General features: G+C 38.4%; 1 long non-coding RNA gene across 1 annotated transcript; it reads left to right on the top strand.

The window, feature by feature from the left end:
• The first annotated feature begins 30,461 nt into the window (after positions 1-30,461).
• Positions 30,462-58,287, top strand: LOC116782711. The gene is made up of 3 exons (XR_004355327.1): positions 30,462-30,582; positions 33,032-33,082; positions 58,147-58,287. It is a non-coding gene; the product is annotated as an uncharacterized LOC116782711 (long non-coding RNA).
• Positions 58,288-72,089: the final 13,802 nt, after the last annotated feature.

The following is a 72,089-nucleotide window of genomic DNA, read 5'->3' on the forward strand; positions in this document are numbered from 1 at the left end:
TGACATGAAAGTATAATGGAAGCATCAAACTGCTCATGGCAAAAAGGGGCAGTGAAGACATTTGTTAAGAATATTGATCTTATGACTGTGGGTACCTTACTGCACTCCTAAAATTCACTTCTAAAGCTCTGACAAAGGAGACTGTAGAATAGAAGAAGTGGCTAAAGAAATGCAATTGAGAAGGAACTCTCAAGTGGCTACCCTATGCCAATTGTACATGAAAAAAAAAGGAAGTGGGAGTGGGTAACAGAACTGTATTTCACTATTAAAAGGTTACCCCAAAAAGAAACAAAGTCTGATATCAGTGTTCCTACTAATGAATACCTTAGTCCTTGAAAATTCCTATTGTTCTTGCTGTCATTACTTATAAAATAGTTTGTTCCCATTATGGTACAAGTCACAGTGGCAGTCTGTTTTAAAATGAATATGGCCTTCTAATATGTAAATAAATTAGAAACTAATTTTATAGACAGTTGAAAAATTATTAGGAAAGGCAGAACTCTACTAAATGATATATGGTTTGTTTCTCCCATACAGTTTTTATCTAGTTTGATATATTCAGCCTGCAGCTATAACATGACAATATCATGAAACACAGACTTCATTCTTACTGATATGTTGTTATACCCAGGGAACAGGAAAATGCTTGTTTCAGATTTGTTTATTGGTTTCCTTCCATTCAACTAATAAAAAGTTGACCATCAATATAGTTTCTGCAGTAGTGCCAAAAGTTGTCTCTGAATTGATTTAATTTAGTCACAATTACTCAGTACTCACAGTAAGGACACCCTCATTCATTCCTAAAAGTATTTGAGTTCATAAAGGGAGTAAGATTCGAGAGTTGAAATCCCTAATGCCAAAGCCTGGATCGACCATTCAACTATAATTTCCAAGAACAGATATATCACATACTTTCAGCAGTTTCAGCAGTCTTTTATTTTCTGAATTCCCATAGGTTCTACCCCTCTTTCTCTTTGAGAGGAGGTTGGTGTGACCTAACCCTCACTGTCACAGCTGTCTGAGCTCTGCCAGTAAGTGACAGACTGTTCACACAGTTAGTAAAATGAACTTCACTTCTGAACAGTAGTATTTTCCTTTCTGAAAGCATATCCAACACGAGGTCAGTAGAAAACCTCTGGGGCTTCACAGTTCATTAGGGAAATCAGCTAAGGGCTTGTTGCAGCTGGAGTTTGTTTTAAATCACACTGGCATCTGTGAATTATTGTCAATAATGCTCTATGTTTGCTGTGGTCACCTTCCAGGAGATTGATCCAAATGAGGAGGCCTGCAACTCAGGAGTTTGATTTGAAAGCTATGTTCCCAAGAAAATGATACGCGTTGACAGAAAATGTTGGGTTAGATTTTCAGCTGGTGTAAATCAGTATAACATTTAGATTTTAAGATCTCAAGCTAGGTAGACATCACTACAAATAAGCCTATTTACAGAATCTAAGACCCTGACCTACAGTCTTTTTCTGTACAGTGCAATACCATGTATTTCAGTATATTAAATGTTTAATTTAAAGCTGTTGTTTCATGTGGGCACTAGTGATAGAAACGGGGGCAGTACGAGGAGAACCAAGAAGAGTTACAGAGCCCTGTGGGCAGTGATCAGGTGCTCTGGAGCAGGGGTAGTCTTTTCATCAATCCTGTCTGTTAAAGGGAAAGTGTTTGAAAGGGCCAGTCAAATCTGACAAATCAAAGACTGTTTACAGGACTGGTGCCACAGCCAGAGCTTTGGTTAATTAGGCCACAGGACTCACTTTGAGAAACCTGATCTACTGGTTACCTGGAACGTGGAGAAGACTGAGGTATGCAATTACTTTTTTGTCAACGAGCCAATCGTATCCTGGGCTGAATCAAAAGCAACATAACCAGCAGGTCAAGGGAGGTGATTCTACTCCTCTACTCTGCCCTCATGAGACCCCTTGCCTGGAGCACTGTGTCCAACTCTGCGGCCCCCAACAGAAGAGAGATGTGGACTTGTTAGAGCAAGTCCAGAGGAGGGCCACAAAGGTGATCAGAGGTCTGAAGCCCCTCTCCTCTGAAGACGGGCTGTGAGAGTTGACGTTGTTTAGCCTGGAGAGGAGGAGGCTCCGAGGAGACTTTAAAGCACTTTCTAGTACCTAAAAAAAGCTGGAGAGGGACTTTTGACAAAGGTATGTAGTGACAGGACAAGAGGGAATGGCTTTAAATCAAAAGAGGGTAGGTTTAAATTAGATATTAGCAAGAAGTCTTCACTATTAGGGTGATGGAGCACTGGCACAAGTTGCCCAGAGTTGTTGTGGCTGCCCATGCCTGGAAGTGTTCAAGGTCAGGTTGGATGGAGTTTTGAGCAACCTGGTCTAGGGAAAGCTGTCCCAGCTCATGGTAGGGGGTTGGAACTAGATGATCTTTAAAGTCCCTTACAAATCAAACCATTCTAGGATTCATTCATTCTGTGATTCATATAACAATGTACTCCACTATTTTTTGTTCTCTGCCCACACTATTATCTGCAAGTTTTACTTTTTATCCTGCTGCCATAGGATAATCCACTATCTGTTGGAAAGAATATTTATTGTTCAACTTTTAACAATCTTAACTGCCATACTGAGGTCAGTGTATGGTTTCTGGGTCAAAGTCCTTGGAAGAAAGCATTATGTGGGGTAAATATGAATGTAAATAAATCACATATTCGCTTCAAAATTTCTACATCATAAAAGGATTGAGCACCTTATCTACTATCCCAAAGACACAACAGTCCGTCCTGCTTTGCTCAACAGAAAAAGCCTTTTCCCAGAGTTATGCTTTCAAATTTGCCTTTTTTTTTAACCTTTTTTTTAATTGATTTTGAGGCAGCTGCCTCTCATTTCTTATAACATTTGCTGACATCTGTATTTATTTGTTGGTTGCAGAACTTGATTCCCTCACTCAGAACAACTGTCCTCTATAAAGATATTAGTTGATAAAAATGTGTAGTGTATAATTCAACCACAGCCTGATTGCCATGTTCACTTTGTTTCTCCTACCTTGCTTGGATCTCATTTGCCATGTTAATCTGAGACTGTGTGTCATGGTAAGAATCAGAGCAGCACTATAGATAGCATCACTTCAAAAAGGAAAAGCACTTTCTGTGACCTTTACCACATGACACTCAAGACATATTCCTGGTTTCCTTGTGGGTCTTTGTTTCCTATTGATAGTCATTGCTAGGTAGGATTTCTTTGAAACACATGACTTGAAAACATTTCTCACTGCCCTGGGTGTGTGCTCAGCTCCAAGTCAGAATAAAACATGTAGATGCTCCAAGTCTTCTCACCTGCAGCTGCGTGCCCTAATCTCCAGCAAGAGAGAACTTGGACATGATAGAGAGAATACCATGCTCCAAAGAGGTGCCAGTCTGGATATCTGGGGAAAACAGGGGCCCAGCGTGCACTAGGGTGCTTATCAAAGCAGATATCTCTGCAGAGCTTTTGTAGCTTGCCACAAGCTGATTGCTTCTGTGTGACAGGGCTAAAACTGTGAATTCAGAGTCTCAGTGGTATGAAGATGCTGGGAAAAAAAGCAGTATGTTCACCACAGAGGTTTTACTCCTGCTGGCTAAGCAAACTCAGTGCTTTTTCTTCTATCAGGCTATGTTGACGTGTCTACTGAGTGAACTGGCCTACCTCCATGACACAAGTTGCTGGAAATATTTTAGGTTTTCAAACACAGACCTGCACTACAACTTATAGAACAGATCCAGAGCAGTCATGTCTTATGAAGCAGAGCTGCTGTGTTTACCAAAACTCACAGTCTTCCTGAATGTGTCAGGGATGGATGCTGGCCCTAATTAAACATTTAATGAGCCAGTGATTAGAACATTATAATTAGCTGGGGACACCACACTCACTAATAGAGTAACCAGCAGAAGAGATACATCTCTATAATATCTTAGTCTCTTGGATAAGTACATGAGTGGTTTGCCCTGATACATGTAGAAAACCATTTCGTTCTTATATCCCAAGCAAGCAGATATTGCTACTGGCTGCTCAGCATCCATTGAAGCCAGTCAGCCTTTATGAAGTTCTAAGCAGTTGTCCTCAATGAAACTTACATTTAGCCTACATGTGGTCTGAAATAGAGATACTATGTGGGTCTAGAACATATTACACAGATCCAAGTCATCACTCCAGCTTCCATGACAAAGAATGATGTTTTGGTACAGTCTCTGGCTGTTAGCAGACACTGTAAAGCAATGCTACAGATGTGGTTCACATTGCACAGGTTTAGTACATTTTTCTGTTTTCTTTCCTTTAACTTCCTTGTCATTTTCTTTATCATGTTTAATCTCCTACATGCATTCCTCTCCTGCGTCTTTTTTCAGTCTGCTTGTGACTATCTGTATGAAGGCCTTTCAAAATTGGTGCTCTGGAAAAGAGAAGAAGCCCAGTAATCTTTTGAACTGATTCTACAAAGAAAAATATCTTTCTTCATTTTCCGTATATTCCATGCTGCTTCTTGACTAAAACTAAAGCTTAACCTGTCAGGTTTGCTTTAATCCTTAAAAAATACAACTGTAACAATGATCCTCGTAGAAGTAAACAGAGATAAGCCTCCTCTGAGGAAGTAAGGGGATTAGTTGAACATCTCTGAATTCCTAACCACTTACAATCATTATTTGTAGTGTATGCATCATGTGTTTATTATCTACTGTGTGCCAGGAAAGACAGAGTCAAAATAAATATGGGCAAAACTATATTCCTTAGTCAGCCTTTCTTTTTCACTGCTTACATATGATTGGTTGTACAGCAGAGCTCCTGAAGAATTGCATGGTACAGAGGGCATTTGCTTACCCAGAGTGGAAGAAATTCACACAGCTGCTGAAAATCATAGGCTCGAATACAACTTGTTATAGTTTGCCTTGCTTCACAAGAATAACCTCCATGAATTATTTTGTCCAACATCATTTTAAGCTAGCACAGCTAAATCATTTGTGCTTTGCAAGTCTAGCAAATAATTCATTCATCTCTCAGCAGGTATTCAAAAAAGAGATTTTCTTGACATGTTAAGCAATATACTATCATCAGTACTATCATTCTTCCCTCACTGAAAAGGAAAAATGAGCAGACACTGGTGCCCGGACCTTGGTGCCAGAAAATCTTGCTTTCAAGTTTTTTAAAGCTCATTTCAATGTAAAGATGAACAATCACATGGTAACCTTCTCCCAGAGAAACACATTATTGATCAAATTATTTGTTTTCAATACACTTTCTTCAATGGATTAACACTGACAATCTTCTTACAAGTTGTGTTTGAAATGAAGATGAGGTTAGGAGTTTAAGTAACAGGATTTTTCTCATTCCTTTAAGACACATTGACATTCTGGCATTAAAGCACACCAAGATAGAACATAGACAGGTATAATTGTGGCAGTAAGTGAAATTCTTTTAAACAGAAATACATCAGAGCCAAAATGCTAGTTCAACATCCTGTAGTTTTAAACAAATGAGGCAGGACTTTGGAAAAGTTGTGGATCCAAAAAAAGGTATCTGTCTTTTAGGGCCCAGTGCAAATCAGTTTGGGAAAATGCTTTTAGCAATTGGTAAAATAAAGTTTGGGATAGCCTTCCAGTGGATGTTGTGGAAAAAAGCAGACAACCCAAACTGAGTTTAATTTAATGATTGAGATTATATGACTTGGTTGACTGGAATATCAGCAGCTAAAATTTGTCAATCCAGAAGGTCATTCTCAATCTTATATTCCTTTTAAATTACTACAAATAGGATTTTACTCTTCTCCAAAGCAGCAGAAATGTGGAGCTTTTTTGTTTGCTTTTTTTTCCCCTGAATATGGTGGAATTATTTTCAGCCTACATATGAGATATTTGGGGGATCAAATAAGTATATTTTTACTAATGAAGACAATTCCATGAAAATTGTGTTGTGCTTTGGGCAAAAAAAAAGCTGGTGAGTTTAAGTTAGATAATTTTAGAGCTGAAAACAAATATTTACTTAGAAATTTAACATATAAGAAGCAGAAGTAATCTATATAATAAGAAAAGGTGCTCAGTTTACCAGGACTGAAGAGTAGGGTGAGATTTTCTTAGATTTTAGGACTTTCAGAGCTAGTCTAGGGTGTGTTTTCAGACAAATACATCTTTGATTTCCAAGGGGAAAATGTGTCATACAGCTGAATATATTCAGAAAGCAAGTTGAGCAGGTACGGCACTGGGAGCAGTCAGGGAGTGAAAAAAGGAGCCCAGGGCACTGTAGAATTTCATAACAAATAAATCTTTCTGGTCACTAAGCAGAAATTTGAGAACATTATGTTTTCTTTTGACTATCAATTAGTGGAGATTAGATAGTGAAGATTAGGTGGGATGTAAATGCCTAGATCATCCTATGAGTTTTAGTCCGTAGCATATGGGCATATAAAGCATAGTTTTTAATGTATACATAGTCATATACTTTTATTTAGTTTCTTATAAGGCAGTTTATACTGTAAGAGTCTAAAAGACTTTTATATGAGAAGCTATCATAAGGGCTTGACATAATTATTATAACCAACCTATAAGCAGTTGATTTATCTGCTCATCCCTTTTTCTTCTTGACACATTTACCCATTGTATTGGGTCTGGCTGAGCTGGAGTTCATTTCCCCACAGTAGGCCTCACAGTGCTGTGCTTTGCACTAGCAGCTAGAAGGGTCTTGATAACACATCAGTGTTTTGGCTACTGCTGAGCACAGCACCAACACTGTAACATTCCATCCTTAGTTGAGGGCAAGATCCTGGGAGGGGACTCATGTAGGCCAGCTGACCCAAACTGACCAAAGGAATGTTCCATACCAGATGACATCAGCTCAGATATAAAACCCAAGGCACAGAGCAGGAGGGTGGGCATTCCTTGTCTAATGGCTGCCTGCTCAGAAACCGTCAGGCGTACCGAAGCCCTGCTTCGCGGGAGCGGCCGACCATTGCTGCTCATGGGAAGTAGAGAATAAAACCTGCTATCCTTCACTTCTGAGCATGCAAGCTTCACTTGCTTTTTTGCTTTAAATAAACTGCCTTAACCCACAATTTGGGGTTTTTTTCCCCTTTTCCACCTTGCTCTCTTTCCCCTGTCCCTCTGGGAAGGGGAATGATAGAGTGGCTAGGTGGGCACCTGGTGTCCAGCCAAGGTCAACCCACCACACCTATATATGGAATAGATATAATACCCTAGACCTGCTACACTGTGAAGAATATTTGAAGCTGTAATTGGATACAGGTGCACACATGGAGAGAAAAAAAAAAAGCAAGAAAATATCATCCCAAAGTGAAACGTGTTTGAAAACAGGTAATGAGAATATTCACAGAACTTGAAGCACTTGAAGTGCTAGAGACAGATTTATTTTTAATCACAAGCACATTCTGGTACTGTTTCTACAAACCTCTGCTTTAATATTTTTCTACCTCACTTCTTTACATTCTTTCTTACCCTACTACCACTGTCTCTCTCTAGACTGTGAGCTCTGCAGTGCAGAGCATCTCCCTCTATGTTTGTTTAATAATGAGAATCCCAATCTCAGATGAAGCCTGCAGTCACTGCTGGAAAACAGCAATAATGATTTTGCAGTCACTTCAGAAACACATATTCTGTTCAACATTTTTTCTTCTTTGCAGAAGTCAATATACCACTGTGGGACAAAAATTCTTGCTCTGTTCCTGTACTTCTGCAGTACAATGTAGCACTTCTCCCATGTTGTCTCAGTAGATGTTGTTTACTGGTACTAACCTAATCTAGTTGAATCATTCCCCTTAACACCAATTAAAATTCATAGCTATGTCTGAGAAAAGAAATTTTATTCAGTGGTTGGTTGATTACTTCTACATGACATATCTTTAAAGCAATCCAGATCTAGAAAGACCACCCTTCCTGGGCATATTAACCCCATTTTTATGGGACTTTGATCTTTATTATAATAATCTGTAAGCTTTAACATAACAGAAAAGAGCACTGCTCCACTGCTCTCCTAAAATTGTCATATTTCTTTCCTCCTGCACTTCAGCCCCCACCTATTCAACTCAAAGGTATCAGAAGTCACAGATGACCATTTGAGATGCAGAACACAATGGCAAATGGTGAATTTATGTCTTTCCAATGGTAGACAAGAGGGTTGGGATTTGGTTTCCCATGTCAAAAATATTTTTTTTAATATAATTTTAATTAAAGGAATCCTTGAATGGACTATCTAGTTTACATTATTAACTTAATTAAGTCAAATTACCAGATCAGGAGTTAGAAGATGTGTATTCGGTTCTGAGTTTGCCTCAGACTTTCACTATGACAGTGAGGATCACTCCAAGACTCCATGACTCAAGTTCCTTAACTCCAGAATCCGTACTGTGAGACTGTATTTTTTCTTTTACAGTTAGGACACAAAAAATATATATAGTGGGTACAGGAACAGAGTAATTCTTGTCACAGTACTGCTCTGAACTGAGTACTACTGCAATATTAAGACTAACAAAAGAGTCTGATTAAAAACAGAAACAGAACTTCTGAACTAATACAATATAATAGTTAAAATCAGTTGTAAGGATCAAGCATTAAGATGTAACAATCTATTATAAATGGTAAAACTGTTAACAGAACAAGAAAGTGTTTAATATTGGGTTGTGACTTCCTCAGCACTTGATTACTTTTGATTACCTCAGGACTGACATCCAGTCTGAGGTCCTGAAATATTAGCTTTGTGCAACTTTATGCTTGCCTGCTTTGTTTTCTTAATAACACTGGAAAAGCTTTTACATAAATGCAGTAGATTTGGATTCAAAACTTACTGTGTTACACACTTGGCAAAGTTTGCATGCTTTGGATTGCAACAGGGGACCAGAGGTAGCTGTACAGAGTATCTCATCAGCAGACAAAGAATCAAAATATTATTATTATTATATTATTATATGCTTATACATCTAGCAACTTCATTTGTATACGGAGAATCACAGACAAGAAGCTTTATGTTTTTCTGTCAGTAATTCAAATTTAAATATTCCTTTACAGGGGTTTAAATGATGTGATAGATGTTAACCAGAAGTTAGAGGTCAAGACACTTTCTGAGTGGAAAAGGGAATCATAACCCAAGATGAAAAAATCGGTACACAAAATTCTGGACTTGAAAAACTTAAGTAGAGGTTCAAAAAATTCTGAATCACTATTCTCTATGACTTCTCTCTTGGTTTTTTTCTCTGATATGGTTTTATCATATCAGGTACACATCAGTGCAGATACAGCTATGCTACCAGTCACCAAGAAAGTGTCCTATAATCTTGAGGCACATGTTCTTATGCCTATAAAATATCCACCAACCATCTTACTCAGGCAATAAGAAAATATTTTGAATAAATACCTATATTTCTCATATTTTCTCAAAGAACCATATGATTTATCATTGCCTTGACTCCAGTATAATAGGCCACTCCAGCTCAAATTGAGTGCAAAATGGTATCACTCTATTTATGAGTGATTTTGGTATTACATTAGTTTTGCACGCAGGGTGGCACATGTTCTCACTGAACATATTTAATTCTTTCAGTTTCTTGACTGCAAATCTTACTAAAACCAAGACCTCAGAAGTATAGTTACTGAACCTTTTAACCAGTTTATAGCTAAGAGAATCAGTTTACTTCTGCAGTCCATGTTGAAATATACTTTCCTGCATTATCTTAAAAATTTACATCAAACAATCTCAATATCCACATATCAGAGCAGACCTCAGATTAAAGCATAGGATTTTCCAGAGGCATGCAATGAAAACAATATAAACAAAAGAGTTAAATGCAAAAGGTAGATGAATACTGTAATTAAAATTTATTATCAGTTGTTATTTATAAAATAAAGTAGGCATCCTGAGATTAATTCAGCCCCTCACAATTCCATTGGTTTCAGGGATAAATTTGGTGCAATAAATTTGTATCATTTATATATTTTATCAGCTTTATTTCTTTGTTCTTCATTTTGAAGATGCAAGACTTTGATAATCTTCTGTCTCTTCCTCTGCAGTAACATTACAATTTTGACTTTACCTATCCAGATAAAGTCCTTGTTCATCTTTTCATGCTTACGTCTCTTTCCTTACTGATCTGTCTTTTCTGACCTCTTAATTTTTCATTTCAGCCTTTTCCATTCCGTCTCTCTTAGAATATGTTTCAAATATAAGGTTTTTCTTCCTTGATAGTTTAAAAATTTTTATTGCACCTCTATCAGTCTTTTCATGCTCTCCATTTCAAGGCTCTGAACAACTGCTCATCCATTTTGTCTCTTCAAGAGTCTTGAAGCTTTGTTCAATACTTTTTCTTAATTATCTTCTTTAACTACCAGTTCTGTGCCCGATGTCATGCTGCCCTTAATTTTCAGTTCAGTGTACAGGTCAATTATTTCCTTATGACAGATATGCCTGCCTGGTTTCTTCCTGTGCTGCCCAGTTCTACCCATAGTCTTTAACACAGTGCATTCATCCACTGGCTGGGTAACAGAGACGATAATAATCCAGAGCTACTGTGTACAGTCACTTGTTGCAGGTATGGTTATTCTGACTTTCCCCAAATGAATCAATGTTCCCTCAGATGCACAGATCTGTGCACAGATCAAATGACCTCCAGAAATCCCTTTCAAAGAGCATTTCTATTATTCTGTGCATTATGGTGGGCATGATTCTTTGGGTAAGGAACTGATTTGTTTATGTGGAGATATAGTCCTTCATTCCACTGAAACATGTTGTGCAAGATTGACCCTTCTGACTAAAGTTTATCTTACATACCTGGATAATAACTGTATTAAAAAAAAAAAAAAAGTCAGGGAAAGAGGTACCATTAAATTAAACAGCCCTGACCTCAAAGACCCTACAACATAACCAGAAATTTAATACAGATAGAAAGATTTCTGCGCAATGAGGTGCAAAGTACATAGAAAGAAGACCAGGTTTCCCCTTGTGGCCTTAAAAATATTTGTTTGTTTTCATATTTCTTCTGTCCATGTAAAAATTATACTTCTGTCTGAAGAAAAGATAGAATTACAGGGTCATTTAGGTTGAAAAAGATGTTTAAGATCATCAAGTCCAACTGTTGACCCAGCACTGTCAAGTACCCCATTAAACCGTGTGCTACATCTGCACGCACATCTTTTAAATCCCTCTTGGCAGCCTGTTCCAGTTCTTGACAACCCTTTCAGGGAAGAAATTTTTCCTAATATCCCATCTAAACCTCTCCTGGTGCAACTTGAGCCCGTTTTCTCTCGTCCTATCCCTTGTTATTTGGGAGAATAAATAGACCAATACTCACAATACTACAACCTCTAGATGTCCTTGTATAATTTTAACAAAAAAAAAAATCAGTCCTTGGAAAAAAAAATAATGTTTGGCAATGTTTTGTTGCTAACTTATAGGAGCTGTATTCAGAATTATTCATGACCCTTTTCTTCTTCACCAAATTCAACAGCCATGCTTCATCTGCCATAGGTCTTACTTTATTAAGGGATATGTCTGGCCAGGGCTAGAGATAAAAGGAAATATAGGACCTATTGTAAGGAATAAGTGGAAATAAATTCTTATGCTGTGTAGAAGAAGATCACTTTGATCAGGAGTACATGGAATGGAAAAAATCGTCTCATCTAAGACACAAAATCTCTGAAGAATTTTTTCAGGTTTAAATCAACCTGCAATGACAACTGGAAGCAGCAGAAGAAAGAAAACAGCTTGACTACTACCATTGTTATAAACTTTCAATATTTTTCAGTAAACTTGTATGAGCATGGCTAATTATGGGACCATTTCAGAATGTGTAGGAAAAACACACTCCACATAAAAATGAAACAAAAAGAACTAAAGAAGACTGCCAAAAAAGGAGGTAGACAGTTAGGTTGATGGGCTGGCAACTGCAGAAAAATTGGAGAATTGGTGACTCCTTTGAACAGTGGTCTGTTTTTGAAAATAGGAAATAACATAACTGCCTCCCCCCCCAAAAAAAAAAAAAAAAAAAAACAAAAACAAAACCAAAAACCAACAAACTCAGAGTTTACACAGAAAAGCAGCTGACATGGGTTGGAAATTTTGGAAAAATTCTCCTCCTGAAGTATAGAATAGATCTTCATAGGAGGCAAGAATAATGAGCTGCAAGCCTTCAGACTGAGATAGGCATAAAATTCTGCTTTTTGATCCCAAGTTTCCCAAGTCACTTTTGGCAAGTTACTTTCAGACCTCTTCACCAAACACGCCCATGAGCTCTGGTCTGAGCTTTTGGCCTGGTCAGACCCTGCTGAAATGCCTAATGTTACTCACTGGCTGCTCCCATCAGCGCTCTGCTTGGTGCATGGCAGCACTGCTTACTCTGAAAGAATATTTAGGCAACTTACAAACCTAATGAATATAACTGAGGCTTCTGAAGCCTGGAGAGGTGAGATGTCTGCTACCTCCACCAGATCAAGTGAATATGACTTCCACCTATGATCCTTTACTTCAGGGGTAAGTTATGAACCTTGAGTCAACCTAATTAAAATAATACCAGGTTATAGAACAAAAAGGAGGAATAACTAAACCTGGTACCACAAGTCAACACAGAGCAAGTGACAGAATGAGCACACAAGGGGAAAGATAAAGGTCTTTTAATCAAAACAGATTGACATTAAATAAAAGAATTAGGGTAAAAAAGCTAAATACAGAGCTTCAAATTAAAAGCAAGGAAGAAAGTAACAACTTCCTTATTGAAAGCAACAACAACCCTGTGCTGCATCTGAAACAGTGAGGAATGAAAAATACAATGAACAGATGAGTAAATATTAATCTTTAAGCAAAACAAAAGAAAAATGGATTAGAGAAGCCTACCAAAATAGATTCCTAATACATTTTTGCTTTATGGAAGAGTAGGACAGTTATTTACCTAAATTTTTAGTAGTTTAACTCCTGTGCCACAATGGTGCAGGATATAATTTTCTCTGAACCTGACAACGAACAGGGGGACTGAGCATGACATTGAAGATTAAGAGCACATTTTGCATCACATGGGTGCACTGAGGTCCTTGAAACAAGCTGAGTAAGAACTTCACATATCTTTTCCTTATTTTAAATGTGTGACTAAACAGGTTACTGGCCCTCACAGCTGCTGGTTGCTGGTCACTTCCCCTTGCAGACCTTACCACCCTCTCCAGTCTGCTAATTCAGTAACTAAGAGGAAACTAAAATTGCTCAGCAAATTTAAATGGTAATTTCTGGAATCCACTGACTTTTTTTTATTTTTATTTCCCCTTCACTTTTTTTAATTGAAACAGAGTCGAAAGTGACAAATCAAGCAGATTGGAGCTGTGGTAACCTCCAGTAGGAAGCAGGAACAAGTAGAAGTTGTCTTCCAAGCTGGTATCACTGTATCCAGAAGGCAATTTGTAAGCAAGTGGTTCCTTTTGTGAGTGGCAAGGATGGATTGTAAGGCTAGATTTTCCCAGCCCATATTCCTGTGCAGGTAATATTTTCACAACATGAAGAGAGTGCAGGAAGCATTTGAAAACAGACTTTGAAGAACTAAGAACTAGGCTGGACTCTGCATACGTGGCAAGGAGCAAGCAGAGCAAGTGTATGTCTCAGAGATTTAACTGTGGTGATGCCTAGGCATCAGTGAAATCATGCTAACTGCAAGCTTCTTCAGAGCCATAACTTGGATTAATATGGGTGTGTATAGCTAGTGCATGGACTGGTAGGAAAATTGACTCAGCATACCATAAAGACCTGGAGAAGAGAAGGCTCTGGGGAGACCTTCTAGTTTTCCCAGAGCTAGGTGAGACTTTCTAAGACCTTGAAGGCCACCTTTAGGTATTTTCAAGTACTTAAAGGGGACCTACAAGAAAACTGGAGAGGGACTTTAGACAAGTGATAGGACAAGGGCGAACAGCTTTAAACAGAAAAGAGGGTAAGTTTAGATTAAAGAAATTCTTCATTTTGAGGGTATGAGGCACTAGCACAGGTTGCCTAGAGATGTTTTGGATACCTTATCCTTGGAAGTGTGCAAGACCAGGTTGCATGGGACTTTGAGCACCCTGGTCATGAAAGATGCCAGTTCCAGACCATATCACTGATCCTGAGAAGCACTCTGTTCTGCTAGAGCCTTCGTATGTGTCTGCAGGGTATGAGACAAATTAAAATTAGCTTTAGAAGGAATTCAGAAAAAAACATCTTAATGCTGCTACATGGCAACCTTGCCACTGTGAAAAACATGAACAGGACCTGTTTCCATATTCTGGCAGTCTTATTCATACTGAAGAGCAGTGACCTCTTCCAACACTGAGAAGCGACTCATATGAGTAGTGCTAGTAATCTCACTGGAAGCCGTGTGATAGCGAAATATCTCTCTGATATTAGTCAAGACTCCACAACCTGGATTTCTGAGGTGGATCCATTTATAGAGTTAGTTAGTAAGGAACACAGTGAACCTTCTGATAAGTTAAATAATCAGAACTACACTTGCATCATTATATCTACATTTATGCCTGGATTGTTTTTTTTTTAAAGCAAAGTAGTAATTTTAGTTCAAATCAATACAAGCACTAATAGGAATAAATACCTAGACTAACTAAATAGTTGGACACATCTCAGTCATCATTATATTTATTGAAACATCACAGTAATCACAGAGTAAGCTGCAGATGCACTTATATACTCACGGAAAGAGACATGAACTAACACTGAATAGGAGAAAGTGCCCTTGCATTAGCACAACTGTACAGATTGATGCTCCCTGCTTTTTGGTATAGAGTATTACTTGATTTAACATCTTTGATCATTAATTACAATCTTCTATGTATCCAGCCAGCTTATATAAATAGACATCTTATGCTTGAAAGACACTTATCTTTTTTTAATGGGAAAATATTTTTGTCCCAAATTGGTCCTATGTAACGGTCTAATATAGCTATCACAATCCCAGATACAGAGGCAAAAACTGGAATGATTTATTGAACACGAGAGTGCTATTTAAGGGTCTCAGGGGCTTACATGCTAATGAGGAGGTAGGGTTATTCCAAACAGGGGTTTCCACAATCTATTAGCATTTCCAGTAACAGGGGTGACATAAGGGAAAAATGATTTTACTATTCTCAGATACAGTATTTACATTTTGGGGAAAAAGGTTTGATATTTCCAGTAAGCAGGGTTACATTGGGGAAGGGTGATCAGCTTTACCCAAAAGAAGGATTTACAGAGGGAGGGGAGAAAACAATGGGATATCTGACAGCATCATCCAAAGTCTCTCCACATCCTGCTGGGGGAGATCTTGTTTGGTCTTTTAGATGGTGTTTTTTTCCCAGTCCCTGTGGCTCAAGGTTTCCTGTTTAATCCTAGCAGTTCCTTTTCTATTGGTATCCGAATTTCGGACTGCAACAGTCCTATAAGGAAAAACCCACAAACATATTTCTTATTTTTCCCTTTTGTTCTGGAAATGGAGGACAACTGTGTTTATTTCTAAAACAAGGACAATTTCTGAGATACATCTCGTGTAAGGTAAGAACAGTCATTGTCATGAGCTCTTCTGAAAGACTGAGTGCTACAACCCATATGCTGCTGCTGAGAAAACCCAGATGGGCTTCCCTAATCTTTATCTTCTTGTGGGAGAATTCTTCTTCATAGGAAAAAATAAAGAAAGAAAAAACCAATAAGGATGTCAAAGATGATTCACAAAATCACTGAATGGTTTTGGTTGGAAGAGATCTTTAAAGATCATGTAGTTCAAACCCTCCCACTATTGGCAGGAACACCTTCCACTAGACCGGGTTGCTCAAAGCCCCATCCAGCCTGGCCTTGAATGCTTACAGGGACAGAGCATCCACAACTTCTCTGGGCAACCTGTGCCAGTGCCTCACCACCCTCATAGTGAAGACTTCTTCTTAATATCAAATCAAAACTTGCCCTCTTTTGGTTTAAAGCCATTCCTGCTTATCCCATCACTGCATGCCCTTTTAAAAAGTGTCTCTCCAATTTCTTGTAACACTCTTTAGGTACTGGAATGTGCTCTAAGGTCTCCTCAGTACCTTCTCTTCTCCAGGCTGAACAACTCCAGCTCTTTCAGCCTGCCTCCATAGGAGAAGGGCCTCAGACTTCTTGTCATCTTTGTGATCCTTCTCTGGACTTGCTCCAGCAAGTTGACCTCCTTTGTGTGCTGGGGCCACAGATAAAGGTAGTATTCCACTTGGGCTTTCATGAGAGTAAAGGGTGATTCCAAAGCATAAGTCTGATATGACCCTATTTTATTAGAGAAAGAGAACTACAATTATGCAATCCGTGAAGGAAGTTCTAACTCAGGCAAACATATTAATATTTACAGTCTAATGATTAGATCATGTTCGTGCCTGGCATAGTGGAAACTGTCCATAGAAGATGACTCCAAGGCATTACAGTAATATAGATATTAGCCAGGGATGAGAAAGTACTAATGCAAAGAGAGAGATGAATTTCCTGCTGATGTCAAATGCAGTCATATTGAATTTAATGGGATAAAATGCAAAGATAGTGTGATTACCATATGGTAGGATTTACACATTCATTAGAAAGTACAAATACTGTTCCATGTTTACATTTAAGTTTTCATTTTAATTGTACTTTAATACATTTTCCTTGGGAAACAAGTAGATGTGACAAATTATGCCAGGTAATTTGTTGTAATAGATGCAAAGAACCAGAAGCCTGCTGTGAGCCATCAAATACATTTGGAGGTCAAAGCCATACTATTTAATTCTTAGTTCTGGGAGATAAATGATTCTGGTAATGTTACCAGGATACCAAATTGCACACAGACACTTGACTTTGTACGTAAGTGAAAAGAGTGTGAAAAACTCTCCTTCAGCAACCACCTGCTCACAAGCAACTGCAGTGGACTCTCTCTTCTCATGCAGGAAAACTGCTTCTCCTCCTGTTATAGCAGTAGGTTAATAAAGCCATATACATTACTTCCTGCCTTAATTCCTTAAAGATTATTTTATAAGTATCTCCTTTTAATATATTTTTTTTTTAAAGTTTAATTATTATTTTAATGTATCCATTGAAACCTGCACTTTCCTCTTATCCTTTCCATTTCTGAAATCTCAGCAGTAGTCATTCTACTTTTGTGGACATCATCAGGTTTCTCTGTTAATTTTATGCATTAGTTGAAATATGTTAGTGCTTATACAGAGAGACATATGACGGCCTCTAGTGGCTCTCTGTATGTGTGCAGACACAATCCTCAATGCACCTCTCATTTTATGAGTATGCATGAAGGAAGAAAAAAAATATTGATGTCCAACTGCTGTCTTTTATGAACAAAAACCTTTTGGCAATAGGAAAGAGAGTTGAACAATATGGCCAAAAGAGAGAAGGTCATCTCTTCCATCAAAATATAAGCTGGAATGTTTCTAAGCACTGCTCAGAATAGTCAACAACACAATGCAATCGCAAATCACCTAAAACATCCCTTATCCTTTGGACTGAGCATCATTCATTCTAAATGGAGGCATCTTTTCTGTATGTGACAGCCAAAATCATAGCAACCTTGCATGCAGAACAGATTCCCAATCCTGTTTCCAGCTGAAGAACTCCATGATGACTGACTGTTAGCCAACAAATTTGTCAGTCTGATCTTTCTTCTGAGTCACAGCTAAGTCTGTACATAAAAGTCTACACCTACAGATGCAGACTCATGGAGGCATCTTGGCTCTCTCAGCCATATGGGATATTAGATACACACACAGAATACATCAGTGCTCTCACTGGCAGTTCCTCAAACCAAAGGTATCTGCCTCCCAGCACTGATTGCCACTCTAACAAATCTGTACCCCTCGGGACCTGACTTCAGCTGGCCACAGTCAGCAGCTCCCTCATCTGAGAGACTAAAGAATTAAAATGTTATGGCTAGCAGCACACGCCCTCTGCACACTGCTGCAGATGTTCAGGCTATTTGCCTCTCAGGATTCCTTTCACGGATGTCTGTGCACTTTGGAGGAGCAGGTTTACCAGCATGCAAACAGGAGAAACAGTGCATTCCAGCTCATTTGAACTCTTACTCTGTGAAGAATGTATTGTTCTAGGCCAGGAAATATTTTGATTTTGAAATGTAGCTATACCATGTAGTCAGTCTTCTTCCGAAAAAAAATGGATGCTACAGTGAGTAAAACATTGGAATAAAAAAATATTTATGCCAGGTTAATTCTCTGAATGGGCAAAATAATGTTATACTAGTTTACCCATGGGGTTTTTAAAAGGCCTTATGATGTAATAATGTTGGCATCTTTTAGGTTATAGCTCCCATGTTTTAGGGATTTTGATTGCTCTAATTCAAAAGAAATCTGTATTCCCAATAATTTGGCATCCTCAATTGTTAAAAATTATCCACAAGAGAAATAAAGAACCATGGCAACAAGAAAGAAATACATTTAATTCTCAAATAATTCTCAAAGCATTTCAGTTCCTTATTCTTGCTTTTTATTCTTCTTTTTCTTTAAGTTGTTCATTATTTGACTCTTTTTCACAAATTTAAACTTTGTTTGAGACTTGTTAGATGGAAAGGTACAAGGAAAACAAAGAGCTCAAACATTCTTCAGATACATAGTAGATGAAAACTTTAACTTTTTACTTTAATATAGTTGTGATATGTTCAAGTACAGTCTTCAAGTACTTATTTAGAGAGATGAACAAGTAATGTGCATAAATATGCATCTAAATGTCCAAGCATAGGATTTTAACGTATTTAAGGACTGAAAGATTAGAAGACAAATCCATAAGGCCATACCTCAGAAAGAAAAAGTCTAACAAAAAGTCATTTAGGACAAAATAATGACAGATCTTGAATCTTGACATTGAAATCCTATCAACACAGTTCATAAGTAGGAGGTAGATTATTTGACTTTTGGCTTTCCAAGAATTTAGAGGGTGAAATATAAGATAATAGCTGAGGGAAATTAGACATGAAGAGATGACAGGTGAAAGGCTGACAACCTTCAGAAATTATCTAAACCCCTGCATTTCACATTATAAGGCATTCAAATGTAATTTAAATGGCATCAAAAATTGTCAAGAAAATACATTTCCAGCTGACCTCTGTTGAATCTGGTTTCAGCCTTTCTTACCTGTTTCCAGACAAAGTTTTCTGGCTGCAACTTGCTATGTGTAATCATTGTTGTTCATCTACCACACGAAGGTCTGTGCCTGTGTCTCCTTGTTTGTTTGAATTTTTGAAGGCATAAATATATTTTGAAAGATAATTAAATTTTAAAACAAAATAAAAAACAACCATACAAAAAACATATTATTAAAATAATATCATTTAGTAAGGAATATTTGCACAGAGATTTCAGTGCAATAAAGCACCTAATTAGCCACCCATAGCAGTGGGCAATAAATATTTTATTCCATATACAACTTGACGATGATGTTGAAACACTTTCACCTTTGTCTCCAGACTCATCTCATTCCCTATGGTATGGTATATTATTGGCTTGGCTGACAACAAACACTCAAATATGTGACATTAGATCACTTTCAATTAAGTGTGTTAGAACTGGAGACTAAAGCTCTAGGAAAGAGAAATTTTTTACTTAGTGATGGTTAAGTATAGATTGTCCCTCTGCTGAAAAATACAGGTGGTTTGAAACAAGTCCTTTAGACTATCTAGACTGCACAGATCAAAGCCGTTGTATGACTTTATTTAAATTTGCCTTTTCCTTTTGGATTTCTTTATTGTGACACATGATTTTACTTATTCTTTTGCAAGATCCTCATTTGAAAGCCAAAGTCTGAAGCCATCCGTTTCAAACTTTAAAAATAATATATTATCAAAATCCTTTCAAAACTTCACCTAGAGGAAATGGCTTTTTTATTGCTATAAGCATAGAAGGGATATCTAATAAAGATTAGAAGTGCCTATATGAGCTATATGTGGGGGAAGAATCACTTATGCAACATTATGAAGCATACCCATATTCTTAACATACAGAATGACTTCTTATAGCATACTGTTGTATAGACTATTTTAGGGGATTGTGTGATGTGTGCTTTATTGTCCTTTGTTGAACACCATGTGCACAACTAAAGAGTTCTAGAGAACTGGACAAGATATGAAGTAGATGATATAGAGTCTATAAAATTGGCCTGATTCACAGCGTTGATGAGAGCCAATTGAAGTAATTGTCTCCACAGGCACTTATCACTGCTGAAAATAAACCATTTTCTCTCTTACTCACTAGTATGAAATGAAGCATGACCCAAAACACCTACCATTTACAGCTGATTGGAAAGTTCAAGAAGCTTGAAAAGGAATAGGAAATAAGATTTTCACTTTCTCTTCTATTTTCATGTAATTTTTATGTAGTTGCTTCCTTTGCTTATGAACAGAAAGCTCATTTCAGATCCTTGCCCAAGAGAATTTCTCTCACCCAGCACAAACCATGCTGTCAGCTTCCTTAAAAAACTAGGTTCAAAAATATCAAACCTGGGGTGTTATTGAAAGAAGTAGGTAAATATCTGTCTTATTATCAGGAAGCTGATACTTTGCTGCTCCACTTGTAGCTATTATTGTACTAGGAGAGTCTGTTTTCCTACCATGCTGTCCCTGTGCTACTGTTTACAAATGCTGCATTGAAACTCTTGTCCCTAGTGAGGTCAGGAGTAAAAATGCTATTGATTTCTTAGAGCCAAGGATTCACACAGTATCTTTATGTAGTTTTTTCCTCCATTTAGTGATAGATGTGTTTGTGTTTAGAATAGATAATTAAAATGTCATTGTAACATAAGCTAGTAGTTGTCTTTGGATAATTTTCAAACTTTACATTTAAAGAACCAGACTGTGAAATTAAACAAAATCTGTATGGAATTACTCTTCTGTAGACAAATTTGGTTTGTTTGTTTGTTTTTTTAATGAAAATCATCACTTTTTTTCCCATAAGGTAGATGACCCAGTGACATTCTGAGTAAAATGGACACCAATTGAGTCAATATTAATAAAGTTAGAATAGAATGCATCTACAATTTAAATACTTTGTGACAAAGTACAGGAAAAATCAAGCTGTCATCTCATAGCAGATGATTTCAATGGCAGAAATTAAAAAGTAATTGAAAAAATTTATTAAAATGGGAAGAAGTTTGCCTAACAAACTAAAATCATTTCATTGATGCTTGGAGATTAAAGAGCAGTTCAGGCTTTGTGAAGAAACTTCAGATTCATACGTACAACTGTGCTTCTGTGTATGCTCACATGGACCATTGTTTTGGCAGAGATGAAATAGTTTCTTTCCTGATTTCAGCCACTGTCTGCCACTGTCTGCCAATGTTCTCAGAACACCTCTTTTTGCTATTATGTTGTTTGAGTATTAACCTGAGATAATTTGAAGTAGAGTTGTAACAGATATCAGGTAAGTTAGGGTAGTTGTAACAGTCCATAAATGGTAGGATCCCTTATTCTTTGGAAAGTTTACATGGGAGTAAGTTCTAGATAAGGACACCTACACAAAGATGTATGTATGTAGAGTCCAACACATACATCAAATATCTTAGCTCTTCTACAGTTGATATGATTAAACAATGACGTGGAGTGACAGGGCTCAACTTCCAGAAGACACCTGCAGCAAGATACAGTTACCCAATTGTGTCTAGTACTCAAGGAGATGCTGTAGGGTACAATCATGGTTTAACCTCAGCCAGTAGCTAAACTCCACAGAGACAGTGGGATGAGGGTGAAAATCCAGTGGGATGGGGGAGATAATGGAAGGTCAAATGGGAGAAAACTCATAGACTGAGATAAAGAAATTTAAGAAGTAAAGTAAGAATTTCTCATGCAAGTAAATAAAAACAAATAATTCATTCACAACTTCCCATGGGCAGGCAGGTGTTGAGCCATCCCCAGGCCAGCAGGACTCCATCACGTGTAATGGTGACGGGAAGACGAACACCATCACTCTGAATGTCCCCTCCATCTCCTTCTTCCCTCAGATTTCTGTGTGGAGCATGATGCCATATGGTCTGGAATATCCCTGTGGTCAGCTGGGGTCAGCTGTCCTGGCTGACTCCTTGTGTACCCCCAGACTCCTTGCTGGTGAGGTGAGTTGAAGAGCAGAAGAGGTCTTGACTCTGTGTAAGTCCTGCTTAGCAGTAATGAAAACATCCCTGTATCATCAACACTGTTTCTAGCACTAATCCAAAACACAGACCCATACTAACTACTGTGAAGAAAATTAATTCTATCACAGCCAAAACCTGGATAGGAAGCCATTAAAAACAGTTAAGGATTTTTCTTAGGATTATTGAGTAACTCTTGTTACCATAGGAGTGTGACACTTCTATTTACTTTTCACTTCTGGCGTCCAGACTTATTGGTGAGTTTACAGTTCCTTTTGAGACCGTATGTAATTACCAAGACTTGCTACTCAGAGCAAATGGGTCAGGCCCAGAGAGTACAAGAGGTAGTCCTTGGAAGAAGGGACACACCAAAAGCTAAAGCAATCTAACCCTAACGAAACACAAAAATCAGAACAAAATATTGTATGTAATTCTCTTTTTGGAGGAAAAAAAGGCTCAGAATTTTGAGATCATTTTTAAAACAAAATATTTGGATGCCCATTGAGTTGGAAAATCATGCCAAGAAATTAGTCAGGAATTATTTCTGAGAACACATCCCAAGTTTGGTTAAAAATAAATAAATAAATATGCAAAATCATAGAATCATAAAATCTGCTCAGTTGGAAGGGACCTATCAGGATCATTGAGTTCAAGTCCTAGACTTGTGCAGGACACCCCAAGAATCACACCACATGCCTGAGAGTGTTGTCCAAACGCTTCCTGAATTCTATCTGGCTTGGTTCTGTGACCACTTCCCTGGGGAGCCTGTTCTCATGCTCAACCACCTTCTGGGTGAAAAAATTTTTCCTACCAAACCTCATACAATCACAGAACATGCTGAGCTGGAAAGGACCCACAAGGATCACTGAGTCCAACTTTTAGCCTGCACAGAACCATCCTCAAGAGTCACACCTTGTGCCTGACAGTATTGTCCAAACGCTTTTTGAACTCTAGCAGGCTTGGTGCTGTGACCACTTCCCTGGGGAGCCTGTTCCAGTGCCCAACCACTGGTGAAGAACCTTTTTCTAATATCCAACCTAATATCTCCCCTGACACAACTTCAGGCCATTCCCTCGGGTCCTGTCACTGGTCACCACAGAGAATAGATCAGTGTCTGCCCCTCTTCTTCCCCTCACAAAGAAGTTGTAGACTGTGAAGAGGTCCCCCCTCAGTCTCCTCTTCTCCAGGCTGAACAGATCAAGTGACCTTAGCCGCTCTTCATACAGCTCCCCCTCAAGACCCTTCATCATCTTCATGACCCTCCTTTGGTTGCTCTCTAAGACCTTAATATCTTCCTTGTACTGCAGTGCCCAAAACTGCACACAATATTCAAGGTGAGGCCGCAGCAGTGAAGAGCAGAGCAGGACAATCCCCTCCCTTGACTGGCTGGCAATGCTTTGCCAGATGCCCCCAGGACATGGCCAGCCCTCCTGGTTGCCAGGGCACTGCTGACTCATAGTCAACTTGCCATCGACCAGGACCCCCAGGTCCCTTTCTGCAGCACTGCTTTCCAGCATCTCATTACCCAGTCTGTACGTAAATCCAGGGTTGATCCATCCCAGGTGCAGATTCAAGCACTTGACCTTGTCAATCTTCCTATGGTTGGCAGTTGTCAAGTCCTCTGATTTGTCGAGGTCTCTCTGCAGGGCCTCTCTGCCTTCTAGGGTGTCAACAGGTCCTCCCAGTTTTGTGGTTTTTGCAAACTTGCTTAGTACCCCTTCCAGTCCTGTGTCCAAGTAATTTATGAAGATGTTGAAGAGCACAAAGCCTAAGATGGAGTCCTGTGGAACCACAGCAGTGACAGGACACCTGATGTCACCCATTCACAATTACCCTCTGTGCTCGACCTGTGAGCCATTTGCTCACTGTAATACTCCAGCCCCGGAGCTGCAGGCTCATGTGCTCCACCAGGAGTTTTACTTTAAAATATATATATAGGGTTCTGTAACACCTTGAGATAATGTCAAGAGAATAACCCACAGACCTGTTCCCAGGAGGTATTTTAGCTGATAATTTAGGGGAGAAAATAGGGGAACTCGGTAAAACTTTAAAAGGGCACCATACAAACTAGACAAAATGTTCCACCACAATACCAACCCAGCACATATTAATCCACAACACTTAAGTCAAAATCCAACCTCTCCAGCTTCAAGCCACCCAAAGTATCAAGAAAGGACCAAAGGAAGAGAAGCAGAGGGAACAAGAAGAGAGAAGAAGAAAGAGGGAGAAACAGATTATATAGCTACAACTGGAATCTTGTAGAAGCTCTCACACATCCAGATGGCAGGGCTGTGAAATGTGGCAAATATACGCCTTCGGTTTTATGTGCTCTGGTCCCTTTGGCGAACCTCCCCCAAGCAGGGCCTCTGACCCATTAGCCACTCTGGGGTTCCAGGCCCAGGTGAGGGGCAGCGCCCTCACTGTCCCGGCCAATCTGAGCTGGGTGAGGGGCCCCAGGAAGTGTGATGTGTTTTAGTTTTCCTGGGCTGCTTGTGACTGACAGCTACACTAGGGCTTCCCCATGTGGGCTCCAGGGGCCTGCCATGAGTATGGCACCTCACCTCCCTGAGGTTTGACCCAGCCCTTGCCCCTCCACACACACACACACACGGCCCTCCCCCTACAAGGTGGTTCCAATCCAACAATTACTGATCTGGTTGTCTAATACTCATCCACTCCATGACATGTTTATCCAGCTATGAGCTGGACATTTTATCCATAAGAATAATGTGAGAGACAATATTAAAAGCTTTACTGAAATCCAAAAAGTTGCATTAACGGGTTTCCTTTGATCAGGTATGTGAGTTACTTTATCACAGAAGGAAACCAGGTTTGATAGGCAGGACTTTCCTCTCATGAAGCTGTGCTGTGACTGATGACAGTGTTGTCTTTCATATGTTTTTCAATACCTCCCAAAATAATCTTCTCCATAACTTTAACAGGCACTGAAGTGAGACTGATAGGCCTGTCGTTTCTCCAATCCTCCTTCTTGCCCTTCCTCAAAATTCAGACAACATTCGCCAGCTTCCAATCAGTTGGGACCTCTCCAGATTCCCAAGACCGCTCAAAAATCATCAAGAGAGGTTTTGAGATGACACCCGCCACTCTTTCAGGATTCTTGGATGAAACCCCTCAAGCCTCATAAATTTGTAGGGATCCATCTGGAGCAGTAGATCCTGCACAATTTCAGGGTTGACTGGGAGTTGATCATTCTTTGCAGTCATGGTCCTCCAGCTCAGGGTACTGACATCCCCTTGGTCCATCATTCGTGTTGAAGACCAAGGCAAGGAAAGCATTAAACACCTCTTACATGGCAAAAGGGAACATTAAATCAAATATTACATAAATGTGAGAAATGTTATTTTTCATGAACTTTTTCTTCGGGATACAATTGAATTTTAAAAATATTGTCAAGATTAAAAAACAAAAAACTGCATTTAAATTGTGCCTCTGAAATTACACTTTTATGGGAGTTTATGGGAGTTCACTGCTTAAACTATGAGCTATTCCAGAGCCTGCAACCCAGATATGGTTGTGTACTGATTTTGGCCAGGACAGGGATAATTTTTTTGAAAAAGCCAGGAGAGGGCATGGGTAGGATCCTAATGTTATTCGATATCACCTCATTTCATTGCCAGGGTAGGGGAAAGGGACTCTATCTCACTTCCAGGGAGAAGGGGTTCCTTCCAGTGAAGAAAACACGGTGGGAGGAATGGTCCAGTATTTGTTTATGGTTGGGGGGTTTCCCCTGTAAATAATTTCTTTGTCTTATACTATTCTTAGTATTGCTACTGTTCATTTTCTTATTTTATTGTTACTGTTCATTTTCTTATTTTATTGCTGTTTCCAGTAAATCGTTCTTATCTCAACATGTGATCTTTGCCTTTTGTGTCTCCCATTGGAGGGGGGAGGGGAATGGCACATAGCCTTTCTAGTGGGAGTACTGAATTGGAGAATACCATTCCTAAACCACAACAAGCTGTGATATGCAAGGGCAAATATCCTGGAAACCTAAATAAGCTCCTTGTACAAAGCATCTCCTTGTTACAAATGAATGAACAGAAATGGACATTTCCAAGAGACATCTGACCCATTCAAGCAGGTTCACATATCTTTTTACTTGAAATACAAAAAAGAAATTAGAAAACTAATTTAGAATCATTGCTGAGGTTCCTAGACTTAAATTCTACATGGCAGGGGTTAGGTGAAGCAACTGGTAATTAATTGCAGGTGTGCAATTTCAAAGTTCCTAATGCATGATGAAGATGGAGAAATCAGAGCTTTTCAATGACGGAATTACTCTCTCAAAGTGCTGAAAGTTTTTATGTCAGCTCGTGACTCAACCCCTACATTAGGAACAATCAGGTTCTCTGTTTTGAACATTCTGACCTAATTTATTTTATTAAAGGATAAATTGCAACAGAGAAATGGTGGCAAATTCTAACAAATAAATAGGATTTCTTTTAAGAAATATGTCATGATAAAGCTTAAAAAAATACAGACACATTTGCTTTTAGCAATATATCTGTTCCAAAATGCCTTACTACTTATTGGGATTTGAGCAACCAAAGTTATTTTAACCTGATTTTGCCATTTTATCTCTCTTATTCATTTTTTAGTGAAAGATAAGCATTAGAGAAAGACTAAGATTTAACAAAAGGCTGCATGAGAATTGTCTGTATCGTAAGAAGCATAATAATATATGTATGCAGCTTCAGAAGTCTTATATTAAGAAACAGTCTGAAATTCCATCCTTAAATACTCATTTTGTCAGTCTCTTAAAGCTCATGGAATTTATTATGGCTACTTCTTCTCTCACATCTGTGGCAAGAATATTTTTGTTCTTTAAATAGACTTCAGCAAAAATCTGCTACATACTGATTCCTCTGTGGCTGAGCTACAGATTAAAATTATTTTTGTTAGTACGGTCAAAAAATTATGAAAATTAAACTGTATTTAAACACTCTGGAATATATAATAACTAATATTTAAAATAATTAATTAAAGTTTATGAAAACTGAATTGTAAATCTTAGAGCAAGAGTACTGTGCACTAGCAAGAAAGTATGATCACAGAATCACAGAATCATGGGATCATAGAATGTCTAAGGTTGGAAGGGACCACAGTAGGTCATCTGGTCTAACCTCCCAGCTCAAACAAGGTCGCTCTTGAACACATTACAAAACATTGCGCTCAGAAATTTTTTGAATATTTCCAATGAGGGACATTCCACAACCTCTCTGGGTAATCTGTTCCAGTGTGTGGTCACATGCACCGTAAAGTTTTTCCTTGTGTTTGGGATCTTGATAAAATCATAGATTACTCTCTGTAATGTATTCCTTAGAAAAACTAGTTCCTCAAGTTTCACAAGATTATCATATCTTTTTGTCGAAGAAAAGAAGTAACTTATGGACAAGTTTAGGATATTTTAGGTAATTTATATGGCTGGAGGCTCACAAGCAACTTGGCATTAGTTGAAATGTATACAAGCACCTAAAACAGCAAAGTAAAGTAAGAAAGTAGATTATGCGATCTTAATGTATAAGGAATAATAAGAAGCAGTTTCATAGGGAGTTCCACTGTTTTCAGTAGACAAAACAACTTTGAAGATTTTAGTCAGGATAAAGGTTTCTCAGTTTAACTCAAGACTTGCAGAAAAATATGATAGAGGAGGATGTTTTTTAGGGATTTTTTGAGGAGTTACCAGAGAACTTCTCCTAAAAGCTGCTGAGACCTAAAAACTATAGCCACTTCTCGCTTTCATTTAGTTTTATCTGAGGACTTGACTCCAGAAAATTAGACAAGAAAATGGATGTGAGATGTTGTACATCAGAAAACATTCACAGAATGTGAGGCTGGTAGACGTACAGCAACAGGAGAAATGCCATTGCTAATGAAAAAGGATAATTAACTTGGTAGCATTATTTTTTTATATTTGTATCTTTTCTTCTGCAGATAATGTATTTCACTTCAGGTTTTTGATGTATTTTACAAATGCTAATGACTTGAGCTTCAGAGCTGCAGCTTGCTGATGTTAAATGGATAATATTAGTCACATATCACAGAGGGGAAAACTTGTGCTAAGCCCTTGTAACAGCAGTGAATTTTGCCGTATGTGATTCTGGAAAGTCAATGTGTCTCTACACTAACGTGGGAATGCACAGCTGAACAGATTAATGATGGGTTGTGTATAAACTTGCTGTGATTGCTCCTCTGTGCACAAACGCTTTGTACATGTAAATCAAGCCTGAATGCTACTCGGCATGTATATTGTAAAGGATATTAAGAAACAAAGCACATACAAAGAAGGTAAAAGGAAACAAGCAATGTACTGGTAGCAGGATCTGGCTGAATAGAGCTGATTACAGACTCAAATTTTGGTTAGATTTCAGCATATCAGCCAGAATGCAAATGTGAATACTTGCAGAAAAAAAGGAAGAACATGTGTCGGTAGTGGAAGATTACTTAAGGAAAGTCTGGTGCAGATCACAAATGAATGGTCTGGCTTTTTCTCTCACCCCAAGGCAATGAAACTGCTCGCTGTCCTCTACATTCACCTTTAAAGTCAAAATTAATTTCTGAGGGAAACAGCAAAGCCAGAAGTGGCAAAAATTATTCTTGTCATCTTATCCCTTATTTAAAATGGAATCCTTCTCGCAGCTATTCAGAAATCTCTCTCCTGTATGACTCTCACTGCCTTGCTCTTAGGAGAGGGGAAAAAAAAAAAAACACAAAAAAACAACAACCCAAAAAGCATAAGTCCTACTTAACCTTTGCTGAGAAGAAAGTACTTCAAGAGATATTTTTCCCTCTTTTCATTTCTTACTCATTCTCTAAACGATATGCCATCACTGAGAGGAATAAAAGGGTCATTTTATAAGGACAGTGGTACCTCGATGAAAATGTGTTTTACCACTTGTTTCATGAATAACATTTCCAGCTTGCCAAAAATCTCAGGGACCTTTTCAGAAAAGTCTTAAAGTACTTAAAGCAGAAAAAAATGAAGTCTATTCTAAAAATTTTTCTCCTGAGCATAAGTTTTTTTTGTTCCATTGGATTTCATCTAAAGCAAATAGTAAAAATTTGGGGTATTTTAAAATTCCTGAGACTAAAATCTTCTTTGAAATATACCTGAAAGAACACAAATTTGTCTGCTTGATCTGAGACCACTTACGAGGTGAACCGCACTGTCATAGTATCCAGGCTCAACTTTAATACTTTTACATGTCAGAGAGCTAAATGATATGGTAACAAGGATAACAAAATTTTAAATGGGATGGGGGTATGTGGATCTCTATCAATCTGTAGTAAAGCTAAAGGAGGAGGAAGAAAGTAGTATCATTAAGATGGGAAGCTATTCTTGACTAATTTGATTTGACTGGAAGAAATGGTAATCTGTAACTGATACTTGCAATGATATTCATACTTTATTGCAAATTATTGTAAGATTAAGAAACATATTGAGGAATGTAGCTGCACCTACTCGCCAGTATTCTGAAAAAGTCTCCAAGACTCATGGCAAATAGAAAATAGGTACTACCTCCTATGAAAAGCCCCCAAACTTGATGACACACTTGACTACCAGAGTTAGTAGATAAGGCACAAAGCTGCTGGTTCATGCTCGACAGATAATTTTTAAATTTTATTCCATGATTGTTTCATACAAAATACATTCAAGTTCTTACTTCACAGGAAGATCTCATAGACCATCCTGGATAGTGTTACCAATCACTTAGAAAGTCATTGAATAATCACTTGAGTGGAGTAAAGGTCAGTCATTACAGGCATTTGATAGACATGTTTCACTAAAACAAATGTCGATAAAAATCAGATAAAGGAGTGACTGGAAAATGGGAAAAAACCTCAACAAATCTGTTGGTTTAAACAGTTTAGACCCTTCACTGTTAGAAACTGTATCACTGACATTTTCAACAGCTGCAGTAAAAGACAATATCTCTCCCTACAAAAAGCACCTCATTTGTGCCCTATCACTACTGTATTGTTCAACTTCATCGGAAATCCTGCAAATCATAGGGTCAGGATGAACAGGCTCCAGTACAGCATCACTGATGTCTCCAATACTCTCTCTCACCAGTAGGCTGAGGGTGGGTAAAGTCCTGAGAGGGGACAGCTGACCTCAGCTGACCAAAGGGGAAATTCCATACAATATGCTGTCTGCTCAGCAATAAAGTAAACAGAAAGGAGGAGGCAGGTGTGGGGGAGGGAGAGTGTGGGTAGGTGTGGCAGTTTAGTCTAGGCCTTCCTCGGTGACCAGTTGTAACCAAGGAAGTGCCCAGATTTATCCAGTATTCCCTACGATTTTTACATAAGCCAGAGTATAAGAAGAAGAGAGGAAAGGCCTTCACCCTTCTTTCCTTCCAATGGCTTTGGAGGTGCAGGTTTCCCTGCTGTTGAGTCTGTAGTGTTGGGGAGTGAGGCCTGATAAGGCCTTGCCGACCTTGGGAGACGGAGGTTGCCAGCGATCGTTCCAGAGCGACTTTCTGTTGTCCCAAGGAGAGTAGTAAGATAGTCTTTTGCTAATTCTTTTAGTTGCTAGATCTTGGGCTATTGATCATGTATATTTTATTTTGGTTTGGTTCCTTTTTTTCCTTCCCCCTCCCCCTTCCCTTTCCCTTTTCCTTCTGAAATTGTATATATATTTCAATTGTATATAAGTGTAATATAAGTGTAAATATATTTATATATATTGCTTTAGCTGTCTCTCTCTCGTTTAGGTTCTCTTGGTTTTTTTATTTTCCCTTGGTTCAGGAGGCAGGGGGAGTTTTTGTGGCAAGGTTTGGAGACTTGGCAGGGAACCAGCTTCAAACCATATCAGCAGGGCATTCATAGTTATGGTGCCTGGCCTCCTGAGCAACCACTATGCATGCTGAAACTGCTTCCTGGGAAGTGACCAGGCATTGCCTGATGATGGGAAGTAGAGAATAAAATCTTTTGTTTTCCTTTCCCTTCATGTGTGCAACCTTTATTTTTGCTTTTTAAACTGCCTTATCTTGATCCCTGTTTTTTTTTTCCTGCTGAGTGATAGGGAGACTTGGTGGGCAACTGGTGTCCAGCCAAGGCCAACCCACTACACAGAAATTTTAAACTTTTTTACTGACTGCTATCAACCCTATTTCTTTTGTCCCTTCTTAACTCAATCCATATCCCTTTGCACTTCCTAACTTACCATTGTCTAGCAGATGACATTTACATGTAGTAATGTAGAACAATGAAATAGAAATGCAGAAGGAAGGTTTGGCAGGTCTATCTCATCAGTATCAGCTACTGTTTGAGTTTTCTTCAATATCATTAATATTTTGTGTAGGAATAGCAAAAGAACTTCACATTTTGCTTTCCAATTCAGCTCAGATATTTTTCAATCCATTTTTACTCATATAAAAGAAACTTGAAAGATTTTGAATGCAGAGTCAAAATGCCTTTTTTTTTGTGTTGAACACAAGATCTGTCCAAACTACAGCTGTTTTCCCAAAAATCATGTAACAAAGAGCACACACTAGAGAGGAAAATGAGAAAAGGAAAAAAAAACCACAACTAATTTAGAAGAAGTTTTCTTCATATTTTAACTTGTCTATAATATCTTCTCTTACCTTTATGAAACATTTTGAAATAAGAAATTCAACAAACTCAAAAAAACAATAAAACTGCAATAAGAAACGTGTATCAATTTAGCTACTTTGTTTTTATGCTATTAATCACCACAGCATCTAAAAGCAATAAAATTAACACCTATTGAGTACAACACATTTGATTTCTCATGTCTCTAAAGACACAGACTTCTGTGAATAGATCTCTTTCAGGATTTTTGTAGGTATATGTGACAAGCCTTATTTTTAAATATCCACTCTGCAACTGATGTACTTCAATGGTTATGTTTTAGGCTCTAGTTTAGAAACTGATGATGGATGGAATTTCTTGCAGAAGTTTGTCTTAGATAATATTTTGCAAAAATACATAAAATTTTTGTGTCTTTCTTCTGAGGCTCCTAAGCTACTTTGCAATGTTGAATGACTCTCCGTTATTATATATTAGATAGATAGGTAGATGTAATAGCTATCGCATTCTTGACCAGAGAAGATGTGATTTTCCTAGCAAAACATATTAAGTCAATGTCAAAATTGATCTTAGAAAACTAGAATGGTTGCACTGTGCTCCAAAGGATTATTATAGCTCCTATAGAAGTCCTCTTATTTAGGTGGAGAGCTTCAAGGTCAGATAGTGTGTATGCAAAATACATCAAAGATCTATTTAGTTATTGGGGCAGATGAGAAATTACGTATCAGCTTTGTGTATACGAGAGTGAAAGAATTGCATACTATGTGTACAGATGCACTGTTAAGCACATTGGTTGAAACTATAATTTTTTTGTGTTCAGACAAGGAAGAACTTTGTCTGAACTCTGTGTCCAGAGACAATTACATGAAAAGGATCATTTCAATATGACAGTTATAGAAATTAATTCCTTGATGCTATTACTAGTTATTTGATAATGATAACTAAGTGCATACAATTTTCTCAGAGCTTTATAACTGTTTGATTTTTTACAATTATTATTTTATTATTAAGAATTTCACATTAGTAATATAAATGTACCACAAATTAAAGGCAGCAACAGCAGACTGACAGTTCCCAAAATCAGGAAGATTGCCATCTACAGATTACATATCTGCAGAGGTGTTGCAAGGATCAGAGCTAGGGAATTATTAAAATCTTTTATCAGTATGCAGAATTGAATCTCAAATAAGTGTTGATAAAATGTGTGGATGGCAAAAAGAATAGGTAAGAAAATTTTACTGTTCTGTGATTTTGTAAGCAAAGAAGTAAGACATAATATCTTGGAGAGGAATTTACCTATGGATACAAAAATAATGAAAATTATAGGAGAATTCTGGACACTAAGCAACTCTTAGCAGAAAAAACCAAACATCTTTTAATCTAAATTTTACTGTCAGAAAAGGCTACAAAGCCCTTTGCACAGACCAAGGAAGATCTCCAGAGCCCAGGTGAATTTTAGTTCTTCTCCATCTTAATTTTCTATCATTTGCCTTGGGCCAAAGAAGAATATATTGTCAAAGACTTATATTTTTTTAGTTATATAAACTACCAAAATCACCAGGTTAACATAACTAAATATGCATCTCAATGTGCTAATAGTTTAAAAGTGTTACACATAAGCGTGTGACAAAAATTACTTATATGTCTTATAGGTAAGTACAAGAGAACTAGATTGGCTTCATCTGACTGACATATTTTAAGGCAGTAATCCAAAACACTTATCTACTGTTCAGTGGCACTGGCTAGAAGACAAAAGATTGCATTGCACAGATGGGTAGAATATGAGTTCATGGGAAATCAGAGGAGGATAAAACCTCTCTCAATAATTAAGGATTGCTTCAAATCTACAGTTTCTTTTAATTCCCTTCCCAAACAAAGCTACTTGTCACTAACACAAATCTGAGCAGAGAGAGGTGAGACAGGCTGAATGGGGACCTAACTCAGCACTTTGCTACCAGTTGCAAAATTAACTTTAGTATTATCATCAGAAGCAGGAGTTACCTCTGGTTCATAGTGTGAGCTTCCAAGCTAAAGATCTAGCAGGTCCATGAGGACTAAGTGACACCATTACAGAGAGAGTGAGAGTGCTGAGTACAAACCTATACAAACCCTTCCCCAGCCCTTGGTACTCTGGCATTGCTCCCACTGTCACAGCTCATGCCAAGAAAATTTTTTAGCTAGTAGTGGCCCTGGAAAGCACATATGCTGAGTGACTTCTGCACTACCAGCTCCTAAACTAGTCTGTGCAGCTGTGTTTCTCATAACCTTCAATTTTCTAGGAGAATCATATTAGGTTGGAGAGTGATTCAAGAAGGTTCCAATAACCTAATTTTTAGATTCCTATGCAGAAACTGTCACTCAGTCCAGATGTTAGAGAAATCAAACAACCAAAAAAATTTAATTCAAAAAACTTTAATTCAAAAGAATTGATGAATAAAACACACAAAAAAATATAGCCAAGAAGGTTCAAAGGCTTCCTAGTATTGTATATCAAAAAAGAAAATAAATATATATATTTATTCCCTTATTTATGCCAAGATGAAACCCATCAGCTATTTCTTTCCAGCATTCAGCAAAGAAGTCTGAGATGCCTATTAGCCTACACAGTGAAGGTCTTTGTTATGTTCTTTCACGTCTCACATCTGCAATCGTATTTTGTAAAAGAAAGTAAAGGAAATATGCTGGATTTCATACTTCCACTACAGCTTAAGGTCTGTTCAGGGGTCCACTACTGTTTAAACTCTCTCCTCCTTTTTCTTGCTTTCTGGCACTGACTAATTCTTAAGGAGGCAGATTCAATCTTCTTCCCCTGAACTTCACCTCTTTGGAGTGAAACTGCTAGTGTTATTTAAGTTCAGTTGTTTCCTCTGCTTGACTAAACTACTAATATCTTGTTAAATTACTTAGATAAAGGCAGAAGGTGCATTTCACAATGAAGACCTGAGAGGATATTGACTTGACTTCAATTTTCCATTACAAGCTAACTTTTAAGTCCCCAGTCCCTGCAGAATATTCAAGAGCCAGGAGTCAACTCTGTGCAAGGGAACTGTAGGTTTGAACAAGAAGCAGCTTAGCAAGTTTCTGGCAGTGCTTCTCATGGAACTGCCAAACTCATTTGCAAGAAAATTAAAAAGGCCAAAATACTGAGCTCACCTGGGAAGAATGTGAATGAGCACCTTGAACTTGTGTCTGGAAGAGACTTCTTCAATACTAATGAGGATAGGCAGGGAGGAAGCAGAGACTTCTGTTTTTCAGTAAATCTCAAGTTCATAAAGAACTGATAGAATGATAAGACCATGAAAATCATCAGCAAAATCTTGGAGTATACTGAGTAATGAAGATATGTTCAGTGGTGATTTACAACTATTAATTGCACTGTGACATACAGTAGGAAAATTCTTCTAGAGTATCGTTTAAAATACTTACAGCCTGTGTTCCAAATGCTGAATTCTGATTGAAGCAGATGCTGAGTGAATACTATATGCAATATAGAGTTCATCTTGTGATCAAAGAGCTAGAGAATGGACTTGTAAAAACTGACAAAACTAAAGAGAGAGACACCCTGCGACTTGAAAATACACTAGAAGACAGGGACTGAAAAGACAGAGAATGGGGACTAAGCTTATGTGAAGATGAAATGTACAGAGAGTCTTCTTAGAAATTCAGCAGAAAATGAAATTTGAATTAATTTTCTGTAGAAATTTAAAGAAAATATCTCAATAGCAAAGAAAAATTTAGGAGGCATGTCCCAGTTGCAGTTCTGGGAGGAAAAAAAATCTTGCTTTGAGATGGATCTTGATACATTTATTGCTATATGATACAACTGTGTGAAAGCATCAGAGTAGATGAAGTGGCTCAGGATGTTCCTACAGCTGAAAATTCTCAAGCAATAAAAAGATTCATTACTTTTAACATATATATCTTGTCTAAAAATTCAATATGAGTATCAGTCTTTAAAATGGGGAGGGGCAGTTAGTTCATAGATGTTGCCCATAGATTGCAAAGTATCCACAAAAGACAGCAGCATAACAAGGCTTTACCTTCGTTTCACATCCTCCAGGGTGTCGCCTCACAAATGTAACCACTAAGTCTATAACTTAGACACTTCTTGTTCTCAAAATGGTCATAAATAGGACACCTATGTGTGGGGAATCTTGGCTAGTCCGAGACCCCTGGTATAGAACGAAAAACTGACTGGGAATGGAGGCCTTGGTCCTGACAGCATGCACCCTGAGAAGAGGAGAAAAACATCAGGAGAACAAGGACACTGTTCCTGTGAGAACAAAGATACTGTCTCGTGGGAACGAGGACTTGTTTTGAACAGAGTGACTGAGAAAAATAAAAACATCAAAGGAAAACAGGGACAGGTGCGCAGAAATGTTGTGAGAAAGTAGAACTGAGAAAGTCCAGCTAAAATCTACCTATTAGCTGTGAGAATTGTAGTTTGTGTATTTAAGTTGACCTATCTGTGTGGTATATGTGTGCCTGAAGAGCTGTATTTAAGAGGCTGTAAACTGCAGCTCTTGGCTGCTGCTGCTTCCTGTTCTTTCCAATAAACTTTCTTGCTGAATATTATATGTCGTAGTCCGTCCCAACAACGACACCTATGCTATGGCTAGTAGCAGGACTCATAAAGGTATCCAAAATCTTCTACTAGTTCATATACAACGAGCTTCTTAGAGCTCAGGGTCAAGGCATTAACCTACAGACCCAGACACAGGATTTTCAAGTGCTGTTTCACCTGGTCATGTAGATGTGCTCTGAAGATACCTAAAGTCCAGTACTTGCCAGACTACAGCGAAGGAAGAAGGCAATAGGATGCTGAAGGAATGGACAGCATAAGCATGTGTCCCTACACGAATAAAGACTATGTAGGAAATGAGACACCTGATTTTGAAAATCAAAACTGTGATCTGAGCACCAGGTTCTCTCCTTTCCAGAATGGGAAAATTAATTACAGAATCACAGAATATGCTGAGTTGGAAGGGACCCACAAGGATCATCGAGTCCAAGTCTTGGTCCTGCACAGGACCATCCCCAAGAGTCATACCATGCACCTGAGAGAATTAAATTCATAATGCCATGCTGGTTTAAAACATCAATTTAAGATAATATTTAATCTATTTTTCCCTATTCTAAGCCAAAAATCCATGCTTTATCACTGGGTATTGTTTGAACTCACTGCCTCTGACTATTGGTATTTTTAGTGAAGACTAGGACAAAACCCAAACACCGAACATTGAGCTGTTCTTGGTATCACTTTTTGATACTTTTCAAACAGATGCGAAACAAATAAAAATGCCTCTCTTCCTACAACAGGCATAGAATTATATTGCTTATTTTTAGTTTCCCTTGCAAGTTACTTCACAGTCTGTGCTTTGGCCTTTGTAATTTTGTCACTAGAAATTCACACTTCTTTTCCCTGTGTTTGAAGTCAGCTCATGAGTTAGCCAAGTTGGCCCCTTACTGTCCTTGTTTTCCTTACTCTCTGTTGGGATAGTTTGCATTGTCATCATATCATTTTCTTAAAGAAACTGCCAGGTCTCTTCATTTCTTTTCCCTTAAACCTACATCCTTGGAGACTGCTTTTATCATTTCTCTGAGAGTGTACAAGGAATATGTACATTGAACATGTACATTGAAGCAACAGCTTCACAACTTAACAAGAAGCTGCTAGTAACAGATAATGTAAGAGAAGCATACTGCACATAGCAACCTGGGGATGCCTAAGGGAAGAGTAAGTGAAGAGAGAAAAAAGGGAAATCTCAGCAGGTGTAAATGCTATATATAGGTACTCCAATCCTATATATCACATGCTGTACATGTATTAAAAGATGGTGTGCCAGAATGCTCTTTCCTGCTGTGTGGCAGACATCTCACACCCAAGTTCTCACACATCCAAGGGTCGTACACACTGTCTTTACAATAGGTTCATGCTGGCCAGACACACTGACTTTCAGCAGCAGTTGAGAGCTGACATACTCCCCTACTGAGTAGGTTTAAAACGGTGTGTATAAAGAAGGCTTAAAGCCCTACAGGTTGATCTGGACAGAGTTGGGAATTATTTATGTGTAGAACGGTGCACTTGCAAAAAGAATATAAATTACCCAAAATATTTAAAAGCAAAACTCTACCAGTTTTATTCAGCTCAGCAGAATTACAATTTGGAATGGAAAAGAAAAAGCAAAATTTTGTCCAGCACAGATTAGCTGCAAACCATATTTGAAAGAAAAAGGAGCTCAGACCTTCTCTGCACAGCAACCACTTTTGATTTGTGACAAGATTTGCCACAGAAGTATGACTGATACAAATCTTTCATGACAAAGAATGAAAACCAGAGCTTACGCCTAGTGCCTACAATGTGATGAAGACAAAGTCGTTCCTCTCTCCCGCACCAGTTGCTGGACCACCTTTAGGACATTATGCATCTACTTGCGTCATCTTCAGGTCCTATGTGGAAGCTAGCCCTACCCTCTGCTGAAATGCACAAACTGAACTGTTACAGTGCTCAAGATGATTTGGACTTTAAATGCTCATATTCTGCCCATTCAAATCAACAAGACCATCATGTAATCACTGGAACATTTGCAACTTTTAAGCTCCATTACAAGTTTACTGTTTTGGTGTGCCCTCCCATCCATCATGCCTTTGTACCTGATAGTTTTCCAGGACAAGCAGGATTACCTGTTTACAGATCATCCTCTGAGTGTCCATTATCTGCTCAAATGAGCCTGTTTGCAGAGTTTGACACTGTGCTCCTTTAAAGCCAATATTAGTGGCATTACCTCTCTTCTCATTGAATGGGCCTCACCTGCTAACAACTCCTGCTTTCACAATAGATATAGGACCAATTCACCACACATTAGGTAGGGGCAGTTACTTAAAAATTATTACATGAAGTCACAGGCTCAGCAGAGCACACTGGGGGATGTGTTTCTATTCTCCACACATTTTCTAGATCAGGCTTGTTTAACACAGTGCATCTGATGCTTACACAAACAAAATGTTAATTTATACTGAGAGTAACTGTACACTTAGCTCTGTGCTCCTATTACTACAATTTTATTTTCAGGCAGCTTACTAAGCTAATTGTAATTTATAGACCAAATGTTTCAACTTAACAAAAATAACATTTCTTTATTTTTCTCTGATAAAATATAAAGTTAATGTAGACTTCTGAGTAATAAGGTACCTCCGATATTAGCATATTCCTAGTTCATTTACTTACACGTAGTATGCTTTTTAGACCTAAATTTTCTCCCGCTTGCTTTTCTAAAAAAAATAAAAATCTCAGCATATAACTACCTTGTCTTCATGCTGCAAAATCAAAAATAATTTCTTTGCTTGAAATTTTACTGTAACTCTTTTGGGCTGGAAACTCAGAAATGACAAATTTAATTAAAGCTTTGCTTTAAAATACTTCTCAGAGCTTATTGATAGTGAGAAAGTACTTCCCCTACTGTCTGAGTGTTCTGACAGCTGTGCTTAGTGAAATCAGGTAGTTTTCTCTTAACAGTGCAAAAATAAAGCTTTCCACTTTTGTTGGAGGTGTAACAACCTAGTGAAAATAACACTGGGCATCAAAACAATTTTAAGGGAACATATAACCTAATAATTTAGTGTCACAAAAAAAAGATATTTGTATTGTACTTATATTATTTCACTTTCTGTGGCACATATCCATTCTTTCTACAGTTTTTAAGTTCAGCATGCTATATTTTCATACTGAGTATTTTTGATAAAGTAACTAACTGATCTGGGGGACAATGTAAAATATGCTGAACCTACTTAAGCTGAAGCAATCCGTGAAAAATGCCACATGAAAAATTCCTAATCAGTATGAATGGAGGGAATGAAAGCAGAAACAAAAATAAGTAAAGAAGATTGTGCAACAATGGTGCTGCAAAGCAGGCATTACTGAACAAAAAGTACCAGTGGAGGAATGATCTTGCCAACTTAATGAGTATTTTCATTAATAATCTTTGCTACAAAAAGTAGGACTGTGCTAATGAATATTGTCACAGAAGCAAATCTGAGAAGCATTATCAATAATAAGGATCAAGATAAACACAGATGAAGCAATGGCTGACCTTAAGAATTTGAGACTACAGTTTGAATGTCATTCTGCAAGAGAAAGAAACCCAACAACAAGGTACTAAGTCCAAGAGTTCCTGCTATAAAACCCGTTTGAAATACATATGGAGAGAAGGACCAGAGGCTTTGCCACTGATGTACCTGCAAAAGGTATATCAAATTAAACATTCCAGTAGATCTAGGTAAATACTAGGGCCATTTTACAAGATCTTTGGAGGCACAGGGAATGTTGCACTGCAATTGATGGAAGAGGAGTGTTCAGGCCAAGCAGGTGAATAGAAAGTCTACTACAATGATCAGGCAAACAGATATCCCATTAATTTTGGAGCAAACTGACTGGTTTAGTAGAGCCATTTGCATTCTCTACAAAATAACAGACTAACAACAACAGAAAAAAATACAAACGCCAGAGGAGAAGAATGTATTGCAAAGGACAATTTTGGAATAAGTCCCATTTGCTTGAATATTAAATTTTTTTAGCTTTAAGAAGAAGATTATGGAACCAGCCTCCTAAGAATTAGGGGAAGGAACATAAAAAGTATCCAAAAGTGACAGGGTAAATTTACATGTGGAGTCACCTTCTGTATATCCCCAACATAGTAGAAAGCTACATCCAGTGACCACGGTCTCTGTATCAGAAGCTGGTGAGATGAAGAAGGATTCTGCTCTGCTCTTCTCACACTATATTCTTGCTCGGTTTTCTTCCTAGTCACTGAGACACAGAAACAGATACAGCTTGTGAGTTCTTGAAAAAAAACTAGAAGTCACTTCTAAGAAAAAAGCACAACTCCCATCATCATAAATTGGATCCTCCAACACTAGGTATTTTCATCATCAGAGCCTCATGCTGTCATTTCAAACCAGAATCAGACCAGAATCACAGAATGGTTTGCGTATGAAGGGACCTTACAGATCATCTACTTTCACTCCTCTCTGCCATGGGTAGGGACACCTTCCACTAGGCCTGGTTGCTCAGAGGCCCATCCAACCTTGTCTTGAACACTTCCAGGAACAGGGCAACCTGTGCCATTGCCTCACCACTCTCGCAGTAAATAATTTCTTACTAATATCTAATCTAAATCTACTTACTTTCATTCCCTCTGTCTAATCACTACAGGCCCTTACTAAAAGTCCTTCTCCAGCTTTCTTGTAGGCCTCCACTCTCATAGGTGCTAGAAAGGTCTATAAGGTCTCCTCAAAGCCATATCTTTTGCAGGCTGAACAGCACCAACTCTCTCAGCCTGTCTTCACAGGAGAGGTGTTCCAGACCATTGATCTTCTTAGCTGCCTCCTCTGGACATGCTCAACAGGTCCACATCTTTCTTGTGTTGGGGACCCCAGAGCTGAATGCAGCACTTCAGGTGGGATCTCACAAGAGAAGAGTAAAGGGGGAGGATCCCCTCCCTTGATGTGCTGGTCACGCCTCTTTTGACGTAGCCCAGGATATGGCTGGCTTTTTCGGCTGCTACCGTACATTGTCAAGGCATGTCAAGCTTCTCATGCACTAATACCCCCAAATCCTTCTTCCCAGGACTGCTCATCCTTCCAGCCTGCCAAGGTGCTTCTGAATGGCACCACAGCACTCTGGGGTATCAACCACTCCTCCCAGCTCTGTATCATCAGCACATTTGCTGAAGAGGCATCTACCCCTTTGTACAAGTCATTGATGAATAAGTTAAACAATGCTGGATCCAGTATCAACCCTTGGGAGACACCAATACTTTCAGGCCTCCAACTAGACCCTATGTCACTGGTCATAATCCTCCAAGCCCTGACGTTCAGCCAATTCTCAATCCACCTGACCATCCACTCATCCAGCCTGCACTTCCTGAAATTGCCTATGAGGATATCATGGCAGACTTCCTAGCATATTTCTCTCATTATTTCCCAGGATATTTCCTTTGTTATAAACTGATTTTAGCTTTGAGTTGTTTTTTAATAATGGGGTTGGCCCAGAAATTTACTAAATTCATCATTCAATCTTATGCACAATACAATGCTAAAGAAGTTTTTGGATTCACAGATGGCCTTGCTTCCTTTCAGCTGGTTCAGTTTTGTATATAGAGCAATAGGTACAGTATAAATTTCCTTACTTATTTTGTTAGATCTAGCAATAGACTTTGTCCATAAGCCTAGATGTATGAGAAAAATGGTCATTTTTTAAGTATTGCTGAGGGTTGTTTCACGGGTTTTTTTTTGGGGGGGGGGCAATAATAATTGTAATTTTAAAAAATAAAATAGACATATTTTACTCTTGTGATTTTAGTTTTAGTTCTCCAGAACTAGAAGATGTGCTAAGTATGGTAAAGGCAAACATCTGGGTTATTGAACCATGACTGTATTCAATTTTATTTTGACAAATAATTCAAATGTTCAACCCAGAACTATTCCTATATATCATCATTCACAAAAAGTGAGATTGCTCCATCACAAAAAGGACACTTTTTGAATGACTGCTTCAGGCCACTTAAATTCTTCATCCAGTGAATCAGAAGGCATTTATGTCTTTGTGATATAATTTCCTCAGGACTTCGTTGACATTTACAAGTTGTGAATTTCTGTCAGACATACCTGAGTTGCTTCATAAAAGATAGTCCAACTTATAGGTTTTAGTTTATTCTCAATGGACATGTAAGATTTCCTTTAAATTATAATCACTGTAACCTGAAGATTACAGTATAAACTTACTCAAAAAAGTTAGAAAATTATATTCAGAAAATGAGTTTCTCTTTTGAAATGAAAGGCAAAGGGCAAATTGAATAGAAAGGAAATGTTTAGTCTGACTGCTGAAGTCAAAATATGAAAGGAAAGCAGTGGATGGAGATAAAGATAGGAGAGGTTAACAACTCTTATTTGTCATCTTTGGGCCCCCTTTGAATGAATAAATTTCTGCAGCCATGTCCTCCCTAAAATCTGAGAATAGTATGGAAGCAAAAAATCACTAAACTTGACTTGAAAATATTGGAATAAATATCAAATCTCAACAGTGAAGGCCTCTGGAAGGAGCACGGTCCTGTTATTCTTTAGAAAGGATGAGAAGAAGTAATCTAAGAACACTTTTTCTTGTCCCTTGTGCCTTGAAGATCTTTTTTTTTTTGCTATGAACCCCTCCACATCTGGCAAAGACCCTCTTTACAGGATGGGGTAAAGGATATTTTTCATTTTACCCCTAGTCCTTAGAATTAATCTGCCACAGACTTCTGTTTCTGAAGGAATTTTATCTCTTCTTAGGATACAAGCAAGAAACAAATTTAATTTCCTTTCTTTGAAGAGTAATAGATGTTCAAACGAGGCCCTTATATAATTAGCCAGTGTAGGAGTAACAGTCATCAAGAAATTGGAATCAGATCTCTTGTGAAGGTGTAGTAGTTGATATGACATCTGGCTAAATCGGACACTGAGTTTCCAAATATCTTCCTGATCTTAGTTTCTCTGTCAATGCTTAGATTTTATCTGAATTCACATATAGATCATTGATTCACTGTTAATGTCAGTTGTAGCTTTGCTAATCCTAGATTTCCAAATTTGCAGTTCCCTCCCTTGCAGCCACCCTTTTCTTGGTCACAGAATCTCAGGTTCACTCAGAAGCTCTTAGTCCTGAAAGTGAATATGGATATGTTCTGCATCAGAAAAGGACAGTGGCAGAAAAAGGAATGACCTTTGGCCAATACAATTCTATAATCCCATTAATAAAAACCCAGAAGATAAGTAAAAGAAGAAGGGGGTGGCACTCATTTGCATGAATATGTTCTCAACCATCTGAAAGAATTGTTTGCTTCCAGTTTTCATAGATGCATGCAAAGCAAAGATACACAAACTTTACACCACAAAAAAGCATAGAAAAATTATAAATATTCTGATCCTTCTCCATGTGCCAGGGCACCAGTGAGAGAGCAGCTCCATCTAACATGAAAAAAAATTAATAGAAGAGATGAAGTATGCATCACTGGTTCAAAACTTATCCAAAGTTCTGCAAAACAAGAAATTTTGCCCTTACTCAGACCAACAGGAAAGACAACTTCCAAAGCCAAGTTGTGAGGCAACATATGTTAGGCAAACATTGGTGAAGTATACCTTGTTTGTACATACAGACTGGAGAATGAGATGCTGGAAAGCTGTGCCACAGAAAAGGACCTGCAGTCCTGGTAGATAGATGTCAGTTGAGTATGGGTCAGCAGTGCCCTGGCAGTCAGGAGGGCCAACCGTGTCCTGAGGAGCATCAGGCAAAGCATCACCAGCTGGTCAAGGGAGGGGATTGTCCCTCTCTGCTCTCTACTGGTGTGGCCTCACTTTGAATATTGTGGCAGTTTTGGGCACCACAGTATAAGATATTAAGTTATCACAGAGTGTCCAAAGGAGGGCAACAAAGATGGTCAAGGGCCTGGAGGGGGAGCCATATGAAGAGTGGCTGAGGTCACTTGGTTTGTTCAGCCTGGAGAAGAGGAGACTGAGGGGAGACCTCTTTGCAGTCTACAACTTTCTCTTGAAGGGAAGAGGCAGGGCAGTCACTGATCTCGGTGCTAACCAGTGACACATGATACAAGTGTGAATGTGTGGAATCAAAACACCACACTGGGAATTCTGGTTAACTAAAAGACAACACCAAGTGCTGTCTACAAAGGAACCCTAATAAAAGGGGAACACTGGAAGGATCCTGAAATTGAGCTCTGTGTGGTGTGCAGCTCCATTTCTTTTCAGTGCCCCTATATGGCATACTACGGACATTGATAAAGCAGATAGAATTGTTAGAACCTTTGGTTCATATCAATTAATGAGCAGTGGAATGCTTTTCATTTCACAATAACTGGAAACAACAGGAAGCCACCAGCCAAAACAGTAGTCTGGATAAAAACAGCTAAGAGGTTGTCTCTAGTTTGACTTCCTTTCAGGTGCAAGTCCCAGTGCAGACATGCCCATTGATTGAAGTGCACACGTGCCCAGCTGAAGGTTTAAGCAGAGGGAGAAAAATATTTTTTATTTTAATAGATAGAAGAAAGGAAGGAATTGAGCTGTAGTCCATTCCACCAGGACTAATACAGAGAGAGATTTTGGTTCTTAATATAATATACAACAATCATTTGACCAAATGTACAACACTGATCTGATTATTTAAATTATCTTTTTATCTAATAGGGGAAAATAAACATTTTTGTTTGCAGTGCTTCATTTCATCCTAAAGATATATAAATATATGTCCCAGGATATGAAGAAGGCTGAGGTACTCAATGAGTTTTTTGCCTCGGTTTTCAGCAGCAAGTGCTCCAGCTACACAGCCCAAGTTGCTGAAGGCAAAGGGAGGACCTGGAAAAATGAAGCACTGGCTGCTGTAGGAGAATATGAGGTTTGAGACCATCTAAGGAACCTGAGACTGCATAAGTCCATGGGACCTGATGAGATTCATCCACAGGTCCTGAGGGAACTGGCAGGGGAAGTGGCGAAGCCACTCTCCATTGTATTTGAGAAATTGTGACAGTCCAGCAAAGAGAGTTTCTCTTTTCCTGCTGACTGGAAAAGAGGAGCATAACCTTATTTTTGAAAAGGGAAATGAAGAAGACCCAGGCAACTACAGGCCAGTTAGCCTCACTTCTGTGTCCAGCAAGATCATGGAGCAGATGCTCCTGGAAACTAAGATAAGGCACAGTGAAAATGAAGAAGCGATTGGTGACAGCCAACATGGCTTCACTAAGGGCAAATCATGCATAACAAATTTGGTGGCCTTCTACAATGGGGTTCTTGCATTGGAGGACAAGGGAAGAGCAACTGACACAACCTACCTGGACTTCTGCAAAGTATTTGACACTGTCTCACATGACATTCTTGTCTCTAAACTGGAGAGACATGGATTTTATGGATGGACCACTTGGTGGATAAGGAATTGCCTGGATGGTTACAGTCATTTAAACAACTCAATGTTTAAATGGACATCAGTGATGAGTGGAGTTCCTCAGGGTTCAGTATTGTGGCCAGCACTGTTTAACATCTTTGTTGGTGTCATGGACAGGGGGATTGAGTGCACCCTCAGCAAGTTTGCGGAGACACCACGTTGTGTGGTGCTGTGGACATGCTGGAGGGAAGGGATTCCATCCAGAGGGACCTGGACAGGTTTGAAATGTGGGCCTGTGTGAATCTCATGAAGTTCAACAAGGCCAAATGCAAGGTCATGCACATAGGTTGGGGCAAATCCAAGTAAAAATACAGGCTGGGCAGACAATGGATTAAGAGCAGCCTGGAGGAGAAGGGCTTACTGGAGTTGGTGGATGAGCAGCTCAACATGACCCGGCAATGTGCATTTGCAGGCCAGAAAACCAGCTGTATCCCAGGCTGCATCAAAAGAGGCACAGCCAACATTTTGAGGCAGGTGATTCTCCCCCTCTATTCCATTCTCATAAGACCCCACCTGGAGTGCTGCATCCAGCTCTGAAGCCTCCAACATAAGGCCATGAATCCGTTGGAGTGAGTCTAGAGGAGGGTCATGAAGATGATCAGATGGCTGGAGCACCTATCCTATGAGAAAAGGCTGAAAGAGAGTGGCTTGGAGTTGTTTAACCTGGAGAAGAGAAGGCTCTGAGGAGAACTTCTAGCAGCCTTTAAGTACCTAAATGAAGCCTACAGGAAAGTTGGGAGGGACTTTTTACAAAGAAATATAAGTGATATGTATGTATATTTTACAAAGGCATATAGGTGCCCATGACAAGGGCAATGACTTTGAACTGAGAGTCAGTTTAGACTAGATATTAGGAAAAAATTATCTGATGTGAGGGTGTCGTGACACTGGACCAGGTTGCCGAGAGAAGTTGTGGATGCCTCATCCATAGACGTGTGAAAGGCCAGATTGTATGGGGCTTTGAGCAACCTAGTCTAGTGGAATATGCCTCTGTCCACAGCAAGGGAGCTGAAACTAGCTGATCTTTAAGGACCCATCCAACCCAAACTATTCTACGATTCTATTAAATATACACAAGAAAAACAATTAATTGCCCTCCAGAAATACCAGTTTCTTTCTTTAAATTGCAGAGGGATCTTATGCTTACTAATTCAGGTGTCGCCTTCTAAAGATAGGCAAGATGAGTCCATTTTTTTATTCAAGCTACACTTCAACACCCATGAGACCATAGGTCATCACTTCATATAAAAAAATTTACTCTAAACCAGGAACGGGTAGTTGCTTAGAGGCTGTGAGCATGACTGGTAGCAACCATGGTGCTGTTTGAGAGACGCAGAAAGCCAGTAGGAAGTAATATCAGTAGTTCTGCACTGACAATGAAAAGGGAAAGGTCTCTGAGGCAGTTTACTGAAACAAAACCAAAACAAAACAAACAAAAAAAAAGAGATTGCAGTCTTTGGGAAAAAAAAATGCTTACTGAACATACAGATTGAATAAAGGAATCTGAACCGCCTTCTCAACTCTCCTTGCTGCACAGAGGTGTTCAGAAAAAAAAAAAGGACTTTGTATGCAAATAAACAGGATGACACTAAAATTACCTGACTCATAACACTAAATTTTTCTCTCTATAAATAGCCTAGAAAAGGCCCAGGTATTAGTTAAGTCCACAGATCAAAGGGTAAGTGATGTATCAGACACTGCCTCTGAGTGCTGAAATTTTCCATGCTTAAGGGCTGATTCAAGTTCAATATTTCTGCAGAAAGTTCCACGATTTCCATTGTTTCCAAGGGAAAATACATTGCCTTTGACCAAGTTAAAAAACAAACAAACAAACAAACAAACAGACAAACAAAAAAACAACATCCTTTTCTCTGAGCAGTCTAGAATCTCTGTTTTGGTATAGCGTCTGTTGTGAACTTTGTTCAATGCTGTGCTTGTTGTACATCTGAAGAAGAATCTTTGACCTAATAAAATGGGCTTGAGAATAAGGAATGGAAAAATGATAATCCATGTAAAAGGAAACTGAGAGCCAGATGGTTGAGGGAAACCTTGGATTTCTTAGGTTTCTAAATTGGTGCTCAAAAGTCTGATTTGCAGAGACACTAATATTTCACAGCTGCATTGAGAAAGGTTGGGATCTGGTTTTGACCACAGTGGATACTAACTACAGAGAGCTAAGTACTCTACTTGGGGGGGGGGGGGGAGGACAGGGGGAAACTAAATCACACTAAATCAAACAAAAAACCCAAACAAACAAAAACCAACCAACCAGCCAAAAACCCAAACAAAAAACTCCACCAAAACCAACCAACCAACTAAATATTTCTGAAGTCCATGGATATCTCAGCAATGACTGCAGTAGCCAAGATGATGAAAGCATTAATATTCTTGTATTCACAGAAGGATTTGAGGAACTTGATTTGAAGATTTGGCTGAAGCAGGATTCCTATGGGTGAAGGGGAAAGTTCAGATATGTGAAACCCATAGTGCAATCCAAATTCTGTAATTTTCTAGCTTTTAAGTTCTAGGCTTCATAGCCTTGAATATATTATCTTCTGTTGTTGGGTTTTGTCTGCAATATATATAGAAAAAGACAGAATGCACATTGTTTAACTAAAAGCAGGCTTTGTTTTCCCTCCCCTTTGTCTCTGGAGGGATGTCCCTAATGCTTATATAAAGCTAATAAAAAAAGAGAAAACTTGGATCCTTTATTATTCACAGCAGAAAACACAATCATGTATTTATATAGCACAAGATATAAATTATTTACCTGATGGACCACAGTGGCCACTGAAGAACAATGTTAGCTATCTTACTAATATACTTTGAACACATACATGGGGGAAAAAATAATAAAAAATCACACAAAATCTTAATCCAATGCATACAATTTAACCATATTTCAAAATAAGCATATAGAAACCTTTGATTTTCCTTAAAAAACCCAAACTAATTAGGTTTTCTTAGATACAGTACAACATTCCAAATACTCACTGACACTGAGGTTTGAAAATTACTTGAAATCTTTCTAGGATATTTTTTCCCCATTCAATACCTTCAACACAAATATTTCTATTCTAAAGGGGTGGCTTTTTTACTTTTATCACTTCTCTGATGCATAATAAGTGCACTATGTTATCAATTTCCACCAGTTCCAATATTGTCATAGGAAGAAAATGTATGATTAAATTTAACAAAGTTTTAAATCTAGTTCAGATATTAACTGCTCAGTTTACTTGTGGGGGTTTTGCGATAAGGAAAACTTTCTTTCCCAAAGGGGTTGTCAGGCATTGGATCAAGCTGCTCAGGGAAGTGGTTGAGTGGTGGTATTTATAAAACATGTAGTTGTTGCACTTGGGGACACGGTTTAGTGGTGGACTTGGCAATACTGGGTTAAATGTTGGACTTGATGATCTTTTCCAATCTTAATGATTAAAGATATTAAATAGGCCTTGGATACCACTGGCTAAAAGTAAACAATTAATCTTATTAATTATTTATGGCTTATTGGTGACATAAAGTAGGTTTTGAAAACTTAGACTATTAAAGCAATACTTGTTAATTCAATAACTGTGTAATACTTAAAAAAACTCTGCCCATACTTAAAGAGAAATTTCTGGTTTGTGTAAATATTTTTAAGTGTATGAACAAGAAAGCAACAAAATGAGAAGGTATAGTCAATTAGGGACTGCTAGGAAAAGTTCTGGAGTCTGGTTTTGTCTTATCTGTATTGTTTTTACAGTGTTACTCCTGGAAGTGTAACTCAACTCTGAAATGTATTTTCAAATAAATAAAATTAATTATCAAGGGAGTAAGAAGTAAATATAGGTAACAGGGGCAATTATAACTTAGGAGAAACAACAAAAAAACCCATGAAGAAATTCACAGATAATACCAAGACTCAGAGGCTGAAGTATTTTATTTGTTTTAGTAAGTTTCATGTTTGTAATAAATCCTATAAGATATTGAATTGTTGACACAAACATTAGGGCTGCAGGATTTTAAGGAATTAATAGATTAACAGAATGACTGAATTGGAAAAGGTAGGAAAATTATAATATAATATATAATATATATATTAGAAAAGCTAGTAGTTATCATAAAATGAAGCCAGGATCAACCTTTTGTTAAAATTTTCTTGAATTACAGCAGATAAAAATGGCCTGATTCAGAGGACATGTTCAGTAAGATCTGAAAATTCAAGTACTCCCCAGATAGTGTCTCCAAAATTGTTGCAAACCAAAGTCTTCATTCACTTCTGAAAAATCTTGTTTAAACACATTATATATTAAAAAAAAACAACAAACAAACAAAAAGTCTGCAAGGAGAAAAATCCTGAAAATGGCAACTCCACTAAAATAAATAACATCTAAATAAAAGATAAAGAATTTATGGCTGCTGAAACACCTTGATGTTGTTACCTGATGCGGTATGCACCCTACTGGGACTGCTTCATTCCTTCAGCTGCTACTCACTGGCTGACTTATCACAGGTAAGTCAGTTCAATCCTCTCCATTTCAGCTCCACCATCAGTAAGTGAGGACTGGTACTTCACCTGTTTTATAGAGTGCTCGAACTTCTAACGGCAGAATTCTCAGCTGGTAGCTCAGCTCTGTGACAAATATGAGATTTTTGGCATACAAAAATGATTACGCTTTTAATGGAATTACAAAATATAATTAACCCTCAAGCTTGGTACTATGTGATAAAAGTAATCCAAATGTGTGACAAATTATCTGGTTTATTGTGTGTTATAACATAATTATGTATTCCTAAACTATGCTTCAAAACTCAAGGGTGGTTTTCTTACCATTGAAAAGATATACCTCTAGTGGGAATTTTTGTTTGTTGTTTTGATCCAAGCCAAGAAAACGTAATCTACTAGGAAAAGCCATGAGGATCCCTTGAACATGTTGTGCAGCACTGTGGAAGACTTTGAACTGTGAACAAAGATGAACTATAAATTGTGCAATGCTGTTTAAGAGTACATAAAAGTAATAATGAAACATGTTTTGATGGCAGCAGAGTGTAATTGGGCAAAAATTAATAATTGCTTTGGTGATTATTTGGATATGCAATCCCCTGGTTTGAATCACGTTAAGTTCTTTACAAAACCTTGGTAGGGCAAAGTTAAAGAAAAATAATCTCAGGACAGTCATTAGTTTATGACTCCTCTACTGAATAGTGTTTATTCTGTCATTAAGGAAAGAAATTCAGAAAGCAAGACATGCATCACAAATACTGGCTATCCCACTTACAAAGTGTTATCCATTTTCTTCTGTACACAGTTTCTTAAAAGTTTCTTAACTTCTAGACCAAGTGACAAATGAAGCATACAATCTATATCACTAATGCATGTAACGCATGCCCATTCTAACTGGAGGTGACTAAATCCATGCAAGAAAAGGATCCATTGAGTGATACTGAATACTAGAACTCACTGTAACTCTGGAGGTCCCTAACTGCGAGTTTCTGAAGGCTAGAAGGTTCTTCTGGGAAAATGTCATTATGCTGTTCATAAACTCTTCTTTGTGTATCAGCTTTTGATATCTATTTACATATGATATTGACCACATCTCTGACATCAAAATAAATAGTTCTCATATTTGAGCAGTAGATGGTTAGACAGCTGCCTGCTTGTTTTAGAGAATGAGTGCAAGTAGCCCTAAGACATGGAGTACATTCAAAATAGTGAAATGAAGAAACTGAATTAGGCAACCTGTCAAAGAACAACAGATTTATTGAGGCTCATCAAGATTAGGTAGAGGTTAAAGTCATCATCATCATCATCATCACTGCTAGGGTAGAACGACGCTCAGGACATCTGCTATCCGCCGAATCGAGCATGGTTCTGATGTTCCAGCATGCTAGAGTTAATTTGGGTACACCTTTGGAGGCAAGTGTATATGCCTTTGTCTTTTTGTGTGACTGTATTTGTAGAAGATGGCCGTTTCTACCCTCGCCCAGCTTTGCAAATGTGGGTAAGGCCTTCAAGCCTGCGCAGTGGATTTTTTAGGTGAGACACAGTATGCGCGGAACTGAACCCACCCTTTAATCCTAAGGTTCATCTGCCGGGGCCGAGCGAGCTTGGACAGTGGCAGTGAGGTCCTCAGGACGTAGGTTTAATGAGAGTGACCTTCTCTTAGATGGATGGCCTTACGAGGCTAAATGAGCTCCATCTGCCTGAGTTTAGAGTTGTCCTTCTCCTTTGTGGGCTCCAAGGCTCCCCTTCTCATCTCCCACAAGGGCACAGTCCACACCGGCGAAGCTCCCCCTCTGTCACTCCTTTCTGTGCCCGGGGCCGGGGACAGTCAGGGGCCACCCCACGCCCAGGGTGCCTGGGAAGGAGACGGCCCCACCACGGACCCAGGGGTGGCCCCGCGCCATGTGGAGGTTCTGGCGGGCGGGGGGGGGGCCACGCCCGCAGTGGAGGTTCCAGCGGGCGGACAGGTTAAAGTCAAGTCCACTGATTACAGCTTACCCACTAGTCCTCTCTTATTGTAGAAGGCAATATGTTTGTTCAGGCAAAATCTAACCATCATAAATCCTTGATAGTTTCTCACAGTCATCCTTTAGTCCTTCATATAAGGATTGTCACCATAATCTTCCAAGAGCATGAGATAACATTGACCAGCCTTAGTTCCCTAGGTCTTCTTTCCTGGCCATCCTCAAGATGAGTGTGTTGTTTGTTTTTTCTAGTCATCAGGAACCTCTCTCAACCATCACAATATTTAAAACATTAAAAAAGAGCAGCCATGAAATACAGGTGATAAAACACTGAAACAGGTTGCTCAGAGAGGTGACAGATGTCCCATCCCTGATAGCAACAGTATCCTTCGGCTCCCTTAGATGTATCTAGCAGATGGCAGAGACCTGTGTAGGTGGAGCTTAAGTTCTCCGTGACCCCTTTCCCCTTCAGAATAATACAGCACGATACCATGTCCATCACATACCTGATCAAGCTGAAGTTCACACTTCAGTGTGAAAGTGAGTGTGTTTAGTTTTCAAATTTAAAAGTTCTAAAGTTCAGAGCCTTTAGTTATGTACTCACTTTCTTCCCTTTCCTCAGGATCTAAAACTCCAACATGTCATGGTCAGTAAAACCAGCACTACCTCTGACTTTCTCAGTACTTATTGTGACCTACAGCTCCATCAGAAAACATATTCTAATCAGCCCATTCAATGCTTGAGTAAAAACTAGTATTTCTGGCATTCCAATATATTGCCTTCCAGAAGATGGAGTTTCTAATATCTCCTGTGAGAGCAAAGGACTGCAATCATGAAATTTTTTCCAATTGTTTAAAGAAGAGTTCATTTGCCTCCTCCTCTTGATCAGGTGGTCAATATCAGACACCCACCATAACACATGTTGGTCTCCCCTTTTAACATGACACAGAAGACACATGTGTCTGACCTGCTTCTTTTTGCAAGTACGTGACTTTGCCCTTTGTCTTCTTTGCCTATCATTCGAAAGAGACTCTATACACCTGTCACATCACTCCAGTTGTGTAAACTGCATGCACTTAAGCAAAGGCATGTCAAGTGGGCTTTTCCTCACCTCCTTTTCTTCAGAATAATATAGGAAACTAACAAGTTATGTCTTTTAATGCCTAATTTCTGCCCTTTTCTTCTCACTTAAGCTTTTATGTCTGTCTTCCAGCAAAGCTAACTTAAGATCTCCTCAGTAAATTAAAAAGTCTGTTGGCAAAGTTTTTCTTTCCACATTTCATTGGTGGATTCTGCCTTTTCCCAGAAACTCACATTTTTTTGAGAGAATTCCAGTCAAGAAGCCAAACAGACTTTCTGGCAACACCAACCAGGAAGGGCAAAGCAGATCTGTACCTGGTCCTCTATGCCCTTCACCTATCCCCAAAAATCCTCTAGTCACCTTTGAACTTGTCAGGGTCTTCATGGTAGTATTGTGGTGTTGATATGGGAAACCAAAAAAAAAAAAAAAAGCAGCAGTCTGGGTGCTAGACTCAATGCTGAGTCAGGTGTACCTTTCATCTGGCCAAGTGTAATCAGTCTGTTATTCTTGCCAAACAACACTGAAGAAATGTTTGAATGGATTTCCACAAGCAGGTGTTACAATGAGACTCCAGCTAGCAGTTGTGGAGCCACATTGACAGATGTTGGGAACAACATATCAAGCTCCATGGGGAGAGAGGTGATGTGTTCATGTGTAGGTTCTGAGAAAAGACAAAATGGCTTCAATACCTTCATTGGTAGTCCCACCAGCACATGGCTCTGGTCTGGGGACATGGTGACAGAATAAAGAATGAATGATTGTATTTCCTGACAAGAGCATTCTTAATTTTATATTAATGCTCCATCAACACTTTAAAATACATTATATTGTTCATCATTCAACAAGTATGCACTATAAGACAATGGACTACTTCCTGTCTGTCCTTAAAGAAAGATTATGTTTCCCTACTCCCGCTGTGCAAAAAAAGTCTTTCATTACTTGCCCTGTCCCCTTACTAATTCCTTAGGTAATTTTACATGATGCTTTTCTTTAATGTAAAAGTGATTATATCAATTTTGTGCTGATTGCATCAAATAAACAATTTTCCAGGAGTTAAATACATTTAATAAGAACAACTGCTAGCCTTCTGCCTTGATCTAGTATTTAAGGATAATCCTTTTACCTGAATCCAATGTAATGGCCAGTTCCATTATTCAAGTTAGTTTGAAATTCACATTCCTATTTTTTTTCTGAATTTCCTCCAAAGAATATTCTTTATCTTCAGTAAATAGGGAATAGAATCATAGCTAACCTTTGCCTTGCAGCACTGTAACTTACTTTATTTATTTCTTTTTATCTCAGTTACACTAATGCTCAGCAAAAGCTAAGCAAATCCTGATTTCTCAGTTAATGTGTTTTACTTTAAAATGGGAATTATTAATCATTTAGTTTTCAACCCCACAAGGCTGAGGATGAACATCTGCTGATAACCATCACTGAGCTACTCATCTGCTGCTGATTGTGTTGCTATCACACTCAGAGCCTGATAAACTGCAGCAGATTATTTAGATCCTAAACTCTTTGCAGTGGGGATTATGTCTGCTTTCTCCCATGCCACATCTATTACAGCAGAGAGCTGACTGGTAGCATTTAGCAAATGCTGAGAAATTAACCACTACAGAGCTTTTCAACAGCTGGCTATAAGTGATGCTGATCCATAAAGATCGTCCCTGTCTGGCCACAGGAGAATAACTGGTGTTATCTGTCCCCTGGGAAGTGTCAGTGCAAAGTGTCCTTTCCACTACCTCCAGCAACTCCCCCATAAACTACTAACTACCCCATAAACTACTAACCATTTAGTTGTTTTCCTTCTTCTCACAAAGTTACTATCAGCTACCAACACTTACTGTCAGGAAAAGGAGCAAAACCAGCTAAACAAATCCAAAACCCAGCAACCAAACCAAGCTCCGTTTCTTCCCGTAGGCAGTCTTAACCCTTTCAGGCACTGGAAAACAGTATCCAAATTGTACAAATTTCCTTGTCCTCTTTCCCATGCCCTGTTGTCATCTTGCTACACCTCAACCCCTACTGTCACCACTCATTTCACCCACAACACATTTGCCTGGAAACCTGGGATGTGGGATTTAGCCTGCCTATACAAATGCAGCAGGACAAGTTGGGAGCTCCCAAGATTATGCTCAGCAGTTTATAGCCCCACTGTCCTAATTAAAAAGGTTATCTTGAGGGAAACAGCTCCGTGCCAATATGACCATAAAGCAAAGGCAGATTGAGTCTGCCTGTTCCCATCTGTGCACATATGCCCTGAGAGAGTCCTTGCCTGCGTCAGCCTCTCTTCTGGGAAAAACAGTAACAAGGCTGTGCAAGATCCCAGATTTTTATTCATGGAAAGGCTCATGACAGTGAAAACTGTATCCATTCATGCTTTTAATGAAACAAAGGTAATTCAGTATTTTCTAGGAAAAAAAGAAAAAAGTGCTAGTAAGAATTTGATTAATCACTCAGAAGCCTGATTTTAGATTTAACTTCTATGCTTAAAGCATAACATTTTTAACACAAGAGAACACCTCCAAACAAAATTAATTCTGGAAAAAAACTCAATCAAACAAATAAAAATCAACAAAAACTCCAAAAAAACATTTAATTTGTTCCATTTTTAGAACATTTTCTGGTTTTTAATCTCTGAATTTTACCTGGATGGACAAGTTACTGGGAAAATAGTTGGTTTTGATCAAAAGGTAATTTTCTGATGAAATAAATATTCTGTTGGAAAATCTGTACTGAAATCCTTAAAACGGTTGCCCCATTCATCCGCTGTATTCACCAGATCATGCCAGACATGCTGGGTTTGATCTCTGTTAGTGTAAGTTGATTCAGTTCTAATGGCTTCTGATGTGTTTGTGATGCTTTCTATACAGCCTGCTTCTGAGCTTGTACACTGAATTTCATCCTGTGATTAACAGAGCTCTGCTACCACAGGGAATAAAAGCTCATCCTCAATGTTTACTATAGGCAATGAAAAGAAAAGCAAATTTCCATTAGACGATTTTGGCTGGGCTTAATCACCCTGTAAAGGAGCTAGTACCCTCCTCTGAATGTAGGCAGAAGATGGGGTGACCCTGCTTGGAGAGGTAAAAGACTGAAGCTGCTTACAGTCCTCTTTGTACGTGATGAAGAAATATCTCCATGCCAGCCACTGGAGACCTTTGTTTTTCAGCCTTTGCAGCATCAAGTATGACAGTGACAACGAAGAAGACAAAGAAAAATTATGAGGCTGAGTAATACTTCCCTGGGACAGAGCTATCTCTTATGAACAGGTGCATTTTTAACAAGAGGATGGGGAATAGAATTTTATTAGGCAGAGTTTCTGTGGCATTTGTGCTGTAAGTTATGTTACACAGCCATGGCTTTGCAAGTCCTTTTTTCATCCACAGTGTGGATTTGACTGTACTTGACTTTTCTTATTAGGCAAATTCTATGGTTTTGAAATTTATTTATTAATAGTCCAAAGTAGGAGGCAGGTACGTGCATATACAAATGGAAAGATAAAGGATCTTCCCCAAAGAGGTTTTTGGGCCTATTCTGAACAGACATAGTTCAATTCATCCTGTATCCAAAGTCTGTTTCAAAGCATTCCATCAATTTAAATCCCCTAGGTGTGGAATTAATAAGGATTAGATAAACTTAATAAACTATATAATCTTCAGAAAGTGATAACATTGTTTAGCTTTCTCTCTTTATAGTAATAATCTCTTTATCCATATTAATAGAAAATGCCAAAGTTTCTATTACCATATATCTCAGTCTGAAGCCATTACAAAGGCAAAAAATCCCCTGAAAAGAATAACAGAGAAAGGACTTTATGACTAGACCAATGGGTTACAATTCACTCTAAGTAAAATCTACACCATTTATATACCAAAGTTTTTCAAGCAGTGTTTAAATATTACATAGACTTGTGCTAACTTTCTGCATGGAGAGAAAGGGAAAAATTCACTCTCACAGAATATTCAAGGACAGTGACATAGGAACCCTGAGGATTAAGAACCTTCATAGATTTTTAAAGATATCATATCTTTATTAGTTTTCACTTCAGCCCCAGGGAAGCATTTGACAGTATTCCCAATCAGAAAAGTCCAAAAATTAACTTGCTTCAATCAACAGAACTACAAAAATCTTTAAAAGTTCATTAAGAACACAACTAAAGACCTCATCTGAAGAGATTCTCAAGAACTGGAACAGAAAGTTAATTCTATTGAAGTCTGAAGAAAGCTAGCTACTGAACCTAAAATACATGGGGGGGGGGGGAAATGTCCAAGAACATTGCTTATTTAATTAAGAAAAACAAAAGCATCTATGTGTACATAATGTTATGCTTAATTGTTATTAATACAGTCAGCATTCACCAAAAATATTGGCCTGGTTATGAACCTTCCTATTTTCTTCCATTTCACCATTAACTCAAATCTCCCATCAAATAATTAATTACCATGAAAAGAGTGATGATAATTAGGATGATCATCTACAGGTCAAGCAACTCAATGAGATTTATTAAAGGCTAAGAGCAGAGTTCTAATCAAAGGAATGTAATTTCAAATCAAATATTTAGAAGATAATTTTCTTGACTTGAATTTGCAAACATTTAGGTAAGTATGTTAATAAACTTTACTTATGCAAATAATACCATTGAGTGCAATAAAACTAGTCAGAGGTGAAATGATAACAGTTGTAAGTGTAGAGAAGGTGCAGAAATTGAGCAGCAGAGATTTAAACCACAAGGGAGTTCCTTAAGATCTGCCAAAGTCATTGGAGGGCAGTGGAACAGTGGTATATACATGTCTAATGAGGCACTGAGTGCACATGCATATGTGTGTAACCCTATAGTGTCAGCTACTCAGATGCTGTCTCTAGGTTTCTTATTCTTCTGTTTACACGGAAAGTAAAATTTTTTGCAGGGGCAAACTTGTTCTCTCCTTCTACCTCTTCCACATGCAACCTACACATTTCAAAATAACTGCAAACACCTTTTCCTCTGTCGTTGTTTTAAGGATCATCAGTGGAAGCTAAAGCAGATGTTCAGAAACATGCCATTTCAAGGGTAGGGGCCACACACACTTCAGTTTGTTGTCTTCTTTTGCAATGCTGTTTTGTAAACCAAACTTGGGCAACAGTGTGACAACGGGAATTCTGCAGTCAGGTAAAGTCCCTTTGCTCATACAGGTAGAACAAGTTGTCACTCTTCCTTTCTAAGCTCCATTACCACTGTGCTGCAATCAGGAAAAGAAACCTGGTGTAGACAGTAAGGTGAAGAAAAGCACTAAATAAGAAAGAAGATTCCATTTATACTTGCTTCTTTCCGGACTCTGGTGGTCTCTTATCTGTCTGTGTTTGACTTAGCAAAATACGCAGAATTCTTTGTTTTCCTTTATTAATCACTGTAAAAAAAGTGTTAACATAGCTCATATCCATGTTTTCTTTCCTGATTTGAACATCTATGGTTGAAAGCTCCACCTTCTGGCCAGCGAATCTGGGCAGCAAGCAGCTCCAGTTTTTATAGCTATACACTGAAACTCTTCATGCAACTTTACCTAATGTATGCTACAGAAGGTCACACATTTCTGTTAATGCATGCTCAATGCATGCTATTGTGATATAGAAATTATTATGAAATAGGTTAGTCCAAAAAGATAAAGATCTGTTTTTTTGTTATGCCACTGTAATAGTAAAATTTATATTTTAAAGACATGAAAAATCCAGAGTGAAACCTCTCAGTGAAATACCTTGCAAAATAACCATCTTTCCAGTTTGCTTCTAGATATTTGGCAAAAATGGTCCTTCCCACAGTGCAGGAATGTGTCTGCTTATCTTTATGTAGATAAAATAGAAATTATTAAGATTATTTTCATGTCTAGAGCACACATATGTGAATGAAGCTGGTAACAGATGTTACATTTGCAGCGTCTGCATTTACAGTAACTGTGTATCCTGCCACATTCCCTATAGCTCTTATACAATCTGAAAAAAAAGATGAACAATTTAAGAGCTGTCACAATATTATTATGAAAGGTAAAATAAGGAGTTATTTAGCAGAAACATATGGTGGAGATTAAGGAAATCATTCTGCACCACTCTATGACTCATTCAGCTTCTTCCAATTCTTCTCCTGTTATTGTGGTTTTTTGTGTTTGATCTCTCTGTGGACCCAATCAAATTCTCTCACTTATATTTTTGCTAAAAGATGGATCACACCTCTTCATTCATTTCCTATGGACAAAAAAAAAAGGCAAAACCAAACAACTTCTAACTTAACAAGTACATCCTTTTAATTTCTTATTTATGCAGATATTAGGAACATACTTTTTAATGGTGTTATATTGATCAGCTGAAAAAAAGCTGATTATCTATTCCCTCAAAGATCATTATCCTTATTTATCTCATATTTGTCTCACAAAAATTAATAATATATACATATAGAGAGAGACATCCTAGGTTTCCAAGATGTTTTGTAATCGTTCTATAAAGAATAGTATTACTGTGTCAAGAAGCCTGCATGTCAGACACTTGGATCAATACTCTGGTCATTGGACTCCACATCAAAAATTCTCAGTGGCTTTAATTGGGTCAGACTTCTATCTGTGTTTCAAAGTGCACAAGCTGACATTGCATGCAGAATTACAACAGAAACTGGAGGGGTTTTTTATTTTTGTAGGCTGTAAGGATTTGGGGAGTTTTGTGCAGCACTTCCCACTTTATACTCCAACCTGCTCATTTTCTAAAGGCAAGAATAGAATGATAAAAATCCAACCAGCAACGGGAGAGCATTAACAAGGAAATAAACCGGAGGTGCACCCTGAGAAATAATTCTTTGCAGCCACCTCTGTTAAATCAAGGCAGGACTTCCAGGGAGTTGTATAGTTACACCTCCTTGCCACTAACCACCTCAGGGCTTGTTAATATTTTCTTGTTTGCAGCCCCGTTGCCCATTTTATGTCCACCTGGTGATATTTAAAGTAACACTACATTATTTCCACAACAGACAAAGACCAATAAATGAGAAGTACATATTATCTGACAGACCTAAGGGGCAATGCAGGTGAGTATGCTAAATACTGAAGGGTGAAGGCCATTCTGCTTAATTAAAGAGGACCAGAAGAGGACTGGTATAGTGAGGGAGACCCGAATCAGGATGAACTGGAATTCACTGCAAGTGCTTGATGCTCCCCCTCGGATATATCTCATTTGTGTCAGGAGAGGAGGATGAGGGGTCCAGCCTGGTCGTACAAGCTCTGAGTGACCCAGGCACAGCTCACCATTACAAGAGGTTACAACCCCAGATCTGTAACTGTTCAATTATATAGCTCAGACTCAGACATGCATTTCCTTCAAATTCACTCCTCCAAGCTCAACAATGTACTGTCAAGTATATACATTGGATGGTCCATAATTTCTTCCACTTTCCCCACAATTTAATATCCCCTTGGCTTTCTGAAGTACTGCACTTCTCTGCTATAATGACAATGTTAAAGTATTGAAAATGCTAAACAAAAGCAGCTCATTCAGTCAGTGACATCTATCCCAGTGATTTCTTATGAGAAACAGGAAGTACTCATCTAAGAGAAACACCGAGCTTTCCTCTAAAAGTATGTTATAGAACTGGACCCTAGAGAATTATTGTGCAATATATCTTCTCTAAAGGGGTGATTAATTCATAGTAATTTACCTTGAGTTGTTTAAAAATATCTTTCACAATGGTGTGATAAAAGCTTGACTTTATGTTATTTTTTGGCTGTTTTTTTTTTCACTTGGTGCCTGGTTTTGGTTTATGTTATAATTTTTGTCCTTTTGTTACTAAGACAAAGAAATCTGTATCTGTGATGAGATGTTTGACTATGTGTTTTGTTCTTCCAGAACTTAATGTGAGATACATGCTTGGCACAACACTGCCAAACTCTGTGCCTGTGTCTATTCCTTTCCAGGCACCAGCAAAACTCACTTTTGCTTCCTCCAGCAAAGCAATTTTTATAAGTCAAATGATTTCTAATTTTCACAAGAGGAATTTATAAAACCCAGCGCAGCTCAGTTTTTGCTACAGCTGCCTCCTCCTTATTTATTTATATGGCAATACAGTACAGCAGAGCAGGAATGGGAAAGCTGTGCTGACAGAAAATGAAGATAGCATAAACAATACAGATTACAGCAGTAAAAGCAAAGTTGGATATAAACCACTACAAGTGGAATCAAGAAGGGAGAAAACTATATGAAATATCAGGTTGTTGAGAGCAAGTTAAGCAGTACAGTTGGAGCTGGGAAGTGGAAGCTATGGACATGACTGAGAGTCTGTTGCCTTTTCCTACATTCTGTTACCTGCCTTTAATGTTTAGATTATGGTTTCTCTGGGATCAGAAAAGTATTTAGTTATTTATTTAAGCTGCATTTAACCCATCAAGGCCTTGACTTCATAGGATTATTCTATGCACTGCAGCAACAAAATGGACAACTAAATTAAACACAAACAGAAACCCTCAAAAAATAATTCACACACCTGTTCGTTACTCTTCCTCAGAAAATGAGAGATCATGACATCAAATATTTGTGAGTGACACATTTGACTGGATAGCACTTACACATGGCAGGAAACAACAAAGAACAAACACAGCATTTCTATTCTATTTTTTCCTTTTTTTTTTTTTTTAACAGTATGGTCAAGTTCTCTTTGTTTAAAACTAAATATGTTTTAGTCATTCAAAGCATCAGATATTCTGATTCTTTAGGCAATAGACAAGCTTTCCCAAAAATGAATATTTTGAATGTCCTGTAATGCACTTGAGTAACCTCATCTGCAGATGAGCTGAGAAAGTGTCCAGTGTGAAAGGAAAATCCTTTCTGTATGTCCACCCAATCCATCACTTTAGAATTGCTTCAACCAGACTCAGCTGCTTGGTGAAATTCTTGACCAAGGAGCATGTGAAATCATTACTGCAACAGTAAACAGAAATGGACATTCAGTTGCTCCCTGTTTTCACGGAAGATGCTCTTCCAAACTGAGGTGGCTTTTAACAGAGGTCACCTTGAGATGTGGCAACTCTGGAAATTAAGATAGAAGAAGCCAAGACTACTTTCACTTTGATGGGGAAATGGGCTTCAAATACACACTAAAAGCAAGGTCAGACCACAGACCTGTCACATACTCATCTCTAGACAGTATGAATAAGCACCTCAGTGTCTTGCTCAGTCTAACAGTTCTTCATGTGTTAAAGGTCAGGATACAAAGACACTTGCCCAGTACCTTTTGCAGTCACCAACTTTTAGTCAAAGCAACAAAGAACAAAACTCTTGGAGCTCAATATTTTTTGTCATTTTTGATCATATCTAACTGGAAGCAATCCCAGCTGTATTCCTCCTTCTCACCTGATACCAACTGATACCAACTCTTTCACATCACTGGAGCACTGGCTATTTACAAGATGTATTCCTCCTTAAAGAAATATCAGAGGATGAGATCCTAATGCTTGTGATCATAGCTAATAGACTTAATTAACTGATCATGTTCTCCAGATTACTTTGCATTAATAACCATAATGGATTGTGTCCAATCCCTGAGCAAACACTCTTTAGCCTAAAGAAAAAGAGAAGAAGTCAGAATCCCAGCTCTTATAAATACTAGTCTTTTGGAAAAAAAACACACAAGGATAAGGGGCTACTGTTTTAGAATAACCCTTTAGCACAACTGTCATAGAAAAGAAAGCCACTGTATATTGAACAAAATAATATTGTTTACTATCAACATACTTATTACTGACATCTTAAATCATCAGAACAATTATTTTGATGCAATCTCTCTCTAATTTGGGACTGAATCTCTGTCAGAAAGGGAAAAACAATTATTTTTTCTCCGCTTTAGCTCTACAGCCAGAAGTTGTTTAAGCATTAGAAATGCCTTTGTCAGGGGACTAGTAGTGTCAGTTCATATTTGTGTCTCAAAACTTTAGGGAAATGGCTACTTAATCAAACAGGTGTTGAGGGGGAGCAGAGAGGATGAGTTCAGAGAAGGAAAGAAAAAAAGGAAAAGCAGATGATGACCAAGAGAAATCAGGATCAGTTTTGTGTGTATATCGATCAAGAATTAAAAACAAAGCCAAACGTAAAACACTGAAGAAACAGACCACAATAAAAAGCCCTTCCTCTTTACTAGGACTAGGAACTGTAAAGTTTTAGCATACAGCACTGTAGCAACCAACTGTGTCCTGGGTCATCAGGCAAAGCATCACAAGCCAGTTGAAGGAGGTGATTGTCTCACTCTCCTCTGCGCTGGGGCAGCTTCATCTTGAATATTGTGCGCAGTTTTGGTCACCACAGTATAAGAAAGATACTAAGCTATTAGAGAGCATCCAAAGGAAGGTAACAAAGATGGAAGGGCCTTGAGAGGAAGCTTTATGAGGAGCATCTGAGGTCACTCGCTCTGTTCGGCCTGGAGAAGAGGAGACTGAGGGGGAACCTCTTTGCAATCTACAACTTCCTTGTGAGGGGAAGAGGAGGGTCAGGCACTGATCTATTCTCTGTGGTGACCAGTGACAGGACCCGAGGGAATGGTCTGAAGTTATGTCAGGGGAGATATTAGGCTGGATATTAGAAAAAGGTTCTTCACCAGTGGTTGGGCACTGGAACAGGCTCCCCAGGGAAGTGGTCACAGCACCAAGTCTGACAGTGTTCGAGAAGCATTTGGGTGATACCCTCAGGCACATGGTGTGACTCTTGAGGATGGTACTGTGCAGGCTAAGAGTTGGACTCAATGATCCTTGTGGGTCCCTTCCAACTCAGTATGTTCTGTGATTCTGTGATTCGGTGATTCTGTCGACCATACATCCTCACTACTTATTTGCTCCCACTCTTAGCTAATCAGACATCAGACAATTAGAGCTCGGTTATACAAAAAGTCAAAGGAAGTAAAACAAGAGGAGCTTATGTGTTCAAAAGAAATGAAGGAAACAATAGTTTGTACCTACTTTTTTCATTTATTTTCCTTGGCTTAACTTAGGCTTCTAATTACTGGTAATTAAATTTGGCTCTCCTGAGCATATTGAAAGACAGAAGAGAGGCTATGCCTGTAGCACTCAGGCAGTAGCTACCTGCGCTGCAGGAACAGAGGACCCTGTGTGAGCTTACTCGCTCTTTCACAGAATCACAGAATGGTTTGGGTTGGAGAGATCTTCAAAGATCATCTACGTACAATACATGGTCAGAGACACCTTTCACTAGACTTGGTTGCTCAGAGCCCCATCCAACTTGGCCTTTAACAGTTGCAGGGATGGGGCATCTGCAACTTCTCTAGAAAACCTGTTCCAGTGTCTCACCATCCTCATCATAAGTCATTAGAGAGATGACTTTTAATGAGAAGAATATATTTCTCTGTCATTACTTTAAAAAAAAAGTATTTAACATAAGTATTCAGATCACAAAATAGTGAAAAGGTTGATTGTTCCTTCATTTAGGTCTTAACACTGAGAAGATGACTATCAAGATGCTAAATACCTTTCACTCTGAATGACATCAGTGTAAATCTGATAAGTAAAATTCCAGTAGTACATAGACAAACAAGAACAAGTGAGTCCAAGTGTGTTAAAATCTTCATCTACTGCTTTGATAATCTACCTGGTAGCAAATAAATAATTCCAGATTTGTGGTGTTATAAGTAAAAATATCCATGTTGGCACATCAGCTACAAATGAAAAGCAGCAACCAATATTTTATAAAGAAAGAAGTATTATTTTGTCAAATCAAGCAAGAGCTCGTTAATAAAATAAGGATTGTGCGCAAAAGACTCTTTGTCATTAAACTGTAAGCCAGTGAGAGAGATCAGACTGAGGAAAGCACTGATAAAAATAACTTTAGAAGATGAGTCTTTGCTGCCAGTCGAATCATGCATCAATTATACATTACATGTGAAAGACCTTGCTGGCTGCAACCTGCTCTTGTATTAGCCAAATCTTTCAACCAGGCAACGGGAGAATCCTTTAATTAAAGAACAATCTGGATCACACTGAGTCTTTTATTACCTCACAGTGAAGGTGGTGCCTCAGTACTGCTAAGATAAAAGGGATACAAAAGCAGGTCAACCTCATTATATGGAATTCCTTTATGCAATCTGATGGTCTGTCTTATGTATCAATATGTTCTATTCCCTTTCAGACAAGATGCTGTAAAAGGGCTGTGCCTCCATAGACACAGCATAATACAAGCAACCAAAAAACCTAAGCCACTTTCCGAAAAATAGAGTACCACTTCAGGGAGTTGCAGGGCAGCATAGGTAAAAACCCATCACAATCTATGTGGCAGAAAATAGAAAAAAATTTAGAGCATTAAAACAGATAAATTGCATACAGCATCTCTACTGTAGATGAGGCAATATGTCGGCAGAAAGAAAAAAAAGAATAGTTCCGAAAGAGAGAACTTACATCAGTGGCTGTACTCATAACACATCAATTAATCTATCAATCGATATTTTATGGGCAGAACTGTCTTATTACTCAGTCAGGCTCTTTTCTTGATCTCCCTTTAGCTTATCAGAAATACCAGTTCACTTTTACATTCCCACTACAGTGTTTCTACTTGTATTTAAAACAGACTGTGCCAGGTCAGGTCACTTCTAATAAATTAATTAGAGCAGAGGACTGAACTGCAGTTTCCCACATTCTAACAGGATGTCACATTTGGAGGATTGCAGAATCAGTAACCTGTCATCTTTCCCCCCGGGTCAAGAAATTTGCAATTTCTTCTTTACAAAACAGTACTGCTCCCAGATAGACTCTCAGGTTTCTCTTTCAGGATATGGCAGTCAAATGCATAGCCTGAATTTGGTCTCCAGGGAATACAACCAAAGCCTCCCTCTACCTGAAAGACCTCAGGAGCATTCAGTAAGACTCAGTTCAAGAAGCTCAGCCTGAATGCTGTCACGATGTTTGTGTGTGGTACACATGGGTTTGTCGATGTGCACTGGTTCTATGAATTCCTTACATACTAAATGAAGATCCAGACTACAATTTAGTTGCTTGCACGTAAGTGTCTAATTTCACTTCAGAGACATGAAGGCATCCCACCTGGCCTCCAGATACAAACAGAAATTTGGGGGACCTCCAAAAGTCCTGCTTCACCTATGCCAACTGTCAGAAACTCAACTTTTTTAATTGCCATTAAACATTGCTACTGTAACAAGCTGTCCAAAGAAGCCACTGCCAGGAGATTGAAGGTAAGGCTGAGGGGGGGAGGTCATAGCTCACAAACTGATAGATTTGTGAGTCACTAGGGAAGAAGTCTTGGGGGTGTGATGCTTGTTTAGGAGTGTGATGTTTATCTAAAGGAGACTAGTGGCACTCTCTGGGTGTGTGATGTTTATCTCCTATGAGCCAGCTGTGTCAAAAGGGGCCCTGTATGCACACACCCACCACTACCCTTGGGAAGGCCTCTTAGCAGGGGAGTCTTCAAAGCACCCCCTCCCCAAGTCTAAATGACTTAGCAAAAAAACAACAGCTCCAGCCTCTGCAAAAACAACCCCTCCCCACACACATGGGAAGGCACCAGGAGAGTTTCTCAGGGTATTTAAACCCGTCAAACATTATGTTTTGAGGGTTTCTCTCCCTCACCACTCCAGGATGGACCGAGACACCAGGGACAACAACAACCAAGTTCACCAGAGACCTTTGTGTGGTGACTATAACCTTTATTCTTTTCTCTCTTTGTCTCTTTTCCTTGGGTGCTCTTTCTCTCTTTCTTTCTCTGTTTTCCCTTACACATTTTTCTTGGTGATAACTTTATGTTTTTACATTCCTGTATTACAACTAAAATGGCTGTTTTCCTTTGCAATACCTTTATGCTTTATATTGCCATGCTGCTATAGATGGTACATACCTACATACCTGTTTTCATTTGCAACAAAATTGTTCTAAAATAAATCATACATATATATATCTATCTGCAAATACTGATCATCTACTATTGTTTTACTTTAATTCACTCCAAGGGATTTATTAATAAAACAAAAATTACTCCTCCCTGGAAGGCCAGGTCGTAACACCAGCTTCAGGGGGAGGCTCCAGAAACCTTTGGGAATCCTACCTGGGTCTGGGTGACTGTGTCTCTCAGCATCCCAGTTAATGGAACAAAGAAAATTATTTACAAGTCTGTAAATCACAGAATCATAGAATGGTTAGATTGGAAGGGACCTTAAAAGATCATCTAGGTCCAAGCCCTCTGCCATGGGCAGGGATGTCACTCACTAGATCAGGTTGCTCAGGGCCCCATCCCATCTGGGCTTGAACACTTTGGGGGTGGCACATCCGCAATTCTCTGGGAAACTAATCTGCAACTGTAAATAGTAGATACTAGTAGATACTGCTGTATCTACTGCAGTATTAGTCTAACAACAATGTGGACTCTACTGGCTATAGAGCAAGTGGCTCAACAGTGACTCTATGAGAAGTTTTGACACTTTCATATTAAACCCCCAATACGGAGGAACTGAATGCTGAGAGCAGTATTTCATCAGTGGACATTCTGAAGTAGGTATTTTTCCTTTCTGGTAAACTGGCGTTTAGCTTCTGCAGTATTACCTAGTCTTCAATCACAAGTCAGCAAGCTGTCAGAACGTACAGTGCAATTCTGCTTTGGACCTTCACAGGACTCTCCTGGAAGTCTCTAAATAGCATGCTACACACAGGCTTCCAGCCTGAAAATACTTGTTCCATACCTCTGACTCATAGTCAGAAAAAGATAGAGATGCCTAACACTGAACTAAGATGCTACATCTTCATTTGTCTGCCAGGAATAATACCAAGATAAGCTCAAAGCCTAATGTCAAGGTCAATAAGCAGTAGAGGTACACAGTTTATACCAAAGCAGAGGAGTGCCACTCACATAGAAACACTTCTGGTGCAAAGACTTCTTGTCTGTGTCAGTCCAGCTTCTGATTCAAACCCTACCTATATATTCTTATTAACACTTCAAGGTAGTGAGACCAACCCTTATTCTGTCAGCCCAAACAATCTGGGATAAATTGGGACACTTTTGTTGACATTGCGTTAATGTCCTGAAATCAATTTCATGACATAAAGAGTAAATTACTCTCCCTTACAAGTAGGGGAACAGAATTGTAACCTTCAAGATCTTGAGGAATATGATCGTAGTGTTGCTGAATTATAAATCATGCCTGCAGAAAAAAAAGGGGGGGGACACACACCTACTTTTTTCTTTTTTTCAGCAAAGAATTAATAACAAAACATTGCAAGTCTGTAATAAAATCCACAAAACTGTTCCATTAAGATTGCAGGCTTCTCAAATGATCTTTGATCTGCTAATTATTTAAATGCATTTTAAAATAAGGATTGCAATCCTAAATTGATACTGCAACAAAGTGTTGTATGGGACCCTCACAATAAACATGATAATAAAATCATTAAACATCAGATGCTAAGGGTGTTAATTTGCAATTTTGTTATCTGCTTAAGGTGGGAAAGAAGAAAATATGAATAGACAAAGCAGGATATTTTAGGAACCACTGACAATCACATGGTTCTGTCATTGGGTTGTATCTTATTTAATTGTATATTGTGGTTTTTTAGTGCACCTGCTACCTGCTAAACTTCAGCTCTTTATTTAAAAACTTAACCCTTCTCTTCCACTTTATTCATGTGAAAGACGATGAATTAAGTAGTCATGTGTTATTCAGTCAGGGAAATGTGTGAATTCAGAGACTTTTGAAGTCCCTGTTCTATGTCTGTTGATGTTAGCTTTTAAAATTATTTAAAGTTCAATCGCTATTGAATTCAGCATATGAAGCAAAATTCTTATTAAAAGAAAGCAACCATGTCACAGAATGACCAGAGTAGTGAGTGAGTTTCATTATCTACAATGCATGTTACATTGGTCACACAACTTTACATCAATCATAAAAGATTGTAAAGCTGAGGACAAGCCAGGAATGTGGTTACAACAACTCCTTACAGATACAACAGGACACATCTACAGCCAGTTTGCCACTGATCAAACCAATGAATTGTTTACAGTTTTACCAACCAAGGTTGTTCCTAAATGTCTCTGTAAAGAAGAAAGAAAATATTTTTCCCATGTTCAGAAATGCTCCCATGCTGGAAAGTAAGCATGAAGTCATCTCATCACAGCATTAAATTTCCATCTGCTGGTACTCTGACTCCATCTTATTAGAGACTTAGTCTCTTCATTGAGAGGGGATAATCTATTTCTGACAGATTACAGAAGAATTTTAACATAATTACATCTAATTTGAAAAATCTCAATTCTGAGGAATTGCAATGTCACTAGTTGTTAGACCTTCGTTCAACAACTAAAGCTAACATCTTCTAAAGCATTTTGTAGCACTTCCCAAGTCCAGATTTTGTTATCTGCCAACACGATAGTAATCCAGTTTGAGGGACTCCCTAGATTTCTCTGTGTGAAACAATCCCAAGCTCAATTTTTCATGTAGTTGTTGAAGTGTCTCAGTTCACTCCATTCCTGCCTTTCCTGTTAAACTCAATCAGGAAAAGAAGCTCAGAGAATACAGGCTGTACAACTGATGTTATGGATAGGAGCAATAGTACAAAGAGGAGGATTTAGCTTCTTTTTCTTGATGTTGTGCTGTTTTCTAAATAGACTAATATTCAGATGGATATGATATGTCTTTCCTTCCAGAAGAGTATCTGTTCTGCTGCTTCTCACCTTATTCCTCTTTGAAATGGAGGAACTTGTACTCCTCTCAGTCTTAGCTGCATCTTGCTAGCATCATTTATACCTGTGAGGGCACTCTTTGCATTTTCTTTGTCTCCAGCACATTCGGACAGATAGCTAGTTTTCTTTCTCAGTGGAATAGAAAACCTCAGGCAGAATTTGCTTCACCCAGTACAACCCCTAAAAATTATACAGCTGACTTTCCTCTTGTTGTTCCTCTTCCTTACTATCACATTTTCTCCCTTTTTTCTTCATAAACTTCTCTTTTGCTCTATTCCCCCCCCTTTTTTTTTTTGTTTTTTGTCCTAAAACTTTACTGCTGTTTCATTTAAAAAAAACAGTAGCATTGAAATAACCTCCTTTTTTTCCTAAACTGTTTTTCTGTCATTTTTATTTACATAATTGGTGGAAGATTGCAATGTGGACTAATCATTAGGACAAAAGGTGTAAGTATGACAACTTGTTCCTGCTGTTTATGACATAGAGTAGATTTTGCCAGATTAGGCTGATTGTGTCTAAAACATTTGACCAATTTTGTAAAAAGGAGGATCTTCTTAATTCAACCTCACTCATAGATGTTTCTAGTTTCAAATACATGTCAGAAAGACAAAATGTAGTATAAAAAAAATTCTGTCATCATTACATACAGTGTTTTCTTTCGGAACTGCTCCAGAATCTGATTAGCAAATTGAGAGACAGGTAATCTAACTGTGTAAAGAAAGAATGACACTTGCTTTGTTTTACAGTACACACAGAACTTTCTGCTATACAAAATCAGAGAATCATTAAGGTTGGAAAAGACTTCTAAGATTATCAAGTTCAACCTTCAATCAAATACCACCATGTCAACTAAACCATATAGCAAAGTGCCACATCTACTCATTTTTTGAACACTTCTAGGAATGGTGACTCAACCACATCCTTGGATGGCCCCTTCCAATTCTTAGTCACTCTTTCAGTGAAGAAATTTTTCCTAGTATCTATCTAACCTGAACCTCCCCTGGTGCAATTTGAGGCCATTTCCACTTGTCCTATCACACATTCTGCATGAAATGGAGTATGGAAATGAGAGCTCTGATCCACATTCCTCACCTTTTATGCTTATTCCAGGTGGTGTAAGGCATAACAAGGCATGTACAAGGCATGTACAAAGCAATGTAAGATATATGCAAGACATATCTACAAAGGTAAAAGGGGCAGACTGGAACCAAAGAAAAGAAAATTAGGAAAGTAATGTATGCCAAAAAAAGTCTTGCTGAAGTCTGTGATCATTCGAAGGGAATGGTGAGGCACAGCTCCTAACTTTCCCATCAAATCTCTATATGTACCTCTAAAGTAGCTTGAAAAAGTTAGGGGTCTTCCAGTTCAACTGAAGTCTTGCTGCCAGCAGTCAATTAGAACACTAGTGAAAGAGATGAAAGCAGAAACAGAAACTCCAGGAGGGTTGCTGTGTCTTACATGGGGTTACTGAGGCAGCCCACCACTGTGCAGAAACCCAGTCAAGCTGGTGGATGTGGAAGGAACAGACATGTATGAGCACCAGCTGAGATTGAACAATCTCTTCTTTCTTGCTCTCTAAGTCAATGTCCCAGCCCTTCGGAAACCTGTCTATAGACAGGCTTTCCTAAAAGGTTCTTCAGAAAAAGAGTCTAAAAAGATTCCTCTGAATCACCCTCAAGGAATTCCATTTTTTCCCTTTGAATAAAGCCAAAACTTAGGGATACTAGCTAGCTAAGTTAGGTCTCTGAATTTCTATACTGTTGCTATTCCTATTATTCTCTGTGCTCTTAGTTTTGTGTCTATAAAATGAGAATAGGCACTCTACATGGATGTCAAAGGAATATTGTAACAATAAATGTGGTAGAATGATTGCAGGATTATAGTTAGACAATGGAAAAAAATATTATTGTGTTTGTAGATAAATTGCCCTGTAATGCCATTACTGTTCCCTCAGATTTATCATTTTTATTCATAGATAATAACATGATCTGCCCTCGGCATGTATGAGGAAACAGTTCTGCAAACACTTTACTATGACATATCAAAAAATAGATTTTTCTCGAAGAGTTTTCAACCTAAGATATGATAGTGAGAAACAAAGCATGACAGGATTAAGTTCCAGCTCGGAAAAACAAAGGGCAAAGCATCTTGCCATCATCTAATATGAAGATATGTCCCTGGCTCTCAATAAAACACATAGCAAAAAAACCCCCCAATAAATAAAATACTTCCCTCTGTATTAAATTCATTGAACTAA

The sequence above is a fragment of the Chiroxiphia lanceolata genome, chromosome 2 (assembly GCF_009829145.1).
Source record: "Chiroxiphia lanceolata isolate bChiLan1 chromosome 2, bChiLan1.pri, whole genome shotgun sequence".
In the NCBI taxonomy this organism is placed as follows: domain Eukaryota; kingdom Metazoa; phylum Chordata; class Aves; order Passeriformes; family Pipridae; genus Chiroxiphia; species Chiroxiphia lanceolata.